This window comes from Haliotis rubra, unplaced genomic scaffold, assembly GCF_003918875.1.
Source record: "Haliotis rubra isolate DU_JTF1 unplaced genomic scaffold, ASM391887v1 Scf641, whole genome shotgun sequence".
Classification (NCBI taxonomy): Eukaryota; Metazoa; Mollusca; class Gastropoda; order Lepetellida; family Haliotidae; genus Haliotis; species Haliotis rubra.
In genome coordinates this window covers 539,507-611,595 of record NW_025767348.1, presented here as the reverse complement: position 1 = coordinate 611,595, position 72,089 = coordinate 539,507, and the positions used below count along the sequence as shown (strand labels likewise).

At 39.2% G+C, this 72,089-nt stretch overlaps 2 protein-coding genes across 2 annotated transcripts; both read left to right on the top strand.

Moving 5' to 3' along the window:
* The first annotated feature begins 21,126 nt into the window (after window positions 1-21,126).
* On the top strand, window positions 21,127-39,930 carry LOC124256876. Its single transcript, XM_046690845.1, has 8 exons — window positions 21,127-21,235; window positions 24,872-24,993; window positions 36,285-36,424; window positions 36,787-36,913; window positions 37,900-38,009; window positions 38,206-38,314; window positions 39,580-39,702; window positions 39,868-39,930. The coding sequence occupies exons 1-8, from the start codon at window positions 21,127-21,129 to the stop codon at window positions 39,928-39,930; spliced, it is 903 nt and encodes a 300-aa protein (XP_046546801.1).
* LOC124256871 lies at window positions 39,497-43,188 on the top strand. The gene is made up of 4 exons (XM_046690839.1): window positions 39,497-39,702; window positions 40,147-40,356; window positions 42,314-42,413; window positions 43,094-43,188. The coding sequence occupies exons 2-4, from the start codon at window positions 40,156-40,158 to the stop codon at window positions 43,138-43,140; spliced, it is 348 nt and encodes a 115-aa protein (XP_046546795.1). The 5' UTR covers window positions 39,497-39,702; window positions 40,147-40,155; the 3' UTR covers window positions 43,141-43,188.
* Window positions 43,189-72,089: the final 28,901 nt, after the last annotated feature.

The following is a 72,089-nucleotide window of genomic DNA, read 5'->3' as shown; positions in this document are numbered from 1 at the left end:
CAGCACCTGTATGATATGCTAATGGCAATGGGAGTACATTTTAATGAAAATTGTTTCCGAGCAATGTGTGCCATCCAAAAGAAAGATCTGGATATGGCCAATCATGTTGTATTTTCACCAGATGTGCAATATTTCCAGATGACAGATTTTACCGACTTGTTCACAATTGCCGTGCTAAATCAAAATCAGCAGATGACAAAGCTTTTGAATCCAGACCCATTGCATTTACCGATCTTTAGTGAATGTGTGAAAAAGCTATTTGATGTTTATTCACAGAGCAGCATGTTTGAACTAAATGACGATAGTCATGGAGTATACACTACTGTCATTGAGGGGCTATTAAGAACTGGCTGCAAGATCGACCCAGAGTCCCTTCTGAGAACTGCAGCAAAGCATGCAACAGCAACAGCCATGAGGTGTATATTTAGGGTATACCCCCATGTTATTGTGAACGAAGAGCATTGGGATATAAATGCATTAGGATGTGCGATTCACTATGGAGGAGCTGAATGTGTGTCTCTGCTTCTGAACCACGGTGCGGAAATAACTGAGACAGAAAAGAATCCTTACAAATATACAGTATTTCATATGGCAGCAAGATCGAAAAGAAGCAGTAAGCAGAAACTGGAAATGATGTTTGCAAACATTGCCTCAGACATGAAAACTACTGCCCTTTACAACCAGTCACACCAATTTCTGAAACAAACAACTATTAACATATATGATAAAGAACAAACGAAACACATTTCAAACCCTAAGATATTGGAACATATAGTAAATAAAAGGGATATAAACACCTTTACACCACTGCACGTGGCGGCCTATGTTGGTAATGCAGATTCAGTTGAGTTCTTGATACATGCTGGAGCTAGAATAAATGATACAGATAATTGTAACATGACCCCACTTCACGTGGCAGTGATGCAAGATCATTCGGAATGTATCAAGCATCTTATAGAAGCAAATACATCTTTGGAAATTGTGGACATTTACCAATGCCGTCCTTTGGCCGTGCCTTCTGAATGTGGCATCGGTTCTTTGAAGGCAATTGTTTCAGTTGTAAATGAACGCTTAAACAACACTGCGGATCTCATTGGGCACTTACTGAAGGCCGTTAAAAAAGATGAACTAGACAAAGTAAAGCTGCTGTGCGGGAATGGTGCTGATGTGAATTCGAACTTTGTTGATGGAACTCTATTACATGAAGCTGTTGTGACAAGTGATATCGACATGGTGATGTTCCTATGTGAGGAGGGGGCAAGGGTTGATGCGATGGATCTGCAGGGGCATTCCGTTGTTCACAGGGCAATCACGTCAGAAATTGAACCTTTGGAAAAACTGATGTACCTACTGAATGAGAGACATGCACCGGTTAATGTTGAAGAAGGAGACCATAAAGAAACTGCCTTGTTTTCAGCGGTTTTATCAGGAGATGCAGAAATTGTGGAACTTTTGATAGAACGACAGTTCAATCATATGCATACCAATATCCATGGCTATTCGGTTCTTTATACACTATGTTCTCAAACGATTTTCAATCAATCCGTTTTCAAAGTGTTGTTAAGATTTGATCGCCAGTTTATGAACATCCAGTCTAATGAGGGCAGTACTGCACTTCACATACTTGCCAGAAACGACAATGCATATGGCATGAAAATGTTACTGACGAGAGGCGCTGACCACTCTATTCAAGACGTTGACGGTCTTACCCCACTTCATGTTGCTGCATTTTGGAGTGTTGATTGCCTACAGCTTCTGCTCCATTTTAAGGCAGACCAGCACATCAAGGACTCCAAACGCCGTACTGTCCTCCACCATTCTGCAAAGGCAAGTAGCACCAGTAGCCTGGAACACCTTCTTACATCAAAACTAGATTTAAATTCGGTTGATGAAGATGGATGGACAGCACTTCACTCGGCTGCGGAATATGGGCGCAAAGACAACATCAAACTACTGTTGGACAACGGGGCTGATCTGTACATTCAGGACAATCAAGGGAGAACAGCCCTCCATGTTTGGTGTGACGAAAGGCATTGCCAATCTGTCGATTTACTCCTACAGAAAATGTCAAACCCGAATGTACTTGACGAAAGGAGGAGATCGCCACTTCATGTCGCTGCAAGAAGGGGACGTAGCGACAATGTAAAGCTCTTGCTAGACAAAGGAGCGAACCCATGTGAGAAAGACGTGAAAGGGAGAATTCCACTTCATCTCGCCGTCAAAAGCAATGATAGTCAATGTGTAAAGTTGTTGATCGCTGCAAAATCGGATGTATGTGCTGCTGATAAAAATGGCGACTCTTCTCTTCATCTTGTAACCAGAAGGACTCCCAGCTCCAGCTATGAGCTGCTTCTTGAAAACGGTGCCAGTTCCAACATTCAGAATAATGACGGAAACACTGCACTTCATCTTGCAGTTTATAAGGGATTAAACAAATACGTGAAATGTCTTTTGGAAAATGGTTCAAATCCATGTGTACAGAACCACAAAGGACAAACGCCGTTACACGTTGTTACTAAAAGGGGGAAGCAGGAGTGTGTCCGTCTTCTGTTACAATATGGCGCCAATGCATCTCTGTGTGATACGTAAGGACTTGGAACTGAAGTCTTTACAGCTTACAAGTTAAATATATGTTTGACGTGAGACAATAACTTCCCGTTGTAGCATCGTGAACCCATTGTAGAATTGTCATAATTTCAGCAGGGTTATCAGGACATGATGAACTTAGGCCGACATTTCAATCATCGGTATACATATGCATGTGGATATTCAGTATTCCATATGCATGTGCATATCCAGTACTACATATGCATGTGCATATTCAGTACTCAATGAAGATTGATTCTAATGAAATAAGTGTTGTACATGTGGATGAGCAAACATGGCGTGATGATTTATGATGCATGCATGCATGAATGCATGTATTTGTGTGTATACATGTGCGCGCGTGCGTGCGTGCGTGCTTTGTATCCTCTACACCATATTATTGATTTTTTATATGACAAGGGCCGTAACATGGTAGCTTGTGGTATTGAACTCTACGTAACCGGAAATGAATACACATGTGACTGTACTATATTATCCTGATGAGGGCTTGCTAGGCTGGCTACCCTCGTTTATCACGTGCTTAAAACAAAGTGCTTGAAGAGCTTTAACAATTATTTTGTAATTGTAGGAAGTAGAACTGGAAGTAGAACTCTCAACAAAACTCAGTATTATCCCAATCCTTTTTTGTACAGTCAGACACATTTTGCTATTATTTTCGTTACAAAAGTCGATGTTAGTCGATACTCAAAGTGCCACAAAAGACCAAAATGTTTGTTAGCATTTTTACAGTTCGGTTATTATCACGACTGACCATGTTGACTGACCAAGTAATTCCATCATTAATAACTCCCTCGCCCCCACCCCTTAATAATTAGAGCGGTGTCGGGTATTACCGAACAAGCGGCTATTACTGAACAAAAATTCCATTGTCGCATTGTTTTCTCAAGTTGACGATCGTGAGAGCAAATTTCATGCGCATGCCTTGAAAGAGAAACTTCCTCTTCCGGACGAACGATCACCTGCTCCTTAAATATACTTCAAAGGACGCAGAGAAGAAAACTGACGAAAAGACAAGCAACAGGCTTTACATCCTTAAACGTGGTGCGTATATCGACCATGAGAAGGCTAAGCCAACAAGTCTTGGTCAAAACTGGGATACCCCATTCTAAATATAGCACCATGTCTATTTTAGTACATTACGCAGTTCCAAACCATAATGTAAGGCTTTATAAGCCATACATGGACTGTACCGTCCGATAAACATTTACCCTTCACTTTGTAGCCCTGTCGCCCTTTACCGAACAAGCGTCATTGGCCTCAGCAATTTTCGCTATGAGAATGACCATTTGTGTCGCTAATTTGTGGATAATAAAACAAACAATAATAATTCACCCATGTGGTATATAAACCCAAAGGGGTTTGTAACGCTAAAAACTGCCATCAAGGTATATACTGTCACTGACGGGGTCTTAGTGCTATATAATTGGTTGGTTGAGAGAGCGGTCATGTGATCTAAATATCAAGGTTCATTTCCCTTGAACCCTTCAAATCGTTCATACGTGTGTAAACATTGTTCATACGTGTGTGAACGTTTTCTAGTCGATCTGGGTCATGTGAACATTTGCCGGCACTACTTTCCGGGTTTTCCCCAGAATACTCGCTGTCCAGCTTGACGTAAACAAAATAAATCATTTGCATTCACACTCCTTTTAATTTATACATATCACTTACTTGTTTTTGCAGGTAACAAAAAGCGCCAACTGAGCACAGTTTTGCAAAAATCTGTCCGACAACGCGTCCGACATCAAGTCCCAGCCAGTGCGACCTAATTTTCAAATTTCCGCTACGGTTTCAAGGACCTCCAATGATCTTGTTGCATTTGGTGATGCCAATTTAGCGAGCGATCCTGTTTCAAGTCACCCCAATTTTAGCAATGTCACTTCTTCACGACCAAACGGATTTCCAATTGCCGAGCATTGTTCCTTATCACAAGAGTTTAATCTCACATTAAACAATAAACAATCACAAATAAATAGAATACACCAACGAAATCGGCTTCCTATTCGCCACGCCGCACAACTTCGAAGTCGGTCAGTGTATTATTACGTGGTCAAAAGCTTCCGTCATATTTTATAGGTACAATGGCAGTTTGTTAAAATGATATTCTTATTGATATTTGTTTCTGTTTGACAACTTTATTGTTGTTATGCCTATTAAAGCAGTTTCAAACCTATTGACGAATTTGTTGTAATATTTTAAGGAATACTTTGAGAATTATTTCTTCAAGGGTTGGGATACATGTGTAAACAAATCGCCAAGTATACAAACATCGCTACAATACGGTCTTGAGCAGAATGACATTACAACATTTTACAGGCATTAAAACACATCACTGTTAACAATGATCGTGTAGAAGTGGGTAAAAAACGTATGTGTAAACATCAAAGTGCGAAATTATAAGAATTGAATGTCACTTTGTGTGTTTGCACTGAAAAATAAACGATGTCAAAGCGTTGTTCAAACTCGATATTGTGTGTTTGAGCAACGCTTTGACATCGTTCATTTTTCAGTGCAAACACACAAAGTGACATTCAATTCTGAAATAAAAGGAAAGGGATGTAACGAGGTCAACACACCAAATTCGTTTCAGAGCGAATTCAACAATGTTAACAGTATTTATTCCATTTAAAGTATGCACACATTTCAAGCCAATGGATTGACCTACAAAATAAGACATACCGCACAAAGATCGAAGCAGTACTTTGGGAGCTAGGGTCTTCGGAAGCTCGAAAATTCGTGATTGCTCGATTCCGAGCTAAAATCCCTGCTCAGAATTTGTAGCGGTAACTCATCCATTTTCTTGTTTATTTCACAGAAAACACATACGATATTCACCAAAACATGTTGAACTTATGGCGCCTGTCAGCGCGCTAGTCACCATTCTTTCGGAGACACTTACATCTCACTGTCATAATGAGTTTACGTACATTTATTCATCGCAAACAGAATTGTGTCGTGACGTTCGCCATTGACGACCTTGGCCTCAACCTGCCCCGCACTGAAAAGAGCAAGGGAGCTCATTGGCTAAATATAAATGTGTCCCATCAAATTGCTAACTCTTTTTTATCCTAGACATGGTGAATCACAGCCGTCAACGTCCGCTGCCACTGCCATTTTCACTCCTTCATCCTCTGCCTATCCTGGACATGATGAATCACGTACGACCTACAGTTCAGATGTCTCAGCCAACATCTGCTGCCACTAACAGGTTCACTCCCCCAGCCTCTGCCTATCCTGGACAACGTGAATCACGTACGGCTGTCCGACCTACAGTTCAGATATCACAGCCGTCCACGTCCGCTGCCACTAACAGGTTCACTCCTCCAGCCTCTACATATCCTGGACATCCTACTTATTGAGTAGCCTCTACTGCGTCTGTGCCCATCGGTCATGATTCCACAGAAGTGACACAAGGACAGGATCGGTTGTCCGTGTTTGAATCAATTCTTGGCGAATTCACACTGTGAAGCTGTACGAGAAAAGGAAAGCAGAAGGCTGCGACGTACCAGACAATATGTACCAGATGTGGTTGAACTTGAAACAGACCAGCATATCGCCATTCGGGAGATTTCTCAATATGCCGAGTGTACCGCAGAGATAAAAAAGAAACGAGGAGAAAGAACACAGTCACTGCCAAAGGCGATAACGGGAGATGCCTATAGATAGATAGAAAAAGAAAGAAAGAAGATATTGAACAGCTAAAGGTGATGAAACGTGCAGAAAGGGAAGAGAAAAGAAGGAACAAAGAAGAGGACCGGGAACAGAAGAAAAGAGCTATGGACGAGAAACGGCGATTAAAGGAAGCCGAGAAAGAAAGAAGAAGAGCTAAAAGACGCATGCTTGACACCAGCGAGGAGGAGGAATTCTCTCTAAATGACTCAACTGATGTCGAGATGACCCTGTCAGACAAACCTCAAAATGTTGTAAGTGTGAACTAGCATATGACAACAGGCCCTTAGCTTGGATTTCCTGTGAAAAATGTGAACGTTTGTTTCATCTCGACTGCACCGATGTACCTGTTGATGATCTCACACCTGAAGAAATCATGGACTTTCCGTTTGAATGCCTTTTCTGATGAATTTGTGAATAGTGAATGTTTACCTTCAAATTGCTATATTATGAACAAAAATGTAGGAATAAATTTTCTTCTGTATTTAGGCCTACTGTATATAATATCACTGAATTGACATCGTTAAGTTACATGTAAGTGGAATCACATGTGTTTTCATGATTACACAATTCACACTCAACAGAGGGATACACAAAGTCCGCAGTCTAGAATTCCAGTTGTCCGACTTTCATTTTGTGGAAGTCGCGGTGTCTGAGCGGGTTTGGCGGCTGACTTTGTGGGCTGGCGATTAGGTGCCTGACTCTGAGGGTGTGGGTTCGAATCCCGGATGGGACTCAACCCCAAAAAGTGAGTGAGTGAGTGAGTTAGAATTTAACGTCACCTCGGCAATATTTCAGCCATATAGTGACGAGAAATGTTTTACATAAACAATAAATTAAAGTTGCTAAATAATCAGTCATCGAAGGACTGTAAAATAACTAGAGTATCACAGACGGAGTCTTAAACTAGCATGAACATATAAAACTATTTTATTTACGGAGACAATACAATATAAAAACTGGCTATAGATCGCCAACAACTGAAGGTAGATCACCATACTAGGAACCATTGGGACTTACATTACTTTTGCTACCTGCATGGACCCTAGTTGGATTTACACCAGCTGGCGATTGTAGGACAAGTTTAGCCAAAATTTAAATGAACAAATATACTACGTTTAAAAATCGGGTAAGCAAAAAGTTAACTTTGAAAGTTTTGGGACTTACGTACCCTCTCAGGAGGACAATAATTTTATGCTACTTCAACCCCCTTTGAGGGTACAGCCACTAACTATCTCAGTTACTAATCTAAATTACCAAAAAAAAATATGTATCTATTTACAAATCAGTTAACAAGTTTAATTCTTTTAAAAATGCAATAATTAAATGAGAACTTATATTACTAAACAGATCCTTCATAGTTTGTGATTTGAAATAGATATCCCTTGTGATGGAATATTCAACACAGTCAAGCAGGACATGCTTGACCGTGATTCTTTCATCACAAGGGATACAAAACGGAGGATCCTCACCTTTTAATAGGTACTCGTGAGTGTATCGTGTGTGGCCAATACGACATCGTCGTATGATGACCTCTTCAAATCTTGACTGACAACCCAAGTAGGTGTAACCGATAAGTGGTTTGATTGCATGTAATTTATTGATACCTACTTGGGCATCCCACTTCTTTTGCATCAGATCACGGATGTAAGTTCTAAGGCTAGCTTTGTAATCAGAGTATGGCATCAGAAGTGGTGTCACAGATTTGTTGAGTGCTGCCTTGGCAGCAATATCGGCCATTGTATTCCCAGAAATGGCAACGTGGCTGGGTAACCAACAGAGGACGATGTCGTATTGGCCAGTAGCAAGCTCATTATATAATTCAATAATTTCTAATAAAAGTGGATGTTTACAAGAAATATTTTTAATAGCCTGAAGGCAAGAAAGTGAGTCAGAAAAGATGATATATTGTTGATATTTAGGGTGATTTTTAATATATTTTAAGGCTGTTAATATGGCGTTTGCTTCTGCTGTAAAAATAGAGCTGTTATCTGGTAATCGAGAGGAGATTGTTCTGGATCCAATGACAGTGGCACAAGCAACCGCGCCACTTTCCTTGGACCCATCTGTAAATAAGGATTTGTGTGGATTATATTTACTTTTTAATTGATTATATTCTTGTTTATATAGTAAGTCATTAGTTTCTGATTTTTAAAATTTAGTGAGTGTTAGGTCGACATGTGGCCTAACCAACTGCCAAGGAGGAGAAGAAAGAAGACGGGAAGGACATATATTTTCCAGCTCAATGCCGGCAGCAGTAATGAATGGCTTAATCCTGACCCCCCAAAAGTACTAGAATTCGTACTTTAATAAGAAAGTGTAATCCCAAATATAACATATGCTTTGTTTTCATGGTTATCATGTTACCCGTTACCTTGCTAAACTGACCATATTTCTTTAAGGAGACTCGATGTGGTCTGATCTATAGTTTGTGGTCCTTTCATATTGCTCTTTCGCATACGTTACACGTTTCAATAAAGTGTACTGATCAATACCTATCAAGTACTTTCAATCAGGTTAAGATCAATGCTCAAAGAATGTTTATCTTTGTCAATAACTGGTGATAGTTGACGAATGGTTGTGCATTCTCATCAACTGGTAATTCCCATCAACCTATAATTGTTATGATAACTCACTTCTTGATTTTTCTGTAAATAGGCAAGTATTGTTCACAACCACCAGTAGCTAAAGTGACGACGGAAATCCTACTGGGGTATGTGCAGGAAGCCGATGTACCGTAAGTCTCCATAATCCCCAGTGAGGGGGGCTTATCTTTGGTTGCTGGTGGCTACAATCCGTGTCTTTAACAGTTGTAGATAGTATCATGAGATGAATCGTTCGTAACAACTTTGTTCCACAGAGAACAAGAAAATACCTCCGCCATACGCACATATGAAAGAGTTGTTACCTGGTACATAACTGCTCAGCACCACACCTGATAAATAACTTTTCAACCACATGAAATGTTTTTGACACGCCCTGACATGCGTAAATTGCGTAAATTGCGTAAATATGTTTAATTATACCGGCATAAATTATTTCATATGATGCGTTCATGGCAGTATTTGAATGGTACATATGTGACTTGTTTTACCTGATTACAGGTGAATGTTATCATGACTAACTGGATGTTGAGATACCATATCAAAAGAATAACATATCTGACTGTGTTAGCAAAGAAAGGAATGATCTAATATAACATATGTGTTATGATTACACTATTACACAATACCCTTACAGGGTGTGGAACTGGTATACCAATATATAGAGTGAAAACGCTTTTGAAAATTAAGGTAATAACACACCACAATAAACAGTTCGTTTTCTCGTTATTCTTCATTCTTTGTAAACTTTCAGTATAATAACGTTTATTCCTTATTCAGAACAAACACTTCCTGAAACTGCAAGCAAATCTACAGGTATTCCATTTATCCATAACGTCGCGTGATAAATCTCCCGCAGGACCTATATATCTGCATGTTTCAAATATCCATTGGTTGGTTTGATGTTTAAAGCCGCACTCAACAATATTCCAGCTATATACTGGAACGGACTATAATTATATAAATTTCAGTCAAACACTTGAGGTCAGAGTAAATAATATGTACGAAATTTCATTACGGAGAAATGACCGCACTTCAGCATAAACACACGTCAGGTGTTGTTCGGCATAGACCAACACGAGTGTTCGGAAAAGCCCAACGTAAGTGTTCTGAGAAGCCCGACGAGGTTGTTCGGAATATCCCGACGTGACTGTGCGACGTGACTGTGACAGTAGGAACTAGGCGGGATGTGGTGTTAGCTGTTATAATAATAATAATAATTTGATAATAATAATTGTACATGTGTGTCCCCTCGTGTCGTCTAGCAAAATTGACAACATCAACGAGTTTTTTAACTCGAGAAAATGACAAATCACTCAGTCGTCTTCTAAGGGTATAATTGCCAGTTTTGTGGCTAGTCTTTGCTCGTCACAAATGTTCTGCACATAAAGTAAACTAGTGGATCTACACACAGGTTGTACGCGCATACCACCATAAAGGCATGTATATTATTATAAATACATCAGTCAAGAGTTATTGTTCCATAATTCAACCAAGTTACCAGTCCCTTCCTCCTATATTTCCTGTGTAGATATATTCAGTCTGCCTATATTTGTTAATGCTGTTGCTATCGACCCTAGGACCAAGCATGCTCCTGAAATGAAGAAACAAAACAAAAATGTAATCCTGAAAGTGACTATTTAAATGACCTTTACACAAATATCCAATACTCAGTTGAGTTTCTTTGCATGTTGAAAACAGGAGATCTTTCTTTGTTTGTTGAAATTATTTTCAAGATGTACATTTGCCATGAAATCACGATAGGAGGAGACGTATATCTGTCTCTTTGTTTGTAGATTAATGTTACAGTTTGAATCGAAGTTATGTTTCATATGTACAGTTGTCATGAAATCACGATTGGAGGAGACGCCTATCTGTCTCTTTGTTTGTAGATTACTGTTACAGTTTGAATCGAAGTTATGTTTCATATGTACAGTTGTCATGAAATCACGATTGGAGGAGACGCCTATCTGTCTCTTTGTTTGTAGATTACTGTTACAGTTTGAATCGAAGTTATGTTTCATATGTACAGTTGTCATGAAATCTCGATAGGAGGAGACGTCTGTCTGTATCTTTGTTTGTAGATTGCTGTTACAGTTTGAATCGAAGTTATGTTTCATATGTACATTTGCCATGAAATCACGATAGGAGACGTCTGTCTGTCTCTTTGTTTGTAGATTGCTGTTACAGTTTGAATCGAAGTTATGTTCCATATGTACATTTGCCATGAAATTACAATAGGAGGAGACGTTTGTCTGTCTCTTTGTTTGTAGATTGCTGTTACAGTTTGAATCGAAGTTATGTTTCATATGTACAGTTATCATGAAATCACGATAGGAGGAGACGTCTGTCTGTATCTTTGTATCGTAGGTTGCTATGCATTCCTACCGAGCTGCAGGTAACATTTAAAACATTCGAACTGCACCTGCGAAGACATACGTGTACTCGTATATTCCACTTCTTTGTTTAAGGTGCCTGAAACAACTCAAAAGCCAATGATAATAATATACCGATAGAAAGTGAGAATATTTCAGTATACGGGCAACATTAACTCAAGATACTTGCAACACTTCATAAATTCAACAATTATCTTACTGCTCAAATTATGCTATTTCCCATACTACTTTCTTTGACAACAATATCGTGATCTCGATCTGCTAGGAGTTCTCCTTCCGTTGTTAGTTCTTCATCCTTCTGATAGTTTAAATGAATAGTTTAGTGAGGAATGAATACACAAAGACGAACACATCACATTTTAAAGCAACATTGTCAATTCATGTTGTGAAATTGTTTCATCTTCCTCGGGCATTAGCTGTCATCCCCTCGAAATTAAAAATTGAGAATCTATCCCAAGGTTATTACATAAATAAGAAATGAGCTAACCATGGGTATAACATACTATAAGATAAATGGTAAACAGCCGTGAAAGGATGAAATCAGACATACATCTATAGAGCAACTTGAAACATTATCTCTTCATGATCACATGTGAAAATCCCGGATGTACGTACTTGCTATAGGAGGTCCCAACAAGTGACCAAGCCCGCAGAAGAAACACACGATTCCATAGGCAACGGCAACGTGGGGCAAGTCAAGCAGATTTATGATGATTGGTCCGATGAGAGTATTAATACCTTGACTCTATGTCGCATAAAAGTAGCTGAAAGCCAGCTGTGACTTGTACGAAGATGAACCAGCAGAAAACAAGAATGAAACTGTTCCTGCTAGACCCGATAGACCAATTTGTAGCAACACGGCATCTATATTGGAGTCTGAGGCTGCTATCCCTGCAAATACCCGCGAGAAAATACTCCCTGCTCCCATTGCAGTTAGGAGACTTGAAGCCTCTGAAGGAGATAGTCCTTTGTATTCAGCGTAGTTCGGCAAGTCGAACATCCAAGCAGCTTCTCCTAGACTCCAAAGCATAATGCTCAAGCTATACATCACAAAAGTAAATTGTCCAAATATGTCTAATGTTTTACAAAACAGAGGCCAGTTGAAACATATCGTTTTCAGAATGTGTTTGGTTTCATTTAAAGGAGTCGATTCTTCAAGTTGTGTCGTTCACCAAACAAAGCGACTTTTCGTCAGTCTGGGACATAACAACTGTGTCATCAGTTTGAAATGCCCTCAAGACTACGCATTCTTGCTCCTGTTTATCTTCTATTTGGCATGGTCTAACTGGATTCACTGGCTGTAGTAACGCACCTGCCACACACATGTTGAATCCATACCACCCATTATCAACAATGTTCCATGAAGGTTACAGGGGTGTAGAAGATATTGACAGAGTGGAACTCCCACAAACAAGCCAGCTCCCTATCCTGTCATACAGATTCCGTATGCTGCAGGCCTTCGTTTACGGAAGTACTTCCCTGGTATCACTCCGAACACATTGATCCCAAGTCCTAAACCCACACCTTAAAATACATTAGACAGGGGAAAATGATTTATGAATGCTTAACCAAAAGAAAAAGAAAATAAACTTCACATGTATTACTATATGTCCCCCAAATGCATCTGGTTTATGGAAGCAATAAACGTACACTAAAACAAGACAAGACACTAAGGTGCGCTTGGTGCACCCTCCACAGTCAACAGTAGCACGATGAGGTCACTGTAGGATTGCACAGGGACAACCATCTGTATTTCAGCTTATTCTGTAAAGAAATTGTTTGTTACATCCGTCAGTTCGTTATGAACGTTGTTTGTTGTATATGAGAGATGAAATGGGCATAAAATGGATAAATGGAGTGTGCAATATAATGAGACAAAACATATCAACAGTTCTCACTTTAGTAAATGTTTAAAGTGAAATATCTCCCATATATCTTTCCAATTGAAGGTTAACTTTTTTACAAACATCAACTATATAGCAGACCACTTTTACATTTAGTTATGTATGTCACCTCTTTCCAAAGAACATTCAAATGCTGAATAAACTCTCTCAAAATAGATTACATGTAAAATACAATCATGGATTTAATGTCAAAAGCAACAACGCCATAGATAGGTAGTAGGCTGATCACAGTGTGGCAGAATGAGGCTACTGACATTCCCAGAAGCATCAACAGACCTCCTGTCATAGCTGTAAGCCTGGCACCTGTGCTGAACAATGCCAGCAATGGGATCTGTGTGTATCAAGAGGGTAAGAACATGATTTGTGAACATAGTTCGATGTGCAGGAAATCTATTGTGCCTTCTGTACAAGGTTATCTACGTTGGACATCGGAATGATTCAAACAATATTGCGGTAAACTAATGTTGATATATAACAACTTTTACAACTATCACAACCATCCTACGATTACATTGGTGGCAGCCTAATGGTTAAAACCATACTAGCTCACTTACTCACTCACTCACGAGAATGTTTACATTTCGTAATTACTGATTTAAATTCTTTGCATAATTAGTGAGAACATCAGCATTTTGGAAGTTTTAATGAGAAGAAATGCATGTTTTTTTAGCTGGTAAAGAGGTAAATTCCTTATGCTGTTAACATCTATGTATAGTCCTTTATCAGCTTCATTCAGAACATCTAAGGGTGTATCAGATAGTTGTTCTTGTAAAATCGGCATTCGTCAAGGCTGTGTTTTGAGCCCACAGATCTTTTTTTTTTATTTTCATAAATAAGTAATGCAGTCTTATGGAGTTGGAAGGAGGTCAAGGTATTACAGTTTCTTCTTCCATCAGCAATGTCTGTTCTCTTATGTTTGCTGATGATGTGTCAGCAATGGATGACCTGAGCACAGTTGCAAAAAACGAATAATGAACTCGGTCAATTTTGTGAGCAAACTGGTATGAGCTTCCAATTCTCACAGAGAATGCCCAATTTGAAAGACACAAATCGCAAAAAAAAAAAAAAATACAATAGTTCTGTCACTTGTTGCTGTTTTATCGAAGAAAATGTCACGAACGAAAATCAGAAATTGTGGCACTCAAGAGGAGCTTGTAAAATATCCATCACATCTCTTACAACACCACCCTACACGATCGTTGTAACCTATGTGACTGTTCTTTATGATGGCTGCATAACCCATTGAAGGGAGATATCATTCACAAAGTTCAGTCGTTAATCTCAAAGTTGTGTATCGTTAAGGAAACAACATTACATGTAACATCCTCTCCACTCAGATGAGTTAGTATTATAACAATAAACTTGATCAAGTCAAAGCTCTTGAAAATATAACTTTATGTTACACTGTTAAATGCATTATTTTCGCAAAAGAAGTCGACAAAACGAATCGACATAGGAGAGGTAATATCATGAACTTCACTGACAATACAACAGCATTTATAAAAGGTAATATTATTGATCAGGTTCTGGATGAATGCCTTTGTAACGTAGATTACAGATTTGCACAAAAAGCACTTGTTCACATGAATAACATTCATTCCTTCTTTCTCCCTATTCCCTTGTCCGTAATCCCGCTGGATCTCGGCATGGGTCTTGCCCATTCTGTTCAGAATTCAGAATGATATTGTTGTAATCTACGTTACCAAACTGTAATCTACGTTACCTTACAATGTTGATATATAACAACTTTTACAACTACCACAACCATCCTACGATTACATTGGTGGTAGCCTAATGGTAAAAACCATACTAGCTCATTGGACGTAATAATCGTCCTCATATAGATTGATTTTACAACAACTTACCACATATGAAAGTCATTATTGCTGCTTGATGAGCAATAAATAAAATATTCATAAAAGCTCCCGGAACATGTGATAGTTATGAAGGTATTACTTCATTCATTGCAATCTACGTTACCATACTTTGAGGAGCGAGTACAAAATTGAGGTGAAAGATATGTTGCAGTTTTTTTAAGAGGTCGAAATATCGTACGTTTAGGGTCAAAATCAATATGTCTAAAAAATCTATGTGATATTAACAGAATTGACACAAGCTTCAACAAATACAACTGTTGTCAATCTTTTGAAATGATGGCTAACGACACCCAAATATAGTGATCATTTCCAAATGCTTCTAACGAAGAAATTCTCAACAGTAGTACAATTGTTTTGAAATATTGTGAAACTATATCCCTATAATGAAGTTAATTAACAAGAAATCTTACCTGTTTTACCGGGAATTTCCCGAATAAAGATGAAGTTTGCCTTCCAAATTTGAATTTCGTGAAATGTCACTGAAGTGCTGCGATCAGGTGACATCAACCGATGGCAACTGTTGTAGGTTATCAAAGTATTTTCCTGGGTTCTCTGACTATGCTACGAAGCGAAATCTTCTATTTCCAGTAATATTTTGTAAGGTTCCATATGAGGTGGTAACGTAGATTTCATAACGTAGATTACTTTCACCGTTTGCAAACTACCATGATCTTGACTGGAATCATATTGCATTCCCTCTTCGGTTTTATTACACTATGAAAACACAAAGCATTCATTCTAATCATGTCTATAGGTAGCTGTTATTCGTGTTTCCGTACAGTAATGGTAACGTAGCTTTCATGCTTAACACAACTATTTTTATAGACCGGGTTCGTCTTTGTGTATGGTTTTATAAGGTACAATATGTTCCAAGATGACACTTTTTTCTATATATAATATATCCATTAAAAACTTGCGAGCTTTCAAAACAAATGTTTGTCAATATATATGCATTTTACACTGCATTTTACGTTCTGTAACGTATATTACCGCTATTGTGGCGACATATTTCGTAGTGTCACATTTGTTTTGTTTATTATGATAATCCCTTCATTTTTTCATAGGTTTTACATTCATGTACGTACAACCTTTGGGGAGTGATTTTAAACACCTATGATGGTAAACATACTAATTGCATCCATTTGTTTAAACACTACAGCTTTGGCGACACCAAGAATGAATACATTGTGACACATGTTTTGATTGTTACAAACAAAATAGTGATTTGCAGTTGATTTCTACGATGTTTACCATGTTTACTTGGTAGTACTGGATGCGTATTTGACTTTCATTCGTGTTTATTCGTCTGCTAAACGAGTACAAATCAAAACGACAGAAGAAATAGGTAATTGGGCATTCTCTCTGAGAATTGGTGTGAGAGTGAATTTAAAGAAAACCAAGATTGTTGTGTTTAGAAATGTTGGTCCCTTGCACTCATATGAAAATTGGTTTTTAATGGAAATGTTATTGACACTGTATCATTTTACAAGTACAAGCCAGGGAATTGGTGATGACAAAATATTTATTGAATCAGTTAAACAGAGATTACATGATAATTTGTTCCAATCTTGGCAATCATCTTTGGATAGCAGCCATAAATGTTCTTATTATAAGCAATTCAAATCTATATCAAATGTAGAGAGCTATTCGGTAAAGAATGATACCCCTCAACATTTAAAAATTATATATGCCCGATTTCGGTGTTGAAAAAGTACAGACCCGTGCCAGATATATTCGGACACTTGACGTAATTTCCATAGACTTACATGTTATTTAGGTGTAGCATAAATAATTTTCATGAAGTGAGTTTAGGGTGGATCTTTGTAAAATTTGACAGACAAATTTGAAATCATCTCTTCTCTGCGCACATAATTTCAGTTCAGTTTTCCGACCACTATTTAACTAATGGCATCACATTTATCTACTTACGTATGGTTCCACAATGCACAATCCCATAGGCCGCCATGTTAAAGGAGTTCACGGCACTGTACATATGTTGATTAAATTGTTGCCATTCGATAAATAAGCAACGGAAAAAATTAAACAGAAATTATGTGATTGTAGGTAAGACGATTCCACACAAATGTGCAAAATTTGACATGGGTCATACGAAAATTAAATTCATGAAAATTATTTATGCTACACTAAATTAATATGTAAATCTATGGAAGTACGTCAAGTGTCCGAATATAACTGGCACGGGTTTGTAGCAGTTGAAACTGGTGCATGCGTAAATGTTGCGTATAATGAAAGGCTTTGTCTGTTTTGTAAATTAAATGGTATCTTCGTTGCATGTGTTTTATATCTGTGATGCATATTCTCATATCAGAAATAAGAACATATCAAAATATTTTAGTAAATGTCCATCAATTATTAATTTTATATCTATATTACAGAGTAAAAATGTTAATATCATCTAGGTGAGGTGAGGTGAAATGGGGTTTAACGTCGTGCTTGAGAATATTTCGCTCATATGACGACGTTAATATCATCAAGGATGTATGTCTATTTTTATACTATGTTGACAAGGAACACAAATCTAAATGCGACGGTCAAAAACGCTCACCTACATTTAGATGTATCTATATATGGTAACCAAAGAAGTATTATCTATGAAGATGTATCCTCTACGTAAATGAAAGTATCGCCTACGTAGCTGAAAGTTAGATGATATTTCTCAGAACGTGGCTCCCGTATGCTAGCCCTCTTTACTCTGTGGCTGATGCTGTGAAAAGACCTACAAAAGTTCACACGTGTAACATAGTCACATATGCTAAGGGGCGGTGGGGTAGCATAGTGGTTAAAGCGTTGGCTCGTCACGCCGAAGACCCGTACATTGTGTGAAGCCCTTTTCCGGTGTCCCCCGCCGTGATGTTGCTGGAATATTGCTAAAAGCGGCGTAAAACCAAACTCAGTTCGCTAACTATGTATTAGTTTCTTCAGCCTTGTACTTTGTTCTCGGATGCGTTGTTATCGTAATCTGTTGTGAACGGCCAACATCATCATGACTATACAGCATTTCAAGCAATAGTGCACATAGGGTTCAGTAATGCGTGCGTGCCTGCATGAGTGTGTTGCGGTCTTTCATGGGTCATTAGCAGGTACATATTGCGTGGTTCATGTTTCATAAGAAGTCCACAACTACACAACGTCCTAGTAACATGATTCAGAGGAAATGTATCACACACACTGTGATGCCATGTTCGGATGACATGGGGGCAGTGCGTAGTGTCGTCCCGGGAAGGCTCAAATATATTTTTCAGATGTCCCGGGAAGGCTAAAATGTATATTTTGGATTTTCCGGGAGAGCTAATTTCCAAGGGAGTAGGGGAGACTGTCAAAGCTAAAGATACGGTACCGGGAAGCATAATACATGTCGGGAGTAGATAGATTTCTTTTCAAAACATTGTAATAGTAGAGTGTTTATCTTCTTCGCTTGTTTAGAACTTTAAGATGAAAGGGGACCGATGAAAGTAATCACAGGGGAATCACCATAAACAGCTGCTTTTCAAAACTCTTTTCCTCGGTATTAACAGCGAGGCTTGTTTCATGGCCTAAAAATACAACATCATCTCTGATGCTCAGTTTGGTTTCAAAGCTGGTTACTCAACTGTATTTATACTACGAAACCTGATTTCGATGTACACCCAAGAAAAGAAGAAATTATATTGGTGCTTTGTTGATCTAGTCAAAGTGTTTGACTCTGTTAATCGTGACAGTCTATTTCTGAAGTTCAATCTGGTGGGCATCAGAGGAAGACTGTGGAAAATTATCGTGTCTATGTATGACACTGTGAAATCATGTGTTAAACGCAATGGTGAGTTATCTGGTTTCTTTCTATTCTTTTCTCTCTATATCTTGAAGATATTGAAGTAGCACTATAGGAAAATATCGACGCGGGGTTGCTGCTTGACTATATTAAGCTTTTTATACTACTGTTTACCGACGATATGGTGCTCATATCCGAATCACCTGGAGGTTTACATTTGTCACTTAATACGCTTTCCAGTTATTGCACAGACTGGAGCATTGACGTTAATGTAGACAAAGTAACATTATGCTTTTTACGTCAAGTAGGGAAGAATCGACCGGAGGAAGTATTGTCCTAAATATTTGCAGTTTAGAAAGTTATATATCCAAAGCATCTATTGGGTTAGACCAAGTATTTATAAGTCTATGTCACTGTTTAGATATTCCAATAAATCTGCCTTGCAAAACTTAGCTAAATACATTAAACTCTCTTATGATTATTTTAAGAACTCAAACACAATACATAAACTGACTGTAAATACTTCTTTTGTCCTTTACAGGCCTGCACACCGTGTGGTTTTGGGACGAAAAACACATTTGTTCAAGTCCCAAAAATATCTTCGTTCGTTCTACTTCTTTCTTCTTTATTCAAGTGGCGTTTGTATTGCAGATGTATTTAATTGAACTACTCAAATTGTCGTAAACTTGAAGAAGATTGACGGAAATGTGTTTCGCTCGACCAGGGTTCGATTCCCCACATGGGCACAATGTGTGAAGCACATTTCTGGTGTTCCCCGCCGTCAAATTGTTGGAATATTGCTAAAGGCGGCGTGAAACATAACTCACTGAGATCACATAGCGTAGAGACTCTCAGTAATACACGGTGTCAAGGATGTATGACACACAGGGACTTTATTACAACACTGGGTCAAGTTACCATGACACACAGGCACTTCAATACTTTGTTCTCGGTTTTGTGTGTTACGGTATTTGTTGGGTCATTTAAAACTACATATCGCATGGTTCATGTTTCATAAGCAATCCATTACTACACAACGTCCTGGTGACATGATTCAGGTGCAAATTATTACCACACACTATCATGCCATGTTCAGATCACATGGCGTACAGACGTCTCAGTAATACAGCTTGGTAAGGTACCTTGGCACTCAGGCACTTCATTACCACACTAGGTCAAGGATGCATAGCACACAGGCACTTCATTAATACTCGATGTCAAAGATGCATGACACATAGACACTTCATTACTACACGGTGTCAAGGATGTATGGCACACAAACACTTCATTACTACACTAGGTCAAGGATACATGGCACACAGGCACTTCATTACTACACTAGGTCAAGGATGCATAGCACACAGGCACTTCATTACTACTCGATATCAAAGATGCATGACACATAGGCGCTTCATTACTACACGGTGTCAAGAATGTCTGGCACACAGGCACTTCATTACTACATTAGGTCATGGATGCATGGCACACAGGCACTTCGGTGTTAAGAATGTCTGGCACACAGGCACTTCATTACTACACGATGTCAAGCATGCATGACACATAGGCACTTCATTACTACACGGTGTCAAGGATGTATGGCTCAAAGGCACTTCATTACTTTGTTCTCGGTTTTGTGTGTTACGGTATTTGTTGGGTCATTTAAAACTACATATCGCATGGTTCATGTTTCATAAGCAATCTATTACTACACAACGTCCTGGTGACATGATTCAGGTGCAAATTATTACCACACACTGTCATGCCATGTTCAGATCACATGGCGTACAGACGTCTCAGTAATACAGCTTGGTAAGGTACCTTGGCACTCAGGCACTTCATTACTACACTAGGTCAAGGATGCATGACACATAGGCACTTCATTACTACACTAGGTCAAGGATGCATGACACACAGGGACTTCATTATTACACTAGGTCAAGGATGCATGACACATAGGCACTTCATTACTACACGATGTCAAGGATGTATGGCTCATTCATCTCATTACTACATAATGTGAAGACATTAAGCTGATACTGTTCAACGCGGCGATAAACCAGCTGAGTCACATGGCATCATTTTCACGCCAGGTACAGGTAAGCAGTGACAGAACTGATAACCCAGCTCAGCAGCTCAAACACGGCGGCTTATCGCTTGTGAAATTATCACAACGTGTGGGACAGTAACCAACGGGTTGCTCTCGCTGACTACCGCAAGTCAAGTTTCTTATGATACACTGGCCTTGTTTGCTGGTACATTTGTTGGTGTGTCAGTTTCTCAAAAAAATACCCTGGAACAGACATGGAGGAGAAGGACAAAGGAAGTTGTACTGGCCTGCCACGTAGAGGGATTATTACCATTATCGGAAGCATCTGTATTGTGTTTAGCATGGGCAATGGCTATACTTTCGGTGAGATCGATTTAACTGTTTTAGTCGTCTTGTGGGATAAAATTGATGTAGATGATACTGAGTGAGCTTTTACGCCACTTTGAACAGTATTGTTTTTGGTGATATCGACCCGTGAAGTTCCAAGGTAGAATAGGTCTTCAGCAACCCACGCTTGCCACAAAAGGCGACTATTATGTCGTAAGAGGCGACTAACGAGATTGGGTGGTCAGGCTCGCTGACTTGGTTGACACATGTCATCTTATCCTAATTGCGCATATCGATGCTCATGCTGTTGATCACTGGATTGTCTGGTCCAGACTCGATTATCTACAGACCGCCGTCATATAGCTGGAATATTGCTGAGTGCGGCGTAAAACTAAACTCATTCACTCACTCACTCACTCACTCACTCACTTTGGTGATATCATGGTGTGTCAGATTAATGTGTGATATTTTCATAGATATATTCTATACGTACAATTTTCTGAGTCCTTGAAACCATAGACGACAATGATACTGACTTCATCTGTATGGTCGCTTCAAAGCCGGTTTTGCTGTCCGCCAAATACAGTGTATTTTCCAGTATGTTTGGTGGTGGCAAATCAGCAGATGTATCAATTATACCATCTCTAGTGTTGATATAACCGGTCACGTGATGACACGTTACCGATAACACTGAATACACAGGGTTACTGTATATGTACAGCCCCTGATACACACATGAGTTGACGCCGTCACGTGATAAATATAGTCACGTGTGTACTTTTAGACATGTATGGAAAAAATCACATATATATATATTGAGATAAATGCGAACGCGGTACATATCAACCTTGCATAAGGCGCCGTTTTACTATTCAATATTTTAAGTTTTTCATTACTTCGTTTTTGAGATATCGCGTGATGTAGGGTCGTGTTGTAGCTTTCGGGTCACAACGGCTCTCCATTGTCTTGGATGGAGTGGTTCTGTGAATTGACAATTTAAAGATGCTTGTCATATCTAGAACAAACAGCTTAGCTTTCTGATTTCGAGAGCGTTAATATACGTCCAGCCTGGAAAGACTAAGTGTCATAATTTTCACTCACTCTCTGTTTTATAATACAACCACAACACTAGCATTTTTTTAGCATTTTGGGATGAGCTACGAATTATACCCATTTTAGCTGTAATAGGTGTCCCGCTATTTTTAGGTCATTAGCATTTGCAACAAACCACACGGTCTGATCAACTGAGCTCATCCCTCAACTCAACTGAAATGATGATGTTCAGGTTTAGCTTTATGTCATAGCTAAAATGGATGGAATTGTCATGAATAAACCCGCATGTTATCTGAACCCCACTGGCCTATTTAACTTGATAGCGGCCTGCACTTCCTGTGGTGGTGTGACGTCATTTGCGTCACGTTTCCTTTTTGTGACGTTGTTCTATAATTGTTCTATGACGTGCTGTAAAAAGACATTTTGTGTTGTCTGTTCAAAACCATGACAGAGCATACGTTTATTGCGAGTTTTAAGATGCTTCGGTGAAAGATCAAAGGCGCCGACAGTACTTTATCAGACGATAATGTGCACTTTTTGCTTTACGTCACAATGTAATGTCATTCTAGTCTGCCCCCTCGTAATCGAATAATTTTGCATTTCGTCACAATGTAAGCGACTTCACGATGCATGTCAGTTGCCATCGCTTCGTACAGCCTCCTACAGTAAACTACTCCGTTGCATCCCGTTTCTGGGTTTGCAGTTGCTTCACGCAGCTAACGTCACTGGTGGAGATATTACGTTTATGTTTTCCGACGTTTTAAATGTCTCAATTCGAGTCACAAGTTTTCAGCGACATGGTAACGTTCGCAATGTTTACATTCCCACAAAGCGTTATCCGAATGTACTGATCTAAACTTACTTTGGTAGGAGAAATACGACGTTCATATTGCCCCATATAGTTTACGTTAATCACAGATGTAATTAAAATATTTCAGAGAAGATATTAAATCCGAACGTAAACCGTCATCAAACATTTTATCATTTGTATTTCCTGGTAACGTTCGTCTTAACGTAGGGGGGCAGACACATCAATAGAACAGCCCGCCAGTTAGCCCTCTGCGAAGATTCTTAATTTAGGTCAACGGCACCGTCGTTTGTTTCTGCCTTAGATTAATCGTAATTATCCTTAGAAAGTATTAAATTTGGCATCTTGGAAAAGAAATACAGTTCGCTCTACCACCATGTATAGTGTAATAAAGCACACTTTCGCCCTGAACTAAACTGATGTGCAAAAGAAAGTACACAGCTCGTGTTTCTTCCAATAAGATAAAAATAACAAAACCTTTAGATGAAATGGAAAATATGTGTTGAAGCACACTGCAATACACGTGTTTTATCAGCAAAATGACATTGTAACAATAAACAGCAATGTAGTGATGACCACTGCAGACGGTTCCTGCGATGCTGGAAGGCTAAGGCCATTCCACGCAGCGGTTGGTAGGCCCATACATGCCAGCAGGACGAAGTCGTCTTGTCACTGTGAATCGGCTTACGCGATGATCCAATGATGTGGCTGGTGATGACGTCACCGTCAACATCCAGTTGCATAGGTGAATAACCCGCATATAGCGATCCTCTTAGGGTGTTGTGACTCTGGGTCGATCACATGTCTGGCCTGTCGTACTGAAACGGTTAAACAGCCGAATTATGGTTTGTCTTGTGCAACCCAATGTCCTTGCAATATCACTGTTGAAGGCACCCATTTGTGTCATTCCTTTGGCCCATTCTCGTTGCGCCGACGTCAATCTTGGCATTTCCTCGTGAGATTTCTGTCAAGTGATTGTTCAGTCTTCAGGACAAACAGGTTTTATACTCTCTGTCAGAAAAGTGCTGGTGCATGGGACAATAATCACAATTTTGCAAAATTCGTGCAAAACACGTACACATGTTTTTGGTTGTATTTTTGCAAATGAAACATGATGGTTGCGTTCTATACAATCAATATTTTTCAAAAATGTTATTAGTTAGAACGCATATTTGGGATTGCATCAACAATTACACATGTGCACTCTCTTTTGTTCGTCAGTTTATTATAACGTTAACGCACTCGGACGCAAGCACACCCACAGCCAAATACAAGCATGCTTGAGACATAAATATATATCTCATTTTTACTATCCATTCACAGTGGACAGGTACTCTATGAGTAACAGAACATTCGCTCAAATATAACTCATACGTAAACAATTTCAGCAAGTCTCACTCACAATATTGTTTTTACTTCCTGTTGTGTCGTTAATTCAATCTCGTGATTACTGACTGAACACATCAAACAAATTATTCATTTTCGCTATTACACGAAACACTTTGGTCGGGTATTTTCCAAATCATTTCCCCTAAAGATTTCTCGACCGTCTTGAATATATGCTGATGTGAGTTACACCGTATTTTAGCAATATTCCAGCAATATCACGGCGGGGGACACCAGAAATGGGCTTCACCCATCGTGCCCATGTGGGAATCGCTTTTCTGCGTGACAAGCCAACGCTTATACTACTAGGCCACCCCACCGCCCCGATGATAAAAGTTGCCAATAAAAGTAAAACCAAGTACTAGGTGTAGTCAACACATAATTGCTGGTAGCCTTAGTGTTATGTTGTAAATCTTTTATTGCAGGTAATTTTAACCCATACATTACCTCCTACTTGCGGAACAGGAGTGCATCAACTGACGTTGCGTATGCCGACTCTGTATGGATTTCAACAGCCAACATCATCGTCTACGGCCTGACGATGCCGGTACTCACTCTACTGGAACGGAGGCTGTCTGCTCGAGGATGCATACTCATAGGAGGTATCATATACAGGTGAAATAGGGTACTTGTATATTATATTTTGATAAGTAGATAACCCAAAAGGTGAAAATACAATGTCAAAATAATTGTTTGCTTACCATGGAGAAATTGCAATTGATAGGAGTTTTGGTAAGATGCTAAATGGGAAAGCATGCCCACTACAAATGAAGGATGCACTGCTTCTTAAGCCAGTCCGTTTCTAGCGATATTAACGATCAAGCGCTTTCTATAATCATGAAAACAATCTTGAAAAAAATCTGCTGTGCGATTGTACCTGAATCTTTTTGTAATTATCAGCTGGTTTCACTGACCGACTGATAGTCTACATATTCAGCAATATTCCAGCAAAATCACGGCGGTGGACAAAAGAAATGGGCTTCACACGTTTTACCCATGTGGGGAATCGAACCCGGGACTTTGGTGTGACTAGCGAACGCTCTAACCACTCAGCTAACCCACCGTCCCTTCACTGGCTTCATATATTTTGAGTTCAGATGGGTAATTAAGGGGTAGGGAGTACAAATCTTAGTTATCAGATCATGGTCATTACTATTCACCATCCGGAACAGCCCGCATACGTTCGTTTTCGAGATGAAAGTCAGATATGCTGCTCGCACATTAGAAAGTCAGATATGCTGATAGCACATTAGAAAGTCAGATATGCTGATCGCATATTAGAAAGTCAGATATGCTGATCACATCTTAGAAAGTCAGATATGCTGCTTGCACATTAGAAAGTCAGATATGCTGCTCGCACATTAGCAAGTCAGATAGGCTCCTCGCATATTAGAAAGTCAGATATGCTGCTCGTATATTAGAAAGACAGATATGCAGCTCGCTTATTAGAATGTCAGATATGCTGATAGCATATCAGAAAGTCAGATATGCTGCTCGCATATCAGAAAGTCAGATATGCTGCTCGCTTATTAGAAAGTCAGATATGCTGATAGCATATCAGAAAGTCAGGCATGCTGATCGCACATTAGAAAGTCAGATATGCTGATAGCATATCAGAAAGTCAGGCATGCTGATCGCATACTAGAAAGTCCGATATGTTGCTTGCACATTAGAAAATCAGATATGCTGCTTGCACATTAGAAAGTCAGATATGCTGCTCTCACATTAGAAAGTCAGATATGCTGATTGCATATTAGAAAGTCAGATAGGCTGCTTGCATATTAGAAAGTCAGATAGGATGCTCCCACATTAGAAAGTCAGATATGCTGCTCGCATATTAGAAAGTCAGATATGCTGATAGCACATTAGAAAGTCAGATATGCTGATAGCATATTAGAAAGTCAGATATGCTGCTTGCACATTAGAAAGTCAAATATGCTGATAGCATATCAGAAAGTCAAACATGCTGATCGCATACTAGAAACTCAGATATGCTGTTCGCACATTAGAAAGTCAGATATGCTGATCGCATATTAGAAAGTCAGATATGCTGCTCGCACATAAGAAAGTCAGATATGATGATCGCATATTAGAAAGTCAGATATGCTGATCGCATAGTAAAAAGTCAGATATGCTGCTCGCATATTACAAAATCAGATATGCTGCTCGCATATTAGAAAGTCAGATACGCTGATCGCATATTAGAAAGTCAGATAGGCTGATCGGATATTAGAAAGTCAGATATGCTGCTCGCACATTAGAAAGTCAGATATGCTGATAGCATACCAGAAAGGCAGCCATGCTGATCGCATACCAGTAAGTCAGATATGCTGATAGCACATTAGAAAGTCAGATAGGCTGATCGCGTATTAGAAAGTCAGATATGCTGCTAGCATATTAAAAAGTCAGATATGCTGATCGCATATTAGAAAGTCAGATAGGCTGATCGCATATCAGAAAGTCAGATATGCTACTTGCACATTAGAAAGTCAGATATGCTGATAGCATACCAGAAAGGCAGCCATGCTGATCGCATACCAGTAAGTCAGATATGCTGATAGCACATTAGAAAGTCAGATAGGCTGATCGCGTATTAGAAAGTCAGATATGCTGCTCATATTAAATAGCATATTAGAAAGTCAGATATGCTGATCGCATATTAGAAAGTCAGATTATGCTAAGATAGCACATTAGAAAGTCAGATATGCTGCTCGCACATTAGAAAGTCAGATATGCTGATCGCATATTAGAAAGTCAGATATGCTGCTCGCATTATTAGAAAGTCAGATATGCTGCTCGCATATTAGAAAGTCAGATATGCTGCTCGCACATTAGAAAGTCAGATATGCTGATAGCATATTAGAAAGTCAGATATGCTGCTCGCACATTAGCAGATATTAGAAAGTCAGATATGCTGCTCGCATATTAGAAAGTCAGATATGCTGATCGCATATTAGAAAGATAGGCTGATCGTCAGATATGCTGCTCGCATATTAGAAAGTCAGAGATATGCTGCTCGCACATTATTAGAAAAGCTCAGATATGCTGATCGCACATTAGAAATTCAGACATGCTGATCGCATATTAGAAAGTCAGATATGCTGATAGCATATCAGAAAGTCAGACATGCTGATCGCATACTAGAAACTCAGATATGCTGCTCGCACATTAGAAAGTCAGATATCCTGATCGCATATTTGAAAGTCAGAAATGCTGCTCGCACATTAGAAAGTCAGATATGCTGATCGCACATTAGAAAGTCAGATATGCTGATCGCACATTAGAAAGTCAGATATGCTGATCGCATATTAGAAAGTCAGATATGCTGCTTGCACATTAGAAAGTCAGATATGCTGCTTGCTTATTAGAAAGTCAGACATGCTGATAGCATATCAGAAAGTCAGACATGCTGATCGCATAGTAAAAAGTCAGATATGCTGCTCGCATATTACAAAATCAGATATGCTGATCGCATATTAGAAAGTCAGATATGCTGATCGCATATTAGAAAGTCAGATATGCTGCTCGCACATTAGAAAGTCAGATATGCTGATAGCATATCAGAAAGGCAGACATGCTGATCGCATACCAGAAAGTCAGATATGCTGATAGCACATTAGAAAGTCAGATAGGCTGATCGCGTATTAGAAAGTCAGATATGCTGATCGCATATTAGAGTGTCAGAAATGCTGCTCGCATATTAGAAAGTAAGATATGCAGCTCGCACATTAGAAAATCAGATATGCTGATCGCACATTAGAAATTCAGACATGCTGATCACATATTAGAAAGTCAGATATGCTGATAGCATATCAGAAAGTCAGACATGCTGATCGCATACTAGAAACTCAGATATTCTGCTCGCACATTAGAAAGTCAGATATCCTGATCGCATATTAGAAAGTCAGATATGCTGCTCGCATATTACAAAATCAGATATGCTGCTCACATATTAGAAAGTCAGATATGCTGATCGCATATTAGAAAGTCAGATATGCTGCTCGCACATTAGAAAGTCAGATATGCTGATAGCATACCAGAAAGTCAGACATGCTGATCGCATACCAGAAAGTCAGATATGCTGATAGCATATCAGAAAGTCAGATATGCTGATCGCATACTAGAAACTCAGATATTCTGCTCGCACATTAGAAAGTCAGATATCCTGATCGCATATTAGAAAGTCAGATATGCTGCTCGCACATTAGAAAGTCAGATATGCTGCTCTCACATTAGAAAGTCAGATATGCTGATCGCATATTAGAAAGTCAGATAGGCTGCTCGCATATTAGAAAGTCAGATAGGATGCTCCTACATTAGAAAGTCAGATATGCTGCTCGCATATTAGAAAGTCAGATATGCTGATAGCACATTAGAAAGTCAGATATGCTGATAGCATATTAGAAAGTCAGATATGCTGCTTGCACATTAGAAAGTCAAATATGCTGATAGCATATCAGAAAGTCAAACATGCTGATCGCATACTAGAAACTCAGATATGCTGTTCGCACATTAGAAAGTCAGATATGCTGATCGCATATTAGAAAGTCAGATATGCTGCTCGCACATAAGAAAGTCAGATATGCTGATCGCATATTAGGAAGTCAGATAGGCTGATCGCATAGTAAAAGGTCAGATATGCTGCTCGCATATTACAAAATCGGATATGTTGCTCGCATATTAGAAAGTCAGATATGCTGATCGCATATTAGAAAGTCAGATATGCTGCTCGCACATTAGAAAGTCAGATATGCTGGTAGCATACCAGAAAGTCAGATATGCTGATCGCATATTAGAAAGTCAGATATGCTGATCGCACATTAGAAAGTCAGATATGCTGCTAGCATATTAGAAAGTCAGATATGCTGATCGCATATTAGAAAGTCAGATATGCTGATCGCATATTAGAAAGTCAGATATGCTGCTCGCACATTAGAAAGTCAGATATGCTGATCGCATATTAGAAAGTCAGATATGCTGATCGCATACCAGAAAGGCAGCCATGCTGATCGCATATTAGAAAGTCAGATATGCTGATCGCATATTAGAAAGTCAGATAGGCTGATCGCATAGTAAAAAGTCAGATATGCTGCTCGCATATTACAAAATCAGATATGCTGCTCGCATATTAGAAAGTCAGATATGCTGATCGCATATTAGAAAGTCAGATATGCTGCTCGCACATTAGAAAGTCAGATATGCTGGTAGCATACCAGAAAGGCAGACATGCTGATCGCATATTAGAAAGTCAGATATGCTGATTGCACATTAGAAAGTCAGATAGGCTGATCGCGTATTAGAAAGTCAGATATGCTGATCGCATATTAGAAAGTCAGATATGCTGATCGCATATTAGAAAGTCAGATATGCTGCTCGCACATTAGAAAGTCAGATATGCTGATAGCATATTAGAAAGGCAGATATGCTGATCGCATTACCAGAAAGTCAGCCATGCTGATCGCATACCAGAAAGTCAGATATGCTGATAGCATATTAGAAAGGCAGCCATGCTGATCGCATACCAGTAAGTCAGATATGCTGATAGCACATTAGAAAGTCAGATAGGCTGATCGCGTATTAGAAAGTCAGATATGCTGCTAGCATATTAAAAAGTCAGATATGCTGATCGCATATTAGAAAGTCAGATATGCTGATCGCATATCAGAAAGTCAGATATGCTGCTTGCACATTAGAAAGTCAGATATGCTGATAGCATATCAGAAAGTCAAACATGCTGATCGCATCCTAGAAAACTCAGATATGCTGTTTGCACATTAGAAAGTAAGATATGCTGACCACATATAAGAAAGTCAGATATGCTGCTTGCACATAAGAAAGTCAGATATGCTGATCGCATATTAGAAAGTCAGATATGCTCATAGCACATTAGAAAGTCAGATATGCTGATCGCATATTAGAAAGTCAGATATGCTGCTCGCATATTAGAAAGTCAGATATGCTGATCGCATATTAGAAAGTCAGATATGCTGCTCGCACATTAGAAAGTCAGATATGCTGATAGCATACCAGAAAGGCAGACATGCTGATCGCATACCAGAAAGTCAGATATGCTGATAGCACATTAGAAAGTCAGATAGGCTGATCGCGTATTAGAAAGTCAGATATGCTGCTCGCATATTAGAAAGTCAGATATGCTGATCGCATATTAGAAAGTCAGACATGCTGCTCGCATATTAGAAAGTCAAGATATGCAGCTCGCACATTAGAAAATCAGATATGCTGATCGCACATTAGAAATTCAGACATGCTGATCGCATATTAGAAAGTCAGATATGCTGATAGCATATCAGAAAGTCAGACATGCTGATCGCATACTAGAAACTCAGATATGCTGCTCGCACATTAGAAAGTCAGATATCCTGATCGCATATTAGAAAGTCAGATATGCTGATCGCACATTAGAAAGTCAGATATGCTGATCGCATATTAGAAAGTCAGATATGCTGATCGCACATTAGAAAGTCAGATATGCTGATCGCATATTAGAAAGTCAGATATGCTGCTTGCATGCATTAGAAAGTCAGATATGCTGCTTGCACATTAGAAAGTCAGATATGCTGCTCGCATATTACAAAATCAGATATGCTGCTCGCATATTAGAAAGTCAGATATGCTGATCGCATATTAGAAAGTCAGATATGCTGCTCGCACATTAGAAAGTCAGATATGCTGATAGCATACCAGAAAGTCAGACATGCTGATCGCATACCAGAAAGTCAGATATGCTGATAGCACATTAGAAAGTCAGATAGGCTGATCGCATATTAGAAAGTCAGATATGCTGCTCGCATATTAGAAAGTCAGATATGCTGATCGCATATTAGAGTGTCAGAAATGCTGCTCGCATATTAGAAAGTAAGATATGCAGCTCGCACATTAGAAAATCAGATATGCTGATCGCACATTAGAAATTCAGACATGCTGATCGCATATTAGAAAGTCAGATATGCTGATAGCATATCAGAAAGTCAGACATGCTGATCGCATACTAGAAACTCAGATATGCTGCTCGCACATTAGAAAGTCAGATATCCTGATCGCATATTTGAAAGTCAGAAATGCTGCTCGCACATTAGAAAGTCAGATATGCTGATCGCATATTAGAAAGTCAGATATGCTGATCGCACATTAGAAAGTCAGATATGCTGATCGCATATTAGAAAGTCAGATATGCTGCTTGCACATTAGAAAGTCAGATATGCTGCTTGCTTATTAGAAAGTCAGACATGCTGATAGCATATCAGAAAGTCAGACATGCTGATCGCATAGTAGAAGTCAGATATGCTGCTCGCATATTAGAAAAATCAGATATGCTGATCGCATATTAGAAAGTCAGATATGCTGATCGCATATTAGAAAGTCAGATATGCTGCTTCGCACATTAGAAAGTCAGATATGCTGATAGCATATTAGAAAGTCAGATATGCTGATCGCATACCAGAAAGTCAGATATGCTGATAGCACATTAGAAAGTCAGATAGGCTGATCGCGTATTAGAAAGTCAGATATGCTGATCGCATATTAGAAAGTCAGATATGCTGATAGCATATCAGAAAGTCAGACATGCTGATCGCATACTAGAAACTCAGATATTCTGCTCGCACATTAGAAAGTCAGATATCCTGATCGCATATTAGAAAGTCAGATATGCTGCTCGCACATTAGAAAGTCAGATATGCTGCTCGCATATTAGAAAGTCAGACATGCTGATCGCACATTAGAAAGTCAGACATGCTGATCGCATATTAGAAAGTCAGATATGCTGCTTGCACATTAGAAAGTCAGATATGCTGCTTGCTTATTGGAAAGTCAGACATGCTGATAGCATATCAGAAAGTCCGACATGCTGATCGCATACTAGAAAGTCAGATATGCTGCTCGAACATTAGAAAGTCAGATATGCTGCTCGCACATTAGAAAGTCAGATATGCTGATCGCATATTAGAAAGTCAGATATGCTGCTTGCACATTAGAAAGTCAGATATGCTGATCACATATTAGACAGTCAGATAGGCTGCTTGCACATTAGAAAGTCAGATATGCTGATAGCATATTAGAAAGTCACATATGCTGCTCGCACATTAGAAAGTCAGATATGCTGCTCGCACATTAGAAAGTCAGACATGCTGATCGCATATTAGAAAGTCAGATATGCTGCTCGCACATTAGAACCTCAGACGTGCTGATCGCATATTAGAAAGTCAGATATGCTGCTCGCATTCTAGAAACTCAGATATTCTGCTCACACATTAGAAAGTCAGATATGCTGATCGCATATTAGAAAGTCAGATATGGTGATTGCATATTGGAAAGTCAGATATGCTGCTTGCACATTAGGAAGTCAGATATGCCTCTTGCACATTAGAAAGTCAGACATGCTGATCGCATATTAGAAAGTTAGATATGCTGCTTGCACATTAAAAAGTGAGATATGCTGCTCTCATATTAGAAAGTAAGATATGCTGATCGCATATTAGAAAGTCAGATATGCTGATAGCATACCAGAAGGTCAGACATGCTGATCGCATACCAGAAAGTCAGGTATGCTGATCGCATATTAGAATGTGAGATATGCTGCTCGCACATTAGAAAATCAGATATGCTGCTCGCACATTAGAATGTCAGATATGCTGATCGCATATTAGAAATTCAGATATGCTGCTCGCATATTAGAAAGTCAGATATGCTGCTCGCACATTAGAAAGTCAGATATGCTGCTCGCATATTAGAAAGTCAGACATGCTGATCGCATATTAGAAAGTCAGATATGCTGCTCGCACATTAGAAAGTCAGATATGCTGCTCGCATATTAGAAAGTCAGATTATGCTGATCGCATATTAGAAAGTCAGATATGCTGAACATTAGAAAGCATATGCTGCTAGAATTAGTCAGATATGCTGATTGCACATTAGAAAGTCAGATATGCTGCTCGCACATTAGAAAGTCAAATATGCTGAGAGATATTGAAAGTCAGATATGCTGAAAGTCAGATAAGGTGATTGCATATTAGAAAGTCAGATATGCTGCTTGCACATTAGAAAGTCAGATATGCCGCTTGCACATGCACATAGAAAGACAGACATGCTGATCGCATATTAGAAAGTTAGATATGCTGCTTGCACATAAGAAAGTCAGATATGCTGCTCGCATATTAGAAAGTAAGATATGCTGATATCATATTAGAAAGTAAGATATGCTGCTCGCATATTAGAAACTCAGATATTCTGCTTGCACATTAGAAAGTCAGATATGCTGATCGCATATTAGAAAGTCAGATATGGTGATTGCATATTGGAAAGTCAGATATGCTGCTTGCACATTAGAAAGTCAGATATGCCTCTTGCACATTAAAAAGTCTGACATGCTGATCGCATATTAGAAAGTCAGATATGCTGATCTCATATTAGAAAGTAAGATATGCTGATCGCATATTAGAAAGTCAGATATGCTGATAGCATACCAGAAGGTCAGACATGCTGATCGCATACCAGAAAGTCAGATATGCTGATCGCATATTAGAATGTGAGATATGCTGCTCGCACATTAGAAAATCAGATATGCTGCTCGCACATTAGAATGTCAGATATGCTGATCGCATATTAGAAATTCAGATATGCTGCTCGCATATTAGAAAGTCAGATATGCTGCTCGCACATTAGAAAGTTAGACATGCTAATCGCATATTAGAAAGTCCGACATGCTGCTCGCATATTAGAAAGTCAGATATGCTGCTCGCACATTAGAAAGTCAGATATGCTGCTCGCAAATTAGAAAGTTAGACATGCTGATCGCATATTAGAAAGTCAGATATGCTGATCGCACATTAGAAAGTCAGATATGCTGCTCGCATATTAGAAAATCAGTTATGTTTATTGCACATTAGAAAGTCAGATATGCTGGTAGCACATTAGAAAGTCAAATATGCTGAGAGAACATTGGAAAGTCAGATATGCTGCTCGCACATTAGAAAGTCAGATAAGGTGATTGCATATTGGAAAGTCAGATATGCTGCTTGCACATTAGAAAGTCAGATATGCTGATAGAGCATTAGAAAGTCAGATATGCCGCTTGCACATTAGAAAGACAGACATGCTGATCGCATATTAGAAAGTTAGATATGCTGCTTGCACATAAGAAAGTCAGATATGCTGCTCGCATATTAGAAAGTAAGATATGCTGATATCATATTAGAAAGTAAGATAGGCTGATCGCATATTAGAAAGTCAGATATGCTGATAGCATATCAGAAAGTTTACCTGCCCTTATTAAAGATCGGAGGTTTGTACATGTCGACGGAGAAGGTATTGGATTATATCAAAAGATCTGTTGATCTGATAGCCAATTAATTCTGCTATACCTATCCATGATGGTAATCCCAATGAAAGCTCTTCAATTAGTAAATTGTCTCGCCCAACAAGAAACAAACACACCAAGGTTATGTTATGGTACAGTTATGATTATCAGATGTTCCACTTCCAGCTTTAAAACTATCTCACTCACTTGCCTGGCAATAGTATTTCAGTGGCCTCGACCTACTTTAGCATCAACTATAGCTACATCACAGTCGCCGCATCCTACGCCGCCATCGGGGCAGGGAAGGCGCTAGCATACCCCATCACAACCAAACTGGCATTCAGAGTAGGTGATTTGAGACACTGTTTGACTACAGCTTCCTAATAGACAGCCGTTTGTGATGACCCGGGCTAGAAATGATCACGAGTGAGTGAGTGAGTGAGGTAATATTTAACGTCACATCGGCAATATTTCAGCCTAATCGTGACGAAAACAATTTTTACAATATAAAAATGAAAACATTGTGAAGAGTTAAATCTGTCAACTATGGACATTAAAAATCCTAGAGTATCACAGATATGAATATAAAACTAGAATGTTAATCTAAAACATTTTAACTGAAGAAGACAGTACAATATAAAACACGGGCTATAGATCGCCAACAACTGAAGGTAGATCATTATACTAGGGTCCATGGGGACTTACAGTGCCTTTGCTACCTGCATGGACCTTAGTTGGATTTACACAATCCCTTCAGCCGCTGGCGATTGCAGGAAGATTTAGCCGAAATTTAAAATAACAAACATACTACGATTAAATAGCATGGTTGAGCAAACTTGACTTTCAAAGTTTTTGGGACTGACCTACCCTCTCAGGAGGACAATACTTTTATGCTACTTCAACCCCCTTTGGGGATACAGCCTCAAACAATCTAAGTTGATAATTTGAACTACCAATTATAATTTTTTTTGTCTATTTACAAAATATATATCAAAATTCATTTAACAAATCTATCTCTTTTAAAAAATCAATGATTAAATGATAATTAACTTTATTAAACAGGTCCTTTACTGTTTTGATATTGAAATATTTATCCCTCTTGATGGAGAATTCAACACAGTCGAAATGATCACGAAACTCCTGATTGTCGTAAGAGTGATGAATTGGACTCCCCGGAAGAACCGGGTTATGTCTTGTCTTCAGCAAGCCATGCTTGTCTTGAGAGGCGACTGACGGGACTTGGTTGTCAGGTTCTCCGACTTGGCTGATGATTGTCATCAGATCCTAATGGCGTAGATTAATATTGAGGATGTCAGTCACCGGGTTGTCTGTGCCGGACTTGATCATTCACAGAGCCTCGTGAAACGGCTGGAATATACGGATCGAAGCAGTTTACTATAAAATAAAAAACCAGAAAATTATATGGGACTCGGGTTCGATTATCTTTACAAGGGTACAATTAATGTTCAGTTGTATGGTGGAAATAATGAACTCAGAAGCTGACTGAGTGTGTTTTATGTAAGTGGTTCCCGAACCGGAAGGGTTTGATCTGTGGGATACTGGAAGGAGGCTACGGCGGCAGTGGCTTCATCCTCAACCAAATCATCACTGGCTTCATCAACCCTGAAAACCTCTCTCCTGACCAGGAAGTAGGGGATAACGAGTGAGTAGAAGATTGCTGATGAATGTGAAGGGAGATGAAGGGCTTGTTGTGAGAGGCTTCAGTTGCACCCATAATACACTCACTCACGCACACATAGTTCCATATAAATTATATTGGTCAAGAGACGCATATGTATGTTGACCTTAGTTGATCCAAAATTACAATTACCACAGCTAACATAAGAAACAGTTAAAACACTTACTATTATTATGTGACAGTTCAAAGTAGAAACATACCAGAGAGTCAACACTGACTGCTTTCTACCGTTCGCGTTTAGTTATATTATCTATTATAAAACGTTCTTGAACACACTACACCTACGAATCCCATACCACGACTGACTAATATATGTCTGTGTCTAGGTACTTTACCCAGGCAACTCTCCTGGACATGGTGCCGTACACTTACCTGCTGCTGGGAGGGATGTACACAGTGGTCTTCGCCATAGGCATCTTATTGATGAAGGAACCACCTGATGACCCCGCCCAGGTGAGCAGGGTGTCTGTACCTGATGACCTCGCCCAGGTGAGCAGGTGTTTATACCTGATGACTCCGCCCAGGTGAGCAGGGTGTCTATACCTGATGACCTCGCCCAGTTGAGCAGGGTGTCTATACCTGATGACCTCGCCCAGGTGAGCAGGGTGTCTATACCTGATGACTCCGCCCAGGTGAGCAGGGTGCCTATACCTGATGACCTCGCCCAGGTGAGCAGGGTGTCTATACCTGATGACCTCGCCCAGGTGAGCAGGGTGTCTATACCTGATGACCTCGCCCAGGTGAGCAGGGTGTCTATACCTGATGACTCCGCCCAGGTGAGCAGGGTGCCTATACCTCATGACCTCGCCCAGGTGAGCAGGGTGTCTATACCTGATGACCTCGCCCAGTTGAGCAGGGTGCCTATACCTGATGACCTCGCCCAGGTGAGCAGGGTGCCTATACCTGATGACATCGCCCAGGTGAGCAGGGTGTCTATACCTGATGGCCCCGCCCAGGTGAGCAGGGTGTCTATACCTGATAACCCCACCCAGGTGAACAGGGTGTCTGTAAGGAACAATGTTCACTCTACCTCGTGTGATGCAGGATAAATCGAATCCCATTTGTATCCATTTGAATATACATTTGATATTTCGTTGTGTTGACAATTTACTGGTGTAGCGTGTTTAGTAAGTACCTTCAGCGTGGATTAGTAAGAAATAACATAATTCGAGCACCCCTCCACGTAGATCATTTTGGTATAAAGTATATATTTCAAACCATCAATTCGCATAGATCAGAAATAACATGTTGAACACCCATCCAGATGGCAATGGTCATTCGGGTATAATATGTATAATGAAACACTGTTAATAATTCGCACTAGTCACAAAGAACTGATATCGAACGTCCCTCCAGATGATACAACTCAATGTTAGGTCACGTTGACAAAAAAGTTCGGCCATTTGATACCTGCCACGCTGTACTATTTTCTACCACAGGAAATGTCAGTTAATTACAAGAGTGACGAAGGAGGAGGTGCTGTTGCTGTTGCAACGATCAGTGAAATGGACGGGAGCACTGAGGTCATCAAGGAGTCTGACACTCAAGGGTAAGTTCCCTATCTCCTACTCCAACCCATCCACAAAATATCTACAACATATAATGACAAGGAAATGCATTGCATAAAAAATCACCTGTTATGTAATAATAAATGCAGTGAAATTCCGCACATAAAACCTATCAGTCAATGTCTCGGGTTTATTTGTGGTTTAAGTGAGGAAATGAGGTACCTCTGTATTTCCTAGCCACGACATGACACCGAGGGAGGTCCTACACTCCTGGATATTCTATGCCGTGTGGTTTGCATACTTCTTTGAAGGTTTTGCTGTTGATGTCAACTTTTTCTTTTACAAGGTAAGCTATCTATGCATCGTATTCTAAAGAATTTTATCCAACGGCAAAAATGTGGTCAAACAGAAAGATACAATTACGTGTGACAAAAACGCATTTTGGTTTGGGAGAGTCATCGTCATAGGTGATATCTACACTGCATTTCGATGGAAGAACGTCGCCTGTACGAACCCATTACTTGTTGACGACGATGGATAGAACGAATGCGGGGGTGGTTTTCAAACAGGTAAATACAGTAATGTTTGTAGACGTAACCCACGCCCTTCTTTAAATGCCACGGTTAGCTAGATTGCCTCAGTCGTCTATGGCTCTGCTAATATCTCTGTGAAAGTCAGTCTAAGTAAACGTAGACTCAGTATTATTCGTTACACTGCTATACCGAGTCTAACAAAAAACCTAGTAGAAGGTCGCGTCAGCTAACCTTTGAGCGACCTATGACCGTCCAATCAAACGCGATACGGCCGGACGGATTTAACCAATCAGACAACGGCTACTTGTTAGAGTTCGGCGGGACTTACAAAACGTTTTTTTTGTATTTTCTCTTCCCTGGTCGCTGACACTGACCTATCAACAAACGAAAATCCGCATAAAACACAGGTATTTGACATGCAGTATATACGCTTATGGGTTTCTAATGACATGGTTACTATTTGCTTCTATTTTCGCAAACGCTATTTTCAGCGACTGTTTACTCATTGCGTGTATCACTCGGAAGCGATCATGCGGAAAATAGCATTCGGAGTCGTTCGAGTTTCAGAGGTAAAGGTTCAGACGGTATGTGCGAATGTTAACTTTCGCGATTATGTAAGCTGTGTTCTGATTGGTCAGTGCAAAAGGTTAGCTGACGCGACCTTCTACAATGTTTTGTTAGACTCAGTATAGCAGTGTAACGAATAATACTGAGCCTAAGTTTACTTAGACTGTGATAAAGTTAGAAGGTCAGTGAACGGAAATTCGACTCCAAGATTTGCCTGTGAGTTATTTTAGGTTTGTCGTCATCATATCCATGCTCATGGCTCCTAAAGTTAGAAACGTTTAATCCTCTGACATGATATCACTTAGATACTGTTGGGGACGGTAGGGTAGCCGGGTAAAGCGTTCGCTCGTCACGCCGAAGACCCGGTTTCTCTTCCCCATTAAGATACAGTGCGTGAAACCCATTTCTGGTGTCCCCCGCCCTGACGTGGTATGCAACTAAACTCACTCACTCACTTAGTAATTGTTCAATGAGACGTCCAACTTACTCGCTCTTTTCAAATATGTAACAGACTTATGGTGAGACGTTCATTGATGACGACTACTTCCTGGCCCTTGTAGCTTCGTTTGGGTCCGTGAGTGTTGTGGCCGGGAATCTCTTCTGGGGCGTTCTTGCTGACAAGTATACATACAAGGTAATATGTTTGGAGATAAGTTTGAGAATTAAAATGATTAATATGATATTTTGGATATGTTGGATGTTCTTTGTTGCTTTCGTTTCGCGTGTCTGCAAGGTATCTTCATAATTTGTTTACTGATATGTGACCCTATCCCTTTTATTGTCACTTTGTTGAAAAAAGGAAACGATGTGTAGCCGGAGGGCCGAACTTGAAATCGATGCCGTTGTAAGTGACCGTTTATAATGGTACTTAATCCCACTTACTGATATCACTGTGTTGCATAAATAACTTGTATCCAGTCAGTGTTACACAGACCTTACCAACACATTCTTCAAATGTAAATCACAATACAAACATACTCAGACCTGTTTCTGCTCTTTATTTTACATGTTTGACACTCAACAACATGTTGGTCCTTCGAGTTAACCATCAGTTTCTATATTTTGCAAAACGCAACAGCCTGTTCTGATGATCGTCATATGTGTGTTCGGCGTCTTCACCTCAACATTCTGTCTCACCGAGTATGGAGGGAAACCAATGTACTTCATCTGGGTGTGCGCCATACACTTCGCATTCACTGGGCCCACAACAATCCTGCCCTTAATAGCGATGGAGACGTTCGGCAGCAAGCACTTCTCCGTCAACTACGGCCTTCTCAACACTCCAGCGGTAACAATCCAGATGTTATCGAGATGGACACTTATTTTGAGACCAATCATTTTATATTCTGTAGACTGAGAATTTGTTGAATCGAAATTCCAGACTATAATATTATCCCGAAAGAACGTGTCTTTTGTAAGAAATAGAGCAAAAAAGAAGTAAGACAGAGGACGATGAAATACCAGCCCACCTACCCCTCTACCCGAATTAAATGACTAGTGCCCTATATAATTAGTTCCTCTTCTTTGTGTAAAATCCGTATTTGAAAACTGATTGCAAACGCAAAGTATATCGGAATATATCAGATGATGTATTTGTTAACTTATAGCGTCATGCTTTCACTTTTTGCACTTGTCTCCACATGTTTCAAAGTTCGGATAACTCGATATGTATTCAAAGATCATGCTGGCATAATGAGTTAGTATTAGCATTTATGATTTTGTGACGGCGGTGAGAGTAGTCTGATATAATTCGCTGACGTCCTTATTTTACGTATTTCACTTTTTTTAGGTTAACTGAATATGCCCTCACTTTTCTGATAGCCACAAATATGTTGTTTACTCTTTCAATGTTAACTGAATATCCCTTCACCTTTCTGATAGCCACAATGTTGTTTACTCTTTACAGGTTAACTGAATATCCCTTCACCTTTCTGATAGCCACAATGTTGTTTACTCTTTACAGGTTAACTGAATATCCCTTCACCTTTCTGATAGCCAGAATGTTGTTTACTCTTTAAAGGTTAACTGAATATCCCTTCACCTTTCTGATAGCCAGAATGTTGTTTATGCTTTACAGGTTAACTGAATATCCCTTCACCTTTCTGATAGCCACAATGTTGTTTACTCTTTAAAGGTTAACTGAATATCCCTTCACCTTTCTGATAGCCAGAATGATGTTTATGCTTTACAGGTTAACTGAATATCCCTTCACCTTTCTGATAGCCACAATGTTGTTTACTCTTTACAGGTTAACTGAATATCCTTTCACCTTTCTGATAGCCACAATGTTGTTTACTCTTTAAAGGTTAACTGAATATCCCTTCACCTTTCTGATAGCCAGAATGATGTTTACTGTTTACAGGTTAACTGAATATCCCTTCACCTTTCTGATAGCCACAAATATGTTGTTTACTCTTTAAAGGTTAACTGAATATCCCTTCACCTTTCTGATAGCCACAATGTTGTTTACTCTTTACAGGTTAACTGAATATCCCTTCACCTTTTCTGATAGCCACAATGTTGTTTTACCTGATAGCCAGAATGTTGTTTACTCTTTAAATGTTAACTGAATATCCCTTCACCTTTCTGATAGCCAGAATGTTGTTTACTCTTTAAAGGTTAACTGAATATCCCTTCACCTTTCTGATAGCCTGAATGATGTTTACTCTTTAAATGTTAACTGAATATCCCTTCACCTTCCCGATAGTCACAATGTTGTTTACATTTTAAAGGTTAACTGAATATCCCTTCACCTTTCTAATAGCCACAGTGTTGTTTACTATTTACAGGTTAACTGAATATCCTTTCACCTTTCTGATAGCCACAATGTTGTTTACTTTTTAAAGGTTAACTGAATATCCCTTAACCTTTCTAATAGCCAGAATGATGTTTATGCTTTACAGGTTAACTGAATATCCCTTCACCCTTCTGATAGCCAGAATGTTGTTTACTCTTTAAAGGATAACTGAATATCCCTTCACCTTTCTGATAGCCACAATGTCGTTTACTCTTTACAGGTTAACTGAATATAACTTCACCTTTCTGATAGCCACAATGTTGTTTACTCTTTAAAGGTTAACTGAATATAACTTCACCTTTCTGATAGCCAGAATGTTGTTTACTTTTTAAAGGTTAACTGAATATCCCTTCACCTTTCTAATAGCCAGAATGATGTTTATGCTTTACAGGTTAACTGAATATCCCTTCACGATTCTGATAGCCAGAATGTTGTTTACTGTTTACAGGCTGCCTTCAGTTTTTCCATGGCGTTAATCTCCTCACATGTCAAAGATACCATAGGCTGGCATGGGATCTATTTACTTGCGGCTGGTTTTCTCGTCATTAGTAAGTTACCTTTTATGGAGTTCTGGGTTTATATTTGAACTCCCCTACAGCAACAACTTTCAATTCATGTAGAAATCGGATGCGTTGTGGTAGCTCCATGATAAATGTAATGGTCGTTTGAATATTTCTTTTCAGTTTGTTTTACCCCCTAAATATGAATATCAACGGCCTTACAAGGTTTCTACAATGTTTCTCTTAAAGCACCAAAGCGAGGCAATAACATTATTCACTAGTCTTGATTAGACTAGATTAGACTGGACAAAAAAGGCAAATTATATATAAAAATTGTATGAATGATCAGTGAAAATCGGTAGAGACACAGGTGTTCAGAAACGTTTTACTTGTACAGAGCTCTTCACTCACTGAAATACGAAGTGACATCCAAAAAACGAAGTGTATAACATTTAAACCATACATTAACTGAAACACTGAAGAAATGTAACTTGACCGTTGAAGAGGGGGGTAACTCTTTAGGGCACATATATCGCCTGACTACCAAATCCAACTTGACTGTATAAAAACCGATACATCAGTTTACACTTTTTACACATTTTTATTATGTTAGTTTGCAGAAGTAGTATTTACATTCAATGTCGGAAACTGTTTCATTGTTTCATTAATCCGTAATATATATGCTGATTACATTTTAACATGATTCCCAATTATCCTTTCTGTTACAGGTTTTGGGTTTTCTTCAGTCGTCTTTTTCAAGAGGTTTCAGAGATGACAATGACACTGTTGACACAAAACCGTGTGTATATAAACATGATTCTGTGCGTACTGTTCAGTTGTTATTGACCCATATTTACGTTCACGTACGCACTGTACCGAAAGTCGTGTGGTGTTGACATAAACAGGACTGGCTGCATTGAGATGTCGTAAAGATCGTGATTATGATACATGTCGTAAAATAGTTAACATACGTTACACGCACCAGTCTGCAGTAGCTGTCGGGTGGGTCTGAGTCAGTACTTACCAGTTCGTGTACATAGCTATTTTCACATATATAAAAAAAAGAAACTTCAGAAAATGTAATTTGAATAATAATGAATAATTTATCTCTGATGATACATCTATGTATCCGAAATGGGATCCCTATCTTTCGACTCTAGAAAAACGTTAGCAAAACCAACTCAAACCCATCCATTCGTCGTGCAAATGACGTTAGTGCAAAATCAGGATTTGCACGTGCAGTCGATCACGTGATCTTCGCATCGAAGTTTTCTTCATATGCACGTGTTTGCATTGGCCTCAAGAATTGAAAAAAACACTTTTAAACCACAGTTCTAACGGTACTTGAAATGCCACAATTGTCAAATGTGCAACGTGAACGTGCCGTTGGCATGTTGCAAGCGGGAAGATCAGTTATTGACGTCGCAAGAGCCATGGGATGCAACCGTCGTACTGTGTATGACTTGCGAGGTCGTCTACAACAAACTGGCACCACTTCTGATCGCCCAAGGTCGGGTCGTCCACGTGTGACGTCACGAGCAGAAGACCGTCAAATCGTCCTACGTCACCTACGTGACAGATTTCTGCCGGCTACATGAACCAGGGCTGAGATGTGTAGAGGTCGACTGTCCTCACAGACCATTCGAAATCGGTTGCTGGCTGCCAATCTCTATTCTCGACGTCCATATCGTGGGCCAATATTGACGCCGTTTCATCAACGTCAACGTCTGCTGTGGGCCCAACGTCACCTCCGATGGACCCAGAGAAACTGGAATCGAGTCGTCTTTAGCAGTGAATCCAGGTTTACCCTCAGATTCGCGGACGGCAGGCATAGAGTCTGGAGACGACGTTGTGAACGGTATGCTCAATGTTGTGTACAAGAAGTCGACAGATTCGGGGGCGGAAGTTGCATGGTGTGGGGTGCTTTCTGTAGGAACAACCGTTCCCGACTCCTGGTCATCCGTGGAAACCTCACAGCTGCTGCTTACCGCGACCAGGTGCTCACCCTGAACTCGTTCCTTTCATGGCAGCTCATGGCCCAGGTCTACAGTTCCAGCATGATAATGCTCGGCCGCATACCCCGATGTTGACACGAAATTTCCTTCAAAACGCTGGAGTCAACGTCATGGGAGAAGGCTTCGTGGTCTTAGGAACCAACCTCAGAATTTGCAGGAACTTGGCGCTGCCTTGCAAGAGCAATGGCGCAGAATCCCTAACCACGTGTTCACAAGCATCAGGCAGTCGATGAGGAGACGGTGTTTGGCAGTGGTGAATGCACGAGGCGGCCATACACGATATTGAACTGAGAATTTTGCATTTTTATTCTTGTGACTTGACATTCTGTATACCCATGTTTTGGAACGGCGGTGTAGCCTAATGGAACTGATTATGGCACTGTCAGTGTATCGAGTACATCACACAGATCTCATCAATGAAATAATAACAATTTAACCATCTCACCACCTCTTGTTCTTTTATAGTGCCCTGAAGAAAGAATGTGAAGTTTCTTTTTTGACTCGGTATATAACTTCCTGAAATTAAAATGAAGTAGGATTAAAGGACACAACAAAATAGCTCGCAGTGCAAATCAGTGGTCTGTCTCCTTTATATGTGATAACAAAAACTTCCATTAATTGTATAATGCATCAGTACAGGAGTTGTATGTAAATCATAATGACATAAATAAAAGCGATAATACTATAACAACACACATAGGAAACTCCTGCTAAAGAGGAGCCGATTGTAGAGTTTGTGAACCACTATCAGATAGTGATAATATGAGGTGTTCGAGAACAGAGTAGGCCCGGCCGTTGGACTACTTCCCACCAGTCCCGTGAATATCCCTGTTAGAATTGATCTTCAACAACCAGTGCCTCTGGTAAGAAATGACTAACGGGATCAGGTGCTCGAGAACAGTGGATTGTTTGAGCTGTGTTACTTTATTACCGTAAGAAGAAATACGACCCCATCCCATCTCCCTTTGTTGATTCCGCTTGACACGTGACAAACCGTATAACACAACCTGCCTGTTTGATCCGTATCAGTGAACACTTAAGACAAGCCAAGTGAGTATGGTTCTGTCAGCTGGCATAGCTGTTATCAGTTGGTTATTTTGTGGATTCACGAAAGAAATGATAGAATTTTTTCCTTTAGTGACTTAGTGAGTGAGTGAGTATGGTTTTAAGCCGCTTATAGCAACATTCCTGGGTGACAAAGGAATTAGCTTTACTCTTTGTACCCTTGTGGGGAAACGAAACCCAGAATTTCGGCGGGACGAACGAATGCTTTAACTACTAAGTTACCCAGGTTTGATAAAGTTAACGCTGTATCGGTTTGTTTCCAGTCTGTATGGCCATTATTCGAATACTGTCGTGGAACTTTTGATATTTTAATGTGATGTCTACGTTGAGATACTAAAGGGCTTAGAGGCAAGTTCTTTTACCATGGTATACATCTATATGCCAGTGAATGGTTGAAATTAAGTATGAATTTGCTTGATGAATTTTACTCAGATGTCGTCTCACATGTTCTCTTGTTACTTATGCTCTTTTTCAATACCTGGACAATGGACGAAAAGCCAAAACCTCTTTTGTGATTTGATGAGATGAATAGCTGTAACATTTTAGGACGGTTCGTAGTGTTTGTGTTAAAAAATGTAACTCCGTGATGCCAGGGATGTCCTTCATATCCAGCGAATATCAGCAGGGGATTGAGAAGACCATACAAGAGAAACAACACAGGCAGCAATCATGACCAGTGTGTTACCAGGACACACATATGGGATGACTGCGAAAAAGGCGACAAAACACAACAGAAAGACAGACAGTATATTTCAGGTAGATTAGGCCACCGGTACATAACACAAGGGCAATGCAGGGAAAAGCGTATTGATGCGCACATAAAATGACATAATAGTTTCAAGTCACAAGGGATATTGCTGCAAAGTGAAGCGCCTGTAAAATACCCACATTTTACATAATAGAATGTTTCAAAGTGAGCGTCGAGTTGCCTGTCAACTTTAATAAAAAAATAATAAAGAAACAAAAACAGGAAAAACAAAGCAAAACACATACCATAGATTATGTTGTACATACCTGTTTGTACTTGCAATGGTTCATATCCTAGTATGCATTTTAATACACTGATTAATATATTTCCTTGTTAACTCTTTAACCAAGTTACATTAAACAATACATGGAATTATTTTCAATAACATTCACATCATGTTACTTAAATTAGGAGCATAGTCTCTGTCCATATGGTGTACGTGTGTATGGTCCAATTCGACATGAAATCAAGAATTACCACATCCAAATCTTACAAGTAATGATTTAAAATACAAAGGAATAGACAGAGAGGAAAAGCTTTGTACTTTGGATGGTGGTTTATAATGTTGGTGATTATAATGATTAGAAAGGTGGTGATGGAGGTGGTGTTTAAGAGAATCAGACCGTCAAAGTTTCTAATACTTATAAAGTACCTGCAGTCACCAACATCTTGAGCAAGTTATACATGTCCAAAGCGATGAAGAACAAATGTGTAATGCATTGTTACGGTGAATAATTTGCCGTGGCAAAATGCTTAAGAGTCCTCGTTGAACCACCAAAATAGAACACAGTCAAGTCTAAAATATCCAATAATATATTGAATAAACAATGAGCAAGTTACAATGAATGAAAATGACAGATATCTAGTACTAGTACAATGCAATTAAGTCACAAATCTAAAATATTGGGTCACAAATATAAACTATTAACTCACCTTGACATTTACAGTGAGAACTAATATATTGATTGAAGATTGTTTACAAGGACAACAGTTGAAGAGACAAGCACGATCAGCCTTGAAATGTTGAACAACTTGACGATGGCAGACAGATGTGTATAAATCAACTCACGTGAAAAGTCCCGTGTCGTACTACCCAACAACCAGCCTTTATATAGCTCTGACACAGTTCTCGTGCATTCTAGCAAAGCTAGGCTCCATCATTATCCTCTCAGAACACCATGGAACCACGTAGAAAACACATGACGTGACAAGACCCGGAAATCAAACAAAATAAAGCCAGCCAAGGGAGGCAACTCTGAAGCGCTATAAAAAAAAGTGTGCTGCTACAAATACCACTGCCATTGAACATATATGATGCAAGATGTGAACCACAACCCACACTCAAAACTTTAAACATTGTGACCCATTATAACTATGACTTAATCAATGTGATATTACAAATGACAAAAAGCACACTCTCATAACAGCATAGATCCGATGTTGTACGTCTTGCAGCATCAAGTGATAGTAGCATGAGGGAGGACTGGTGAGGTAGTGGGTTGGACTAACATACGCAGTATTTAAAGGCCCTGGACATATAATGATATTGAAGGGGTACTCTGCCACGTTCCCCCTGCATTTTTACCCACTTTCAGGTACCATTTACAGAGTATATTTTTGAATAATTTTGTTCCTTTCCTATAAGTTGTACCCTAGACCTCTGATCCATAGGAAATTATACATGCAGGTAAAATACAAATATCAAATATTTTGAAAATGTCTTGCGGGCATATAGCCTAAAGTTCTCTGGTAAGAGGATAGTACCATAACAGCCTTACTAACCTGGGAAATTAAACACGCCGCTGGGCCCTGGTACAAAAGTGGCGGTGGGGTAGTCTAGTGGTTAACGCGTTCCCTCGTCACGCCGAATACACGGGTTCGATTCCCCATATGGGTACAATGTGTTCAGCCCAATCCCGGTGTTGCCCGCCGTGATATTGCTGCAATATTGCTAAAAGCGGCGTATGACTAAACTCACTCACTCTGGTACACAAAAGACAACATACAATACACAAATATCAGTAGAAGGGAACGAACTTCAAAATACCCCTGTTCATAGTTACGTAGGCGCCCAGAGTTTCTGAAGATCACGACCTTATTTTTTCTGAGATAAACCCCCATTCCTGTTTGCTTAACAAATATCCCTAAAGCATTCATTCTGCTCTGTAAATCCAGAGCTGTGTCTGCAACACCTGACACGTGGTCCACAAGCATCAAGGCAAACAAATTTTCTGTATTGCCGTTGATGTGAACGCCCTTTCCGCTAGATTCGTCCAAAGTTGCAATAAGCCTGTTAATAAATATAGAGAATAGCGGCAGACTCAAGACTAAATCATGATGTAAGCTTAGAATACATGAAGGATATAATATAACGATGTACTACCAACAGTCTTCATAGGAGATATGGACCTAAACCCACCAATCGGGGAACTGTCAAATTTGAAATATCTGGCTAAACTGTTGGGTTAGCACTGACGTCATGACTACTGATAAGGTCTTAGCAAATCCTATTGCAAAATCATCTGGTCCTGGTGTTTTATGATTCCTCAGTCTGTGTATTCACTTCTTGCTTCGAAATATGATCATTTAAAATTCTTAACATACATCATGTACACAATCGGCTTCTGGTATAGAACTCAACAGTTACTGTAATACTTTGTTGGTCGCTACTAAACAAAGGTGAGAAGTGAAGCAAGGGGCGATATTCTATAACTGCACTAGTTTTAAGTAACAGTCTAGGCGGTCCAAATAGCGATAACATACGTGGGCTTCCATGACTTCATTGCCTATTCAAACTGTTTGATACATATAACCTTGAAAGAGCAACTTACCCAGCCATGCAGTATTATGCAACTTTAACATCAGTCTGTAATATTTGCGTAAATCAGGTCCCAGGGCCAGGAACTGTAAGCTGAAGCTATACAACCACGAAACAGTGAGTAAAATAGGCACACTGTATGGGTGCACATACACTGGCACAAGCACGCATCGCAGCCATCTATCCATCCATACATACATGCACGCAAACAAGCAAGCAGGCCGCACGGACGGACATCCATCTATCCATCCATCCATCCATCCATCCATCCATCCACACACACACACACACACACGTACGTACGTACGTACGTACGTACGTACGTACATACATACATACATACATACACACACACACACACACACACACACACACACACACACACACACACACACACACACACATACATACATACATACATACATACATACATACATACATACATACATACATACATACATACATACATACATACATACATGCTCTGTGTGTTTCATGAACCAAAATTCAGCCTGTTAACATTATGCGTCCCTGTTCAAGGTAACGGGACATGCGTACTTCTTAACATGTAGAAGTCGTGTCACATGCACTACAGAAATTGTAAAGGATGCGTCAACCGTGACCGACAATGCTTCAGAAACACAGTACACAAGCGACTGTCGCTGGGTACAGACAGGTTGTTGTTTTACGTCTCAGCTACAGGTCATCGTGATATTCTGAAAGGTAGAGTAACTGTTGTGGTATTATTGTTTCCTCTGCTCCCATAAGGTTTAGCTGTGGAGAAGTTAAGTATTTTTACGTATTGAACATTACTTCAGCTTTATGACAAATGTTATTTCACATTTGAAAAATACCGTTATACAAACTTGGGAAGTGGGGAAGGAATGACGGTTTGATTCCTTCAAAGGCTCAACGTATTCAGGGCCTAGAGTTTCGAAGCTCTGTTAGCGCTAAGATAGTCGTAAGTGCCATACATTAACATTAACTTACGACTATATCTTAGCGCTAAGAGAGCTTCGAAAATCTAGGCCCAGCCCTATATAATGCAGTATGTATGTCCGAAAACTATGATACAGTGCTGAGACAAATCCCGCCGTTCTTCCTTCCCTTAAATATATCATCCTGTAGCCTCCCCATCCCAAGACCCACGTCAAAGTTAGCTAACATACAACCGTCATCTGAGAACCCTTTGTTGGGGTAAGCCTACATTCCAGCTATCAAGTTATATTTAGTCTCGATTATTTCATGAATGATATATGGGTCATTTTCAAAATTGGTAGGATTTTCTGTCCGTTCCAAAACAAAAAAAAATCTGTTAACTTAAAAGGATTGTTTTGTGCTAGAAAACATATTTAGAAGTTTACTAGTCAGTAAATGTGGTATATCATTAGTCTTGTCATTTTGAAATTTATATTTAGCCACATTTTAGGATCAAAATTGGCAGATTTGCTCTGTCCGGAGGTGACGGTCCTAATATCAATGTTCACAAATAATGTAAATATAAATGCAATAAACAAACTAAGTCATATTATGCCAGTTAGGATTGAACAGGCATACTCAAACTGCATTTAATTTTTTTTTTAACTTAAAAAAAAAAATTCTACAAATTGTAACATGCTTGTCCTGTCATTTGGTGTCCTGACCGTTACCAGTGTATGAAATTCCTGCAATAATTTCCCCCTGATGCTGGATTGTAATTCTACTTCCTGTGTCTGCTTGAACTAGCCCCTGTGGATGTGACAGCAAATGAAATAATGAAATTCAACACATTTTGCAGAAAATTGACACCATCAAATGAGTATAAATGTTATGTGTCAACCTTAATTGTCCAGACCGTTACCAATGTATTTTGTGTCAAATATATCTCTTTGTTTTTTTTACATTTCAATGGATATGTTGCCCAGAAATGGAAGAGGTGGAAGGCATGTCCTTTGAAATCTTTTAGGGATCATTCATTTTTTTATTTTAGATTTACTTACAAATTGTCTTGACCGTTACTGTCCAAACCGTTACCATTCTGCAAAGTAACGGTTTGGACAGTCCATGTAATGGTCTGGACAAAATGATTTGTATTTCAAAAAGTTGTTCATTACTATTTGAAATATAACAAATTTATAATTACTTTAAGGGTTAAGATAAGTTTAAAGGTCACATGCAACGTAAAACACAACTTTGCAGATTCTGATACCTTTCGGTATGGACTTACCGAAACAAAGCGTTAAAAATGCAAATTCAACTCATAAAGTTGAAAAATAACGCGATGAAAAAAAAAAACGCGCGAAATCGGAGTTCAAACGTTTCACTAATTTTCCCCCGACTTTTCTGGGGAATACGGGTTTCAACAGCTGGGCTGCGCTCATAGCACGTGCGCAGTGAAATAGGTTCGCGCAACTTGGAAGCGGGCTGTCTGGTGAATACTCGGTGAAGGCTTTGGTGCGAGCAATTTTCATAATGTTTTGTTGATATCTCACAGGCGCGAGCTTTTTATATGTTATGACAGTAAATAAACTGTTTATATAATTTCAATTGTCTATTTCACCACACGTTCTTCTTACCGAGTGACTTTCTCAGTTCGATACTTAAAAGCAATGTCATTATTTAGCGTTGACACAATTTCTAACTGTGATATAGATATGTCGCTGTCACAGACAAAACTAAATGTCTTGTTTTATTGACACATGTGTGTTTGCCTGCCTGTCTGCTAATGACAATATTCAATACACAACTGCGATCACTGACCACATGCAATTTGAACTTAACACCAATCAGGCTATACACTATAAACAAAACGCATTGATTTATGGCCCGAGTTCGGTCTCTGTCACATTATGTAATTACACAGACAGGCAGGTGTGATACTTGAACACATGACATGTTATGATGTCTGTTGATTGCAAAATGTTATACACAAAAAATGAGCATGTATTCACAAAACCCAACATCTCTATATATACACACACAATGAGCCGTGAAGGCGGCATCTGCTAATGAACCAGCCGTTACACTTGAGTGCACACCCACCCGCTCTGACTGGGTTCGGTATCCCGGCTGCTTCGTTTCGAGGGAGGTAAACCCAAGCACAAAATATTGCACTTTTGATTTGCGATTATACGCTTATAATTTTGTTGATTTGTTTTTTCATAATCAGCAATGCATATTATATGTCATGAAGAAGTGATAATTGTGCTTTAATTATGTTTGATTTTTTGGTTGCATGTGACCTTTAAGCATGGAATTTTACTGTTCAAAGGAGTTTTGATGTAGTATCATAAAAAACAGTCTCTAGTAACGGTTGGGACAAATAATAGTAACGGTCTGGACATATCTTTAATAAATTTCAATTTTAAAGAATATGTTCCATGGTGTGATAATAATTTTTTATTTACTTATCTATCTGCTTTAAATAATAAAAACCAAAACGAATTTATCACGTTAAGTTTCTATTTTCTATAAGATCTATAGTCTTTATAAATTAAAGGTAACGGTTAGGACATCTATGGTAACAGTATTCCAACCTTTAAAGAGTTTTTGGGTGTAAACTGTTTTAACTTTAACTGTGAGATATGTAAGGCTACCATTTACTTTGAATATTTGCTAGGTGCTAATATGTTGGCCAAATCTTTGTATTTGATAAATATGTGTTACCATCTCACGATTAACAAAAAGTAAAGGTATCCGAGTGAATGAAAGAAGTATATTTCGTGGAGACTAATATTGCACCATAATATCAACAGCAAAATGACATCTATTCAGTGGCCTGTGTAGCATGACCATGTGTACAGTATCATAGTTGTTGCAGTACCTTTCAGAATTTAATCTTTTGCAACTTTTTAGAGGGATAACATTTGTTTGTTACACTGATGTCCTGACCATTACCAATAATGTCACAACCGTTACTATTCATTCAATTTTCGTTCCCCAATTGCACTCTTCTTTAGATTATAAGTGATTTTCAACCTAGACAGGTGTGTTTTTCTATTCTTTAGAAGCTACAGTTTGTTTTTATTCAAAAGCCTAAATTCATTCACAAGTTTCATATTGATATAACAAATATCCAAACCGTTACCACAGCATGGAAGAAAACATGTCACATTTGTTACAAGTTAAAATTTCTAATAAACATTTCACTGTCTGTCCAAAATAGGGTTAGCAGTTGAAGTAAATAATATAATTTTTTCCTTTCATGTTACCTGTTTCTATGTTGAATTAAATTGTTTAAGGTTTATGTCCAGCCCGTTACCATTTCTGTCCAAACCGTTACCACTATTGTCCTGACCGTTACTGGTGGTAATTGACTGCTCTAATTAATTCATGATAATACATGAAACACTCCTTTTTATGCTGGTGTCATCAAAAGATGTCCTGGACTTAGTAGCTGATGTGAATTTTAGACAATATTACCTGCGGAAAGCTATATGCATAATAATGTTTTAGAAAAATGCAATTATTTTGTGGTAAATAAATGAAAGATACAAAATAACACTTTAAAAAATAATGATAATAGTTTTTACCTTCAAGTTTGATTAAGTCGGTGTAAAAGCTGTGTATGCCATCTTTAAAAGATTTTTATGAATCATATTTTAAAATCCTTATTCTGATTAAGAAGTGGTATCGGTCAGGACTTTCCCTCTCCCTACTACTTACTTATGTATCAATTAAAAGGCCAATTAGTAAATTTGAGCCTGCATGTTTGTATTATTGAATAATTAAGTATTTGAGATTTCATTTGAATAAAACCTAAATCAATTTTCATGAGTTTGATTTTACTGTAATAAAGAATTGAAAATCCTATCAATTTTGAAAATGACCCATATGCATTGTCAACAGTCATGTTCAGGAGTGGTTATGGGCACAGAATCATATACAATACTATAAACATAAATATTTAAACCTGCTTCACAATGATCTCGAGGACAGAAACCAATGTAACTACTCTGCCGAGATCCATATCTGAGCTGGGAGACATGAAGCCCAAAGTTCCTAGTTGCTTTTGACTTGCCTTTATATGGGTTTACATAACTTTACTTTCACGCAGGGCATTAATGGGAAACAGGATATTCAGCTATTGGTCTCTTTTTATATTTTTGTATGATGTACACTGTAGTATTATCAATGTCAGTCTGTTCCTGGATGAATCAGTCACTGAACATTACCGTAGCGATATTTAGCGTCCATGTTAAAAAGGAGGGATGTCACCTGTAGTGCATCTCCCAGAAGCATGAGTCACTGAAGCTGGTCGCATACATGTTAGGAAAACCTTTTCAATAGCACATGGAATACATTGTGAATATGCAAGCTATACAAAGGCGAATTGTACAGGCGCTCTAGGTCGGTTGTTGAACCAACTTGATTGTATGGTGGACATGTAGTATTTGATTTGGAAATTGACTTCAGCAATATTTCACCTGTTTGAGTCGCCGAGTGTGACGAAGAGTGAATGAGTGATTTACTAAGCCGCTTTTAGCAATATTCCAGATATATCATGGCGGGGGACACCAGGAATGGGTTTCAGACGTTATAGCCATATCGGGAAAATCCAGGAGAGTGCGTCCACAACAAAGCCATTGAGATTGAGACACCCAGTCTGAATCATGACATTGACATATAACATTTTAGCAATATTCCAGCAATATCACGACACCAGAAATGGACTTCACACTGAAAGACCAGTGATGCAGCTCGATGACATATCACTCACTGTCATCGACTATAATTATGCAGATAATGATAACTTGAATCGCCCGCTTCTAAATAAGGCAATAATGCAGTTTCATGTACAATGGCGTGGTCAATGTATGTGCACATATATACACCTTTGTGTTAACATGAGAATAACTTTTAATATACTGAGTCAAAAAAGACACTTCACAAAATGTAATTTGAAAAATAATGAATAATTTTTCTCTGATGATACATTATGTATCCGAAATGGGATCCCTATCTTTCGACTCTAGAACAACGTTAGCAAAACCCACTCAAACCCACCATTCGTCGTGCAAATGACGTTAGTGCCAAATCAGGTTTTGCACGTGCAGTCGATCACGTGATCTTCGCATCGAAGTTTTCTTCATATGCACGTGTTTGCATTGGCCTCAAGAATTGAAAAAACACTTTTAAACCACAGTTCTAACGGTACTTGAAATGCCACGATTGTCAAATGTGCAACGTGAACGTGCCGTTGGCATGTTGCAAGTGGGAAGATCAGTTATTGACGTCGCAAAAGCAATGGGATGCAGTCGTCGTACTGTGTATGACTTGCGAGGTCGTCTACAACAAACTGGCACCACTTCTGATCGCCCAAGGTCGGGTCGTCCACGTGTGACGTCACGAGCAGAAGACTGTCAAATCGTCCTACGTCACCTACGTGACAGATTTCTGCCGGCTACACGAACCAGGGCTGAGATGTTTAGAGGTCGACTGTCATCACAGACCATTCGAAATCGGTTGCTGGCTGCCAATTTCCATTCTCGACGTCCATATCGTGGGCCAATATTGACGCCGTTTCATCAATGTCAACGTCTGCTGTGGGCCCAACGTCACCTCCGATGGACCCAGAGAGACTGGAATCGAGTCGTCTTTAGCGATGAATCCAGGTTTACCCTCAGATTCGCGGCCGGCAGGCATAGAGTCTGGAGACGACGTTGTGAACGGTATGCCCAATGTTGTGTACAAGAAGTCGACAGATTCGGGGCCGGAAGTTGCATGGTGTGGGGTGCTTTCTGTGGGAACAACCGTTCCCGACTTCTTGTCATCCATGGAAACCTCACAGCTGCTGCTTACCGCGACCAGGTGCTCACCCCTGAACTCGTTCCTTTCATGGCGGCTCATGGCCCAGGTCTACAGTTCCAGCATGATAATGCTCGGCCGCATACCGCGATGTTGACACGAAATTTCCTTCAAAACGCTGGAATCAACGTCATGGACTGGCCATCGAGGTCCCCTGACCTTAATCCAATAGAGCACGTTTGGGATGCACTTGGGAGAAGGCTTCGTGGTCTTAAGAACCAACCTCAGAATTTGCAGGAACTTGGCGCAGCTTTGCAAGAGCAATGGCGCAGAATCCCAAACCACGTGTTCACAAGCATCAGGCAGTCGATGAGGAGACGGTGTTTGGCAGTGGTGAATGCGCGGGGCGGCCATACACGATACTGAACTGAGAAATTTCGCATTTTTATTCTTGTGACTTGACATTCTGTATACCCATGTTTTGGAACGGCGATGTAGCCTAATGGAACTGATTATGGCACTGTCAGTGTATCGAGTACATCACACAGATCTCAGCAATGAAATAATAACAATTTCATCATCTTACCATCTCTTGTTCTTTTATAGTGCCCTGAAGAAAGAATATGAAGTTTCTTTTTTGACTCAGTATATACATGTAGCCTATACAAGTGATATTGACCATGGTAATTACCTGTTATATACTGACCACATATATCACGCTTTTATAAACATGGTTTATACAAGTGACATTGACCTGGGCCATAACATTTCTATATACAGATGGCTCATACAAATGACAGTGAGTGAGTGAGTGAGTGTGTGACAAGTCACATCGTCACATATATTACGCTTTTATATACAGATGGTTCATACAAGTGGCATTGACCTGGGCCATAACATTATTATATATACAGTTTGACTCATACAAATGACAGTGAGTGAGTGAGTGAGTGACATCGGCAATATTTCAGTCATATCGTGACTATATCAAGTGATCTATTAATAATAATTATAGGTGTATAATAAACACCTGTCACCGAAGGACAGTAACACAACTAGTTTATCACAGAAAAAACTCATAATTAAATCTAAAACATATTAACTATACATGACACGACAATATAAAAGCAGGTTATAGATAGATGACAACTAAAGTGACATTCACGTGAGGCATTACATATTTATATACAGACTGTGTACACAAATGACATACACCTGAGGCATTACATATTTATATATAGACGGTGTACACAAATGACATATACCTGAGACATTACATATTTATATACAGTCGGTGCACACAAATGACATTCACCTGAGGCGTTACATATTTATATATAGACGGTGTACACAAATGACATACACCTGAGACATTACATATTTATATACAGTCGGTGTACACAAATGACATTCACCTGAGGCGTTACATATTTACATACAGACGGTGTACACAAATGACATACACCTGAGGCATTACATATTTATATACAGACGGTGTACACAAATAACATTCACCTAGGCATTACATATTTATATACAGACGGTGTACACAAATGACATTAACCTGAGCCGTGACATGTTTACTAGTTTATACAGTCGGTGTACACAAATGACATTCACCTGAGGCATTACATATTTATATACAGACGGTGTACACAAATGACATACATCTGAGACATTACATATTTATATGCAGACGGTGTACACAAATGACATACACCTGAGGCATTACATATTTATATACAGTCGGTGTACACAAATGACATTCACCTGAGACATTACATATATATATATATATAGACGGTGTACACAGATGGCATTCACCTGAGACATGACATATTTATATACAGACGGTGTACACAAATGTCATACACCTGAGGCGTTACATATTTATATACAGACGGTGTACACAAATGACATTCACCTGAGACATTACATGTTTATATACAGACGGGCAAACAAATGATATTCACTTGAAGGGTTACATCTTTATATAGAGACGTTGTACACAAATGACATTCCCCTGAGGGGTTACATATTAATATACAGATGGTGTACACAAATGACATACAACTGAGGCGTTACATATTTAAATACAGGAGGAGTACCCAAATGACATTCACCTGAGGCATTACATATTTATATAAACGGTGTACACAAATGACATACACCTGATGCGTTACATATTTATATACAGACAGTGTAAATAAATAAGATACACCTATGGCGTTACATATTTATATACAGACGGTGTACACAAATGATATTCACCTGAGACATTACATATTTATATACAGACGGTGTACAGAAATGACATTCCCCTGAAGCATTACATATTTATATACAGAATGTGTACACAAATGGCATACACCTGAGGCGTTACATATTTATATACAGTCGGTGTACACAAATGACATTCACCTGAAGCATTACATATTTACATACAGACGGTGTACACAAATGACATACACCTGAGGCATTACATATTTATATACAGACGGTGTACACAAATAACATTCACCTAGGCATTACATATTTATATACAGACGGTGTACACAAATGACATTAACCTGAGCCGTGACATGTTTACTAGTTTATACAGTCGGTGTACACAAATGACATTCACCTGAGGCATTACATATTTATATACAGACGGTGTACACAAATGACATACATCTGAGACATTACATATTTATATGCAGACGGTGTACACAAATGACATACACCTGAGGCATTACATATTTATATACAGTCGGTGTACACAGATGACATTCACCTGAGACATTACATATATATATATATATGTGGTGTACACAGATGGCATTCACCTGAGACATGACATATTTATATACAGACGGTGTACAGAAATGACATTCCCCTGAAGCATTACATATTTATATACAGAATGTGTACACAAATGGCATACACCTGAGGCGTTACATATTTATATACAGACGGTGTACACAAATGACATTCACCTGAAGCATTACATATTTATGTACAGCCGGTGTACACAAATGACATTCACGTGAGGTGTTACATATTTATATAGAGACGTTGTACACAAATGACATTCACATGAGGCATTACATATTTATATACAGACGGTGTACACAAATGAGAATCACCTGAGACATTACATATTTACATACAGACGGTGTACACAAATGACATTCACCTGAAACATTTTTATATACAGACGGTGTACACAAATGACATACACCTTAGACATAACATATTTATATACAGACGGTGTACACAAATGACATTCACCTGAGGCGTTACATATTTATATAGAAACGGTGTACACAAATGACATACACCTTAGACATTACATATTTATATACAGACGGTGTACACAAATGACATTCACCTGAGGCGTTACATGTTTATATACAGACGGTGTACACAAATGATATTCACCTAAGACAATACATATTTATATACAGACGGTGTACAGAAATGACATTCCCCTGAAGCATTACATATTTATATACAGAATGTGTACACAAATGGCATACACCTGAGGCGTTACATATTTATATACAGACGGTGTACACAAATGACATACACCTGAGGCGTTACATATTTATATGCAGACGGTGTACACACATGACATACACCTGAGGCGTTACATATTTATATACAGACGGTGTACACACATGACATACACCTGAGGCATAACATATTTATATACAGACGGTGTACACAAATGACATTCACCTGAGGCGTTACATATTTATATAGAAACGGTGTACACAAATGACATACACCTTAGACATTACATATTTATATACAGACGGTGTACACAAATGACATTCACCTGAGGCGTTACATGTTTATATACAGACGGTGTACACAAATGATATTCACCTAAGACAATACATATTTATATACAGACGGTGTACAGAAATGACATTCCCCTGAAGCATTACATATTTATATACAGAATGTGTACACAAATGGCATACACCTGAGGGGTTACATATTTATATGCAGACGGTGTACACACATGACATACACCTGAGGCGTTACATATTTATATGCAGACGGTGTACACACATGACATACACCTGAGGCGTTACATATTTATATACAGACGGTGTGCACACATGACATACACCTGAGGCATAACATATTTATATACAGACGGTGTACACAAATGACATTCACCTGAGGCGTTACATATTTATATAGAAACGGTGTACACAAATGACATACACCTTAGACATTACATATTTATATACAGACGGTGTACACAAATGACATTCACCTGAGGCGTTACATGTTTATATACAGACGGTGTACACAAATGATATTCACCTTAGACATTACATATTTATATACAGACGGTGTACACAAATGACATTCACCTGAAGCATTATATATTTATATACAGAATGTGTACACAAATGGCATACACCTGAGGCGTTACATATTTATATACAGACGGTGTACACGTATGACATTCACCTGAGGCATTACATATTTATATACAGACGGTGTACACACAGGTATATACATGTGGCCTATACAATAGACATTTACCATTTGAATGTTTGCTTTATATACAGGGGTCCTACACAAGGGACATTGACCATGGAAATATTTTCTTAATATACAGGGATCCTGCAAGGGATATTGACTATGGAAATACTTTCTTTAAATACAGGGGTCCAACATAAGGGAGAATCGTTTCTTGTATCTACAGATGGCGTATACAAGTGACATTGACCATGGATACGCCTGGGTGGCGCTGCTGGCAGTCTTCAGCATCCAATTCATAATTGGAATCATCACGTACTCAACAGGAGTAATAAATATAGCAATAATGGAAGAAATAGATGGCGATATTACGAAAACTTCATGGATTGGTTCAACTCTTTTTGGAACATACACTTTACTTGGTTAGTATATGCATTTTATCTGAAAAAGGCAACCATAAAATGCACAACGCATGTTTATAAAAATAAAGCAGTGATACATTTTTGTATTGATAGCGTCTGACTGTGTTTTTGAAAAATATGCCTGTACTTTCTCTGAAACTTCAGTAATTATAAAAATAAAAATCAGTAATTATGAAGTAAAAACGTTCTCATGATACGATCGTCGTATTATTGTGATAATTGTTCGAGTGTTGTTATATGTCACCATTTACAATTGTTATCACCGCAATATTGATTGAATGGTGTCAATTTCCAAACAGTGAACCTTGAATGCAGACTAGATTCCCTGTACATTCAATCATGCTATGTTCACAAAACATGTTCTGTTCGCTCTTCGTATATGCAGGTCCCATTGCTGGCATTGTTCAACACAGGTTTGGTGCCAGGCTTACAGCTATCACAGGAGGTCTCTTGATGCTTCTGGGAATGTCAGTAGCCTCATTCTGCCAAACTGTGATCAGCCTACTACTCACATATGGTGTTGTTGCAGGTAGGGACATTAAATGACATTAAATCCATGATTACATTATAATCTTAGATGACCTATGTTGAGAGTTTATAGAGGTGATACGCATCATTGAATTTGAAAACGGTTGCCAAAGGTTTCTCTTCAAATGCAAGAAACGTGCAGTTTCATCTTAAAAAACGTGTAAACAGTTGTTACTATTTATTCTACCATGACATTTAAGTATGTTCGTTTTTGATTGGCAGTTACTAAACAATAAGAAGTGAAAAATTGTCAATAACCACTTCTGAGACCCGGTTCACTGCGCGTAGTGTCAAAACACTAGGGTAATGAGTGCACATTTAAACCGCGTTATATTCATGGTGCATATGTCATGGTAGAATGGAGATAATCCTATTGTGTTTACAATTTGGAAGTGATTATAGTTGGTTGAACGCTGCTAAATGTCATTTAAAACCGAACGCTAGCATTTAGCAGCGTTCAGCCAACTATAATCACTTCCAAAATGTAAACACAATAGGATTATCTCCTAAATAAACTGAAGCATCATGATTCTGTTTCAGTATATCCATGTCTCTTATACTGTAACTGCATTTATAATGAACACGAGTATGAGTAAAAACGTTATAAGAAGGTTAAATTTGGACCCGTTCGTTACCATCGTAGTGTACTGTTTTTGAATATTTGAAGCAATCATGTACATTGGTTTTTACAATCTAACTGTCAACGATAGAAGTCTAATAATATAAAATTCAAATTACTCAAACATCACCTTTCTTTCATTTAATATATGACAAGCACCAATTTATAGATAGTGTATATTACGTCAGATACATTTATCAATGATTTTACAGAGCGTCAATTTACTTTAAGGTGTTGGTGTAGGCCTTGGTGGCAATGTGATCGGAGTGATACCAGGGCAGTACTTCCGTAAACGAAGGCCTGCAGCATACGGAATCTGTATGACAGGATGTGGAGCTGGCTTGTTTGTGGGAGGTCCACTCTGTCAATATCTTCTACATCACTATAACCTTCATGGAACATTGTTGATAATGGGAGGTATTGGATTCAACATGTGTGTGGCAGGTGCGTTACTAAGGCCAGTGAAGCCAGATAGACCATGTCAATTAGACAATGAACAGGAACAAGAATGCGTAGTCTTGAAGACATTTCAAACTGATGACACAGTTGATATGTCCCAGACTGACGAAAAGTCGCTTTGTTTGATGAACGAAGTTCACACGAGGCACACACAGGCAATAGACAGTTCTAAAGATCAACCACAAGTCACGACACAATTTGAATCGACTTCTGTAAATGAAACCAAACACATTCGGAAAATGATATGTTTCAACTGGCCTCTGTTTCGTAAAACATTTCACATATTTGGACAATTTCCCTTTGTCATGTATAGCCTGAGCATTATGCTTTGGAGTCTAGGAGAAGCTGCTTGGATGTTCCATTTGCCGAACTACGCTGAATACAAAGGACGATCTCCTTCAGAGGCTGCAAGTCTCCTAACTGCTATGGGAGCAGGGAGTATGTTCTCACGGGTATTTGCGGGGTTAGCAGCCTCAGACTCCAATATAGATGCCGTGTTGCTACAAATTGGTCTATCGGGTTTAGCAGGAACAGTTTCATTCTTGTTTTCTGCTGGTTCATCTTCGTACACGTCACAGCTGGCTTTCAGCTACTGTTATGCGACATACAGTCAAGGTATTAATACTCTCATCGGACCAATCATCATAAATCTGCTTGGCTTGCCCCATGTTGCCGTTGCCTATGGAATCGTGTGTTTCTTCTGCGGGCTTGGTCACTTGTTGGGACCTCCTATAGCAAGTACGTACATCCGGAATATCTTACATGTTATCACGAAGACAATTGTAATTGTAATGTAATAACCCTTGGACAGGTTCTCAGTTTTCAGTCTCGAAGGCGTGGGTGACAATGCCCAAGGAAAATGTATCAATTTAATTACATAAATTGACGAGATTGCTTTGAGGCAAAGATGCGTGTATCTCTGCAGTATGTGCATTCATCACTAAACTATCAGAAGGACAACGACTAACAACAGAAGGAATGTTCTGTATGTGTGTAGATCGAGGTCACGATACTGTTGCCAAAGAAAGTAGTATGGGAAATAGTATATGTTTAGTAATACGAGAATTGTTCAGTCATAGAAGAGCTGCAAGAATCTTGAGTTAAAGTTTTCGGTATACTGAAATATAATCTCTTTTTTACGCTACTTATTCTCAATTTGTTCCAGGCACCTTGTACAAAAGAAGTGGAATTTACGAGTACACGTATGTCTTTGCAGGTAATGTGTGATGGATTTATGAGTAGTATAAACAATGGGGGTACGGCAAGGAATCAATTAGTATCTATTCCTAACTCATATTAATTTTTAAATCCATAACACAACTACTTTTCATCTCCCATGTAAAAAAAGTAGTCATAGTCTTACACGAAAGACTATGTGGTACAGGACCATAAACCCATACAAAAATACTTTTTATCTGACCTGTAAAAAAGTTTCCATAGTCTTACTCGAAAGAGTAAGAGTATAGAAACTTTTTACAGGGGAGATAAAAAGTAACCATAGTCTTACTCGAAAGAGTAAGACTGTGGAGTATGGGGTCATCCTATATAAGACAAGCAATCAATAAGTATCTTTAATTTTTTTCTATCACCATTAGAGTGTCACATTTAATGAAGTCAAATCGTATTAAGTCCCTCGATGTATGAAAGGTGTATGTTACGGGTTAGATTACACAATCCTATATCTATTACATCATCTTATGTTTAACATGAAGGATGTTTGTCTATTTAGAGAATTGTTTTTACATATAATATCAACACTGCTGTGTTTGTAACTTTATGATATGTTTACAGTACATGAATTGAAAAAGCAAGCACGAGACCGCGGACTTCGAGGTTATTCTCGTATGAGAAAACATGAATTACTAGATTTATTAGGTTTTAAATATCAAAAAACACCTACTGTGAAAGAACTAACAAAGCAAGCTCGTGAACGTGGAATGCGAGGTTATTCTCGTACGAGGAAATCTGAGTTAATTGCATTACTGAAAGAACAAAAATTATAGAATTACAATTCATACCTACTGAGCATGCTGTAGGTAAATATTTGAGAGGTTGGAAGATGGAAGTTCAAAGAAATATAGATGTTGAAGACATAAGGCCATTGGTATTTGACAAAGTAAATGAAGAACTTAAAGATTTAAGAGGGATTAAATTTCAACTCACGTTAAACATGACACTAGAGAAACAACAGTCGAATGAAACAACTGAATACACCAATGTTTACTTCAGAGGTAATCAAGAAGTTACAACGCAACCAGACACTATCAACTCTTCTATAGACAGATCATTAGAAAAAATGCGAGAAACACTAGAACGTTACACTAATATGGGGTCTGGTTGGGTTGTTGACAAGATTAATATCGTCTACCTGGATATAGCAAACTATATACCGTTGAAAGGTGGATCGTACTTACCCCTAGGTGGATAGCGATAAGATCTGCTAAATTTCCAGCTGAAAAACATTCCGATAGACTTTCCAGTTATCCAGAAGATGACGGGATCAATTGGGAAGGTATAGACGAACCCACCCCCATCTCTCAGATCCAAAAAATAGAACAACAGAATCAAGACTTAGCCATAAACGTTTTCGGACACGAAGGTAAAAACGTAATAGTACACAGGATAAGTCCTTTATTGTATAAGGATTGTCGTAAAATGATCAATATAGTTATGATCCAACAAGGTGAAAAAATATCACTACACATGGATAAAGAATTTCAGCCGACTGTTGTAAAATCAATCGAAACACAGGGAAAAGAAACACTTTTGTGAAAGGTGCCTTCACGGGTTTTCTAGGGCTGATCTGCTTGATTCGCACAGGGTTGATTGCCTAGGTGTAGGGGAGACAGCCGTACGAACAGATATGCCGAGAGAAAAAAACAACATCTTGAAATTTATCAACCACAAAAATCAAATGCCAGTACCATATATTATCTACGCCGACTTCGAAGCTATCATTAATCCAATAGATACAGTAGCTCAATCCACTAATCAAAGTTTCACACAAAAAGTACACGAGCACGAAGCGTGTGGGTTCGGGTATGTGGTCGTTCGTTGTGATGGTCAAACTAACCCTCCCGTTATTCATAGAAGACAAGACGCGGCTGAAGAATTTCTAAAGTGTTTACAACACGAAGAGAAAAAGATTATTAAAAAACTATGCAACTAAACACCAATGCGTATGACCCAAGCAGACCGGGAAGCCCACAACAAAAGCACACATGTGTGCTGTAAACCTCTGAATGGTGATTCAGTTAGAGATCACTGTCACATTACTGGTAAATACAGAGGTGCGGCTCACAATGAATGTAACTTGAAGCTAAGAATAAATCCTAAACTTATTCATATACCAGTGGTGTTTCACAATCTTCGCGGGTATGATTCACACTTGTTTATGCAAGCTATTTCAAAGGTAAAAGGCAACATATCCTGTATCCCATACAATATGGAAAGATATATATCCTTTTTGCTAAATGGGTTGAGATTCATAGATAGTGTTCAGTTTATGTTGTCGTCTCTAGACAGCTTGGTAAAGGCTAATAACCCGAACGGCTTAGCTGTAACTAATCGTTACACAGAAAAGGAAACTCGAGCTTTGCTTCTACGTAAGGGGATCTACCCGTATGAATATATGGATGACTGGTCTAAGTTTAATGAGACACAGTTACCTCCCATTGACCGCTTCTATAGCAAGTTGTCTGACGCGTCTATCACACAAGACGATTACGGACACGCGAAAAAAGTATGGGAAAAACTGGGGTGTCAGAATCTAGGTGATTATCACTATTTGTACATTGAAGCATTGGAATCAGTCGTAGAAACGCTCAACCACTAAGCAGACTGCTTCAGGATGTCAGATACGGTTGATCGTCCAATCTTCACATCAAACTTCTGCTCAGCAAAAGTGATGACTTCTTGTTGTGCTGTCTGGGGTTTGTCTTTCTTCAAAAGGAGATTTCTTTCTTGATCAATGGCGTGACTTCTACAAGGGGTCGCTTAGCAGCTGGTGTACTCGTGACAGACACCTTGTGATGAAAACTCATGTCGGTTGTAAACATTTTATACAGCTCGCTCTACTGTTATTTCTTGATTAAATCGCCTCAATTAATTATCCTGTGTTCCTAATTAACAAGTCTGATGTTCACTGACGTGGGTGTTAAGCAGCCAGTAAGGCACGCGCTAATCACCTTTCATGTGTGATGTTTGTATACGGTCGGATCATCCGACCGGCTGTGTTGATTGTCGGATTAACGAATGTTTTTACAATGTATTTACAATGATCGGTTGCTAGATTGGTGTGTCGGAGTCGGAATGCGAGAATGTCGGATTAACGAGAGTAATTATCACTGTTTTAAATGGTTCCCTAATTCTTTGTCGGATTAACGTGATTGTCGGATTAATGAGTGTCGGATTAACGAGAGCTGACTGTATTTGAAAACAGATGTGTTATTGCTGGCTGATGTTTTCGAGATATTCAGAAAAACGTGTTCGAAGCAATACGGGTTGGACCCGGCATGGTATTATTCAAGTCCTGGGCTCTCGTGGGATGCCCAACTGAAGAAAACCGGTGTGAAATTAGAAATATTCACCGATTACGATATGCATCTGTTTATAGAGAAAGGGTTACGCGGTGGTATTTCTATGGTATCAAAACGTTATGCCAAAGCTAACAACGATTATGTGAAAGGCTACAACCCTAAAAAACCTACAAACTATCTACTCTATCTAGATGCAAACAACATGTACGGCTGGGCCATGAGCCAGTATCTACCTACCTGTGGTTTCGAGTGGACATCTGAGATCGATGATGTTATGAGCATCGCACCGGATTCGAACAAGGGTTATATACTCGAAGTGGATTTAGAATATCCGGAGGATTTACGCACCTCACACAACAGTTATCCCCTGGCTCCAGAGCGTTTGAAGGTGAATATGGAATGGATGTCTGACTACAAACGAAATTTGCTGGGTCCTACAGGACGGTTGGTAAACGTTGAAAAACTAGTGCCTAACTTGATGAATAAAACCAAGTACATCATTCACTATCGCAATTGACAACTATAACTGTCGCTGGGTATGAAGCTGACTAAAATACATAGGGTACTAAAATTCAATCAAAGCAAGTGGATGGAACCATACATTAGAATGAACACGGATTTACGTAAAATAGCCACCAGCGACTTCGAGAAGAACCTGTACAAACTCATGAACAACTCTGTATTTGGTAAAACGATGGAGAATATACGAAAACGCGTTAACGTGAAGCTAGTCCGGTCGAGTGATGAAAACAAACTCAGGAAATTGATATCCAGCCCGGCGTAAATAGAAGTATTATATTCGATGTAACTTGGCAGCGATACATATGAAAAAGGGCCACATTATACTTAATCGACCGGTTTATGTTGGTATGAGCATTCTAGACCTATTCAAACATCTCATGTATGACTTCTACTATAACGAGCTCAAGAAACAATACGGTGAAGAGTGTGAGGTGTTGTACACGGATACGGTTTCATTACTCATGGAAATTCAAACCGAGGACAAGGATATGAAAAACAATATACACCTATACGATACTAGTGATTACCCAAAAGACCACCCCATGCATAGCCAACTCAACAAAAAGGTGTTAGGTAAGATGAAGGATGAATGTGCTAGCACACCAATCACTGAATACGTTGGATTGAGACCTAAGATGTATTCTATTAAAAAAGCAGATGACACTGAAATAAGAAAGGCGAAAGGTGTGAAAAAGAACGTGGTGAAACGACATATTAAACATACTCTCTACAAACAGACCCTGTTCGAGAAGAAAACGTTCAAACACCAGATGAACATACTTCGTATTGACGGGCACAAGATATACGGGATGACTATAAATAAAACATCTCTATCACCAATGGATACAAAACGATGGATAGCTTCAGATGGTGTCAAAACCTTTGCTTACGGTCATAAAAAAATTTAAATTTATATATATAATGGAAAAAAATTTGCTACAGCCCGCGAGGATATTGTAAAGGGGTAGACGCTATTACAAAATTATCTAAAGCCGCACGTGTTTCGGAAGAAAAAGCCAAAACCTGGTTACAAAAACAAGCTATATGGTAAATATACTTACCGGCACCAAAACATATACCGAGGAGAAAATTAGGTATACATACACCTAATCAAGTTCACCAGGCCGACCTGTTGTTTCTTCCACACGACAGGGTTAGAGGTAAAACCTATAAGGACGCCCTGACAGTTGTAGACGTAGCCAGCCGCTACAAGGAAGCTGAACCATTAACCACGAAAGACTCGGATCAAGTAGCATGAGCGTTTAAGAGAATATACAAGCGTAGTCGGCTTACATGGCCTGATTTATTGCAAGACGATCCAGGCCGGGAATTCATGGGATCAGTGTCGAAACTGCTTGCCAAGCATAACGTAGAAGAAGACGCGGTGAGGTGGGAGCCCATCGAAGTCAAGCTGTAGTAGACAGATTCAATCGCTCCATAGCCGAACGTTTGTTTTCACACCAATATTCACGTGATTTAGCGGATGCTAATAACAGAAACACTGAATGGGTAGAACGACTTCCACGGGTGGTTGACTTCATGAATCATGAAATAACAAGACTACTTGATAAGAGACCAGTCGAAGCAATCCGTATGAAATCCGTTGTATTAGAGGCAGCAGCACCCCGTCGTAAAAACGAAAAAAAATATCCAGATCGCGTGCATGTTAGATATTTATATCAACCAGGTGAATACGAGGGTGACACCCGTAAACGTGCTACAGATCCTATATGGTCTATGAAAACGTACAATATCAGTCCAGTGGATATCAAAGACGGGGAACCTAACTTATACTTCTTGAAAGATGGACCACGTAGAGGATTCGTACGTGAGGAATTACAAATCATACCACAGGGATAAAACAAAATATATACTTAGACCATTATCTTTAACAAACGTTTAACTTCGAAGATGTAGTCTTTTTTCTTAACTTGTTTGAGTGGCATTTTAGAAGTTGAGACGTACAGTATATAACAAGTTTTATGGATAACAACTTCTTTATTTTCGTGAGTGCGACGTTTCGATACAGATTCTTGTACCGTTGTCACTCTTGCTTGACAACGGTACAAGAATCTGTATCGAAACGTCGCACTCACGAAAATAAAGAAGTTGTTATCCATAAAACTTGTTATATCTTTTTTCTTATCATAAATAAGTTTAAATCGTAATTTATCCGCGCCATGTGCTTTACATAATCGGTAATGACCTTTAACTCCTAGACCACACACCGAACATATATAGTTAGTATAACCTTTAGGGTGAAAACAACAATAACCCTCAATATGGCTTTTATTACCACAAATTTCAGTTTTCCCCATAGAACCCATTGACAAAGATATTGTGCGTATCTCATTTTTTGATATAATAATTTGTGTGATTAGTCTAATTGTTTCACAATTAACACTATCGATGCTAAACCCAGTGCCACGAATACCAACTCACGATCTTTTTGTCCATCGGAAGGAGTGTAATACTGAGAAATCGTTGGTGCATTGCCTAATGGTTCTAGTTGTTTACCTGTTAGCACGTAGTATTCTTTCATAGCTTCGTCGACGTCCTTGAAAGTTCTAACAGAATGATTTTCGCGTTGTAGTTGATTATTGATAAAATCTAATCTCTTCATGCGTCTCTTAGCGTATTCAACCTGTGCGGTCTGCAGTTTTTCTACAGCTATATCGTGTCGTTTTCTCTCCGCTTCTACCTCAGCCGCGTTTGACTCTCGTAATTTAGAAAATAGATAATTACTCCCGGAAAATGCTAGGGCATTCACAAGAGCTCCACCAACCATCATTGGTATCGTGGTCATATTATATATATTACTTTAAAATATTTTCAGGTATAATTCCTTGTTTTATCAGAACGTCCTTGGTGGCCATCGCCATACCAATATTCATAGTAAGCATAGCAATATCCTGCAGGTCGAAGTCGAGTTTTATAGTCGGTTGTTTTATAATCATTTTAGTCAACCGAGCGTATCCTACTGCTAATCCGGAAACCACTAAGGCGTGGTATGCATCATTAACGAATGTTTTTCCCTCAGACATAATATATATTAATAGAAATATAATTTTAATTATAACATAATATGAGGGTTGATCTCCTCTGGAGGTGTTGGTGATGGCTGTGGTTGTGTTTGTTTTGGTTTAAATAACATAAATAATGAAACAACAGCAGTGACTACTACACCACCTACGGTAAACCACAATGTGTAATTATTTTTATGGTGCCTGGCTAAGGCGTTTTTTCTACCAGCTTCAACTCTTTTTTTGTTCTTCTTCTTTGTGACCTGCGTCACTGGCTCCGTCTTCGGTGTTTCCTCCTCTGGAATCTTGGTTATTTCTTCCTGGGTAGTATCCATCTTGTATATTATTATTACTATGTTTTTCCTCTTTAAATTGACAATGCTTTGCTGTGATAATCGCCGTCTTCACCGGGGCTAAAAACATCCCGTATTTGTGGTACAACACGCACTAGAAAACCACTTGCCTTGTCAACGCTGGCCAGTCGCCATGGTACTGAATTTATCCGTAATAAACTAAACATGCAGGATTATGGTGGTGCAAAACCTAAGATTCCTCCGAAGGTAGTTCAAGATCTGCAAGCTACCAGGTCCGAACTCAGTAGTGGTGGTGACATGACACAGCGTGCTACAGAAGCGTCGGACAGCATCGAAAAATTGTTGGGTATGTACTGGAACAAACCATTGCCTGGTTTTAAATTTCCAATGAGGGAACTGTACGGCTTAGATGAAGCCTTGAAACATGTACGTGGAGAACTCGTGAACAACATGGGTAAACTGAACGAACTCGACGAGGACATCCCAAGTGAAAAAAACAAACTCACAGAAACTGAAGACGATGATATGAAGCGTCGTATCACAGAACGACTACGTAATTTACAAGACGAGAAAGAGACCCGATTGGAATCCGCTTCCTCGAATCGAGAACAGCTTCGATCTCAGATCAGCCGTGTGCGGGAAACCATCGATCGAGCACTGAACGAGGATACCACGTTGGCTGAAAGGATCCGAATATTGTTCCGAGAGCAAGGCATCACCATTGCAAGCGTTATAACAGCGTTTGGTTTCATCATATCGACCCTGGTCGTATCGCTGACGGGTGGTGGAGGGACACCAACACCACCAAAACCACCGAGTGGTGGTGAAGTCAGAGACTGGATAAAAAAACATCTGAAATCACTAGGGGAAGCTCTGGCTAAACTCGCCGGTAAAGCCGCCGAAGCCCAGCCAGGTATCCTGGGTAGCATCGTCTCGTGGCTGCTTAGCACTCTCTCGAAAACAGTCACGTGGCTCGGTCAAAACCTATGGGCGTTCATCGTCTCCGTTGCCGGATTGGTGTACGTGGTCGCTAAGGAATTTTTAACCAGATGCAACCCAAGCCAACCGCGATCCCAACAACCACCAGCGCTGTTTTACGGTCGATGTGCTGCTGATTAGACACCTGCACATGTGGTGGTTGGGGTTGTGGTGGTGTGGACTGAACCCTACACTCTGGGGGTGATGCCACTATACCCGTTTCACCAGTATGCGTGCGTGGTGGTACATGGGAGACGTTGACATCGGCGTTAACACCCAATTTTTGGTCGGCTGTGGCGATGATTATTTCATTGTTGTATCCTGTTATTTTATTGATTCTCAGACGCATATTACTCGGAGCCATGTACAATCCAACACCGAACACGTAGTCGACTTTTGACCTGGCGTATTGCAACGTATCCTGATATCGTTTTATAGCACTAGGTAAATCTACTGGTGATGCG

Excerpts from the sequence above, each read along its gene's own strand:
- LOC124256876 (XM_046690845.1), top strand. The coding sequence starts at position 21,127 with ATGGAGGAGAAGGACAAAGGAAGTTGTACTGGCCTGCCACGTAGAGGG. Across the intron at positions 38,010-38,205 it reads AAGGAGTCTGACACTCAAGG|CCACGACATGACACCGAGGG; the intron begins GTAAGTTCCCTA and ends TGTATTTCCTAG. Across the intron at positions 38,315-39,579 it reads TCAACTTTTTCTTTTACAAG|ACTTATGGTGAGACGTTCAT; the intron begins GTAAGCTATCTA and ends AATATGTAACAG.
- LOC124256871 (XM_046690839.1), top strand. The coding sequence starts at position 40,156 with ATGATCGTCATATGTGTGTTCGGCGTCTTCACCTCAACATTCTGTCTC. Across the intron at positions 40,357-42,313 it reads GCCTTCTCAACACTCCAGCG|GCTGCCTTCAGTTTTTCCAT; the intron begins GTAACAATCCAG and ends TACTGTTTACAG. Across the intron at positions 42,414-43,093 it reads GGCTGGTTTTCTCGTCATTA|GTTTTGGGTTTTCTTCAGTC; the intron begins GTAAGTTACCTT and ends TTTCTGTTACAG.